The sequence below is a fragment of the Leuresthes tenuis genome, unplaced genomic scaffold (genome assembly GCF_036924035.1).
Source record: "Leuresthes tenuis unplaced genomic scaffold, fLeuTen1.0.hap1 SCAF_17, whole genome shotgun sequence".
Classification (NCBI taxonomy): Eukaryota; Metazoa; Chordata; class Actinopteri; order Atheriniformes; family Atherinopsidae; genus Leuresthes; species Leuresthes tenuis.
The window spans coordinates 18,452,218-18,515,841 of record NW_027325371.1 but is presented as its reverse complement, the minus strand read 5'-3'; the positions used below and the strand labels follow the sequence as shown (position 1 = coordinate 18,515,841).

At 45.3% G+C, this 63,624-nt stretch overlaps 2 protein-coding genes across 2 annotated transcripts; both read right to left on the bottom strand.

Moving 5' to 3' along the window:
* Positions 1-5,834: 5,834 nt before the first annotated feature.
* On the bottom strand, positions 5,835-44,891 carry tnrc18 (trinucleotide repeat containing 18). The gene is made up of 30 exons (XM_072369048.1): positions 44,731-44,891; positions 42,557-42,906; positions 32,888-33,028; positions 29,863-29,967; positions 27,841-29,652; positions 25,368-25,455; positions 24,959-25,188; positions 24,136-24,282; positions 23,536-23,720; positions 22,805-23,219; positions 21,611-22,591; positions 21,378-21,523; positions 21,147-21,280; positions 20,893-21,006; positions 20,608-20,785; positions 20,188-20,503; positions 19,004-19,216; positions 16,607-16,777; positions 15,867-16,315; positions 15,298-15,432; positions 14,903-15,044; positions 14,678-14,795; positions 13,851-13,926; positions 13,633-13,741; positions 13,333-13,449; positions 12,592-12,744; positions 10,189-11,939; positions 9,850-10,086; positions 9,697-9,771; positions 5,835-9,456 (listed from the first exon to the last, which is right to left on the bottom strand). Exons 2-30 carry the CDS (start codon positions 42,762-42,764, stop codon positions 9,250-9,252), a joined length of 9,153 nt encoding a protein of 3,050 aa, XP_072225149.1. The 5' UTR covers positions 42,765-42,906; positions 44,731-44,891; the 3' UTR covers positions 5,835-9,249.
* A 6,450-nt stretch (positions 44,892-51,341) lies between these two features.
* Positions 51,342-55,416, bottom strand: actb2 (actin, beta 2). Its single transcript, XM_072368508.1, has 6 exons — positions 55,309-55,416; positions 53,825-53,954; positions 53,349-53,588; positions 52,533-52,971; positions 52,248-52,429; positions 51,342-52,154 (listed from the first exon to the last, which is right to left on the bottom strand). The coding sequence occupies exons 2-6, from the start codon at positions 53,945-53,947 to the stop codon at positions 52,011-52,013; spliced, it is 1,128 nt and encodes a 375-aa protein (XP_072224609.1). The 5' UTR covers positions 53,948-53,954; positions 55,309-55,416; the 3' UTR covers positions 51,342-52,010.
* Between the last annotated feature and the right edge of the window lie 8,208 nt (positions 55,417-63,624).

Sequence of the window (63,624 nt, the reverse complement as noted above, 5' to 3'; positions counted from 1 at the left end):
CATTCACACTGTTTCTCCTGTCTCATAGTCCTCAACAGCAGCTGTGTGTCTGTGTGTGTGTAAGAGAAAGAGAGAGAGAGAAAGGAGAGAGAGACAAGTAAACATGCCTGAAATACAAAGACTGTAATGTTTCATTCATTATGTTGTCAGCATGAATAATAGATAGCTAATTGACATGCAGCACATCACATGCACGCACACACACACGCTGCACATACTTTCATCAGGGATCGCACTCTGAACTAATATTTGCATGGCTCAGTAGTCATTTCACATTCAAATTTATCACAAGAGGCAGAAGAACAAAAGACACATTGATGAGTGAGAGGGTTAGATCAAACGCCAGCAAAAAAAAAGAGCACACACACACACACGTAGACACCCCCCCCCCACACACACACACACACACACACACACACACGGAGTATGAGCATAAAATGAGAATCAGTAAGTATTTGTGTCTCTGTAACTCAATCTGTGATTCATTTTGATATCAGAACTTACACTTTATCAATCGTCAAGAGTATGGAGTACCCAGCAAAGAAGACGATGGGATTTCTGGAGAAATTGAAGTGGGATTGTGGAAACTACCCATCATTTATCGCAAATAACTGCTAAAAAGTTATCTATCAAAGTGTGTGTACACCGAACAGACATAAGAGAAGCTGTTGATTATCAGACGTCCATCAGCTGTGAGTTCTGAGAGGATGTTGAGGTTGCTATGGCGATGTTAAGAACTACAATCTATCTTAAAATTTGCTCAAATCTTGTAGCAAACTACTGCTTTTTCGGAGAAAAGCTGTCATTCTTATCAATAAAGTTTGACCACCTTGAGGCACAATGAGGCTTTCCGGCACACATCGATGTAACTCTTTTGCCTTTCTCTATAAATCACATTTTCATTTTGAACCTATTTTGATTTAAATTACAACAAAAAAACTGTTACTTTTCTCTGAAATAGTAACATATTCATATCAGTTGCGGTTAGGCAAAGAGCCTGCTGTTTTTGCATTTTGAATAGCATCAGTTTTCACACCAGAGGTGTTCAGGAGAAAGTCTGCACAGTTTGGTCCGCACTTTTCCTTCAGTTGCTGATCACATGAGCACATCCCAGTGGAGGGTTTTCTGCTGGAGATACACTGTGTGAAAGTGGCTTGTGACAAATAGTGGGGACTTGTAGCATGTTTGCAGAAGTGAACAATTAAGTAAAACAAAATTAAATCACAGCTTAGCAAATGGCTACTTAAAGGTGGAGATAGCCACGGTGACATAATCTGTTGATCCGTTCAGTCCCGGTTTGAAGTCAGGCATGCTGGCTGTCACCATCTTGTTGGGTTTTTTTTCAAAGTCTGGGGTTCAAAGTGAGCAATGCAAGCCACAGGCTGCAATAATAGCCAAATCAACAGTAGGTGGAAGTAGAGTAGGTTTGATTTTCAGAAAAGAGAGCAACACACGTAAGAGCCCCACCCCCTAACCAATCAGTTCTCTCAGAAAAGTGAAAAAAGCTAAAAGAAAAAAATCAAAAGAAATAGATGCTTGGACAGTAAAAGACTCTCTTCTCTCTTTCTTTCTGAATCAAAGACCGACTATGACGTCTGACTGTCACTGACAGCAGAGATGTGGCACCAGCGGGGAATGCTCATGTTGCCTCAAACAGACACTGATTACTACAAAGCCTCTTCCTCCTGACTTTTAAAGATTTTGATCAATATCAAGATATTATCTTTTATTTTTTTTTTTTACTAAAGTCACCACTGAACCACAAAACATTCCTGAACCTCTTACACACAGTGTCTGTATGACTGTATGTTCATGTCCGTATCTTCGTCTTTATAAAAGGAGAAATAAAACCATTTTGAGTATTTAAGAGCCTGGATGACAGAAAATGTACTTTTATATTTACAATAAGCTCACTGACTGGTTTGAATCCCTTTCGTATTTGTTCTATAGTTGACGCAAAGAGCATTTAAAAAGCCACGGTTGTATCTAACGTTTCTTTAATTACGTTGCAAGGATATCGATCAACTTGCTAATGGACACAATTGTATCGTCGCCATTCCTTTACTTGTTGTCAGCTTTAGGGTTAAGGTTAGTTATGGTTAATTAAGGTCAGTTAAGCCAGATCACCTAAAGATCCTTGGGTATGTTGAACCTGCTTGGTAGTGCAGGCCCCTGATAAGGACCGGATCATGTTTTCATGTCCTGACATGTAAACAGAATATCAGGACATGAATTTAAGGAGGTTGTTCCTTCTTTTCCATGATTGTCTTACATGTACTTTTGAGGATGAATTTCTATATTTGTAACAATACTATTCAGTTTGTGTTAAGACTCAAATACATTCAGGATTTGGTGTTTTGTAACTTTGAGTAAGTACTGTAGCGAGTACCAAATATTAAGTCCTCAAGTTGTCATTTATATCCAGTCTTCACGGTCTCTAAAACCAGTGACGGGAACTTCAATACTTTTCTTCTTTTTTTTTTTTTTTTACAATTTATACATCTACTATTCAGGTCCAACACTTACTCTTCTTTTATCTTTACTTATTTTCTATATTAAATGTATATTAAGAAATTTTCTGCTGAAAATGGCTGCTCGACGCGGGGAGCTAAAATGAGGAGAAAGTGTTCTTTTTTTTTTTTGTCAAATCGGAATAAAGAGCTGAAAGACAAACACAGCAATGAAGACTGTGAGGCGTCTCCACTCTGAATAACAAGCCTTTCAAACCGTTGTGCTCAATATGCATTTGAACGCTCCCTAACTCAGATACCTGTCTCCAGGGAAACCATGTGCAACGCGCACACGTCGGCCTGGGAGAGCTGCGAGAGCTGGTGGATCCAGAAGTAATGAGTTCAAACTCGCATACATACACAAACCCACACCCACACTTGCATTTCAGCTCCTTCAGCCCCCTGTGTTTAAGATGCAGTGACGTCTCAGCCAATAGAGCGCCTATGTTCATGTGAAGTTGTCCAATCAGAGCGTGGCATGCTGACACACCCACAGGAGGCTATGTGGGGCGATGCTGAAGTATGAAGGAGAGAGTGTTTGTGTATGTATGTGTGTATATTAGGATGTGTGAATACCTTTCTGTGGGTGTGTGTGCGTGTGTGTGTGTGTGTGTGTGTGTGCATCAGAGGTAGCTCCCAGTATTCTCTGATGTTATGCTGATGCTGGCCCTTTGGAGGAAACAGAGAGGTGTCCAAACGCCTGACTGCAGCTCTCACCGTGGAACAGGAACACACACTCAGTTCAAGTCAGCAAAGATTTAATTACACATGGACACACAGGAATTCAAAAGACACACACACACACCCTTACTGACTCTTTGAGGGCAGAGTCACAAACGGTCAGTGGTGGAAAATGTGTCTCCTGCGGTCAGTTCAGCAGCAAAGCAAAGGAAGTTGAACTTTCCTCCATTTTATCACAAACAGCAGCTTCATTACTGGGCTGCCAAAATGGAAGCCTGATAGAGTCCACTATTGATTAAAGGAGCCGCCTACACAAGCCGAAACGAGAAGAGAAAAGAAAAAGAAAAAGAAAAACCACCAGAGCAGCTATTTTAGGTGATCGAGCTGCTTCCTCTGGTGAAAGTGAAAACTGCAGGAAAGGAGGTGACTGCAGAGAACGATCAAAGCAACCTTTAGCATTTTAGCGCTTTAGGAAATGTAGATTGTTGTTAACTCTGGTAAAGAGTTAGAAAAAGGCTCTAAAGTCTGGAGGGTGTGCAGAAATTCGCAGCCTGTTAGCTTAGCCAAAGGTAAAGTCTGGAAACAGGAGAAAAAACAGAGCTTGCTCGATGTTTAGAGGTAACAAAAGAAAAAAACTTCCAAAAGAAGTACTGATAATAATAATTTAATTCTGGATGACTATGAGAACAGGTTTAGATGCTTCAAGAAAAAGAAAAACCTTTCATGTTATAAATTACTGCACCGCCTCCTGTTCAAGTCCAACATTCATCAAACCAGTCGACCCCTTTCCAAAAGATTGGTCAAAAATGGCGGCATGCTCACTGAGCACTTTCAGACCAAACAGTTCCAGGAACTCTCCCACTGGAGATCTCCTTTGAATAGTCCAGATCTACAACAGCTTTTTTTCCTCATCTGCACTCACACCATCACTATAAACACTGAAGGGGTGTGACAGCTGGCCATGGGGCAGAAAGCATGTCATAATCATATTTTACTACCCGTGTTGCATACAGGACTAGCAAAGCCTGTTATTCATTACCAACACTTAATTAGTAACCTTAGACCACTGTTAACACTGAGTTAAAAAGCAAACAGTGTTGAACCATTATCGATCGAGGCTTTTTGAAATGGTGCCATGTTGACTTATTTGACCAATCACTAAACATTCATATCGCTGAGCCTACCCATAGGGCCCTTATCGGCCATGGCGACAATCGGCTGTTTTGCACGTCAAGAACGTTGTTGAGCGTCTGTAACATTTAGTTTGTCGGTATTGTTGGAGTCCAACATTTTTTTTTTTTTCAGTCAGTTCATCATGTTGAATCAGTGGTGATCCACTCTGATGTGACGAGCATTGGCAATGATTACAAAAGAAGGGAGGCGGCAGTGACCATAGAGAGAAAACGGCTAACTTAACACGTCGGCCATGAACTCTGTATTTCCATGACTAAACATAGCAGCTCGTCACCATTTGTCCATGACATCAGTTTTGGTTCATAGAGATGTCAGGCAAGAGATAAAACTGAGTTCTGAGAATTAGGTTATTTTTGGGCTTCATCTCTGGCTGCATTCACACTACAAATAGGAATGCAGATGTAATGTAATGGCCAGTTTTGGTGTTGACTTTGTATGTTAAAGCAGTCACTGTATATCTACATCCTTGGGACCGGCTATGGTAAAAAATTGCCCTTATTTTGAGAAAGCTTCTACGATGAAACAGAAGCTATAAAAAAAACAAGAGTTCTTTGAACTACAATCAGCTGCAGTTTCTGTAGTGTGGACACACACACACACACACACACACACACACACAAACTCCCCAGAACAGTTAGTGAGGTTCCTGCTGTCTGAAATTGCCTCGTAAGCACTCCTGCCAAAGGTTTTAGGAACAACAAAGAAGTTTCTCTGGTTAAAATAATGCTACGTCCCCCCAAAATAAGGACACTATCGTCTTTTCAGGTATGATTACTCTCAGTGTGATGTTTTTGTACACCTACATATTAGTTCAAAGGAACACTCACCAGACTTTCATAACAGGGAGGATCGCAGCCGCCAGCCCTACATAAAGCTCCATGTAAGCTGCTTCTGGCAGCAAATGTTTGGTTTTAAAACGAATTTTTGGGCCTGCCGTCACATTCTACAGGATACAACGTCCCTTTTCTTTTTGGGAAACAAGAAATGGTGGTCATCTAGCCATCCAACCACCCTCAAACGTCCTGGTTGAAGGAGTAGAGTACCCCTACTTCTTGATACCGCCTTTCAAAAGAAGAGGGATCTTATCTCTGCAGAATAGAGGGGCAGGTTCCTTAGAGGGAAATTTGTGGTTGTTAGCAGGTTTTTTTTATTTTTTTTTAAGAAGGGTGCTAAAGTTCGAGGTATGCTGAACTGGTTACTCTCCAGGAAATTATTCAAATGTGCTGCACTGTCATGCAGATAAGGAACAGAAGAGAAACCTGGACAGAGAAAAGGCTTTCCAAGCCAATCGGGAGCAGAGCCTTCTGTGGGAAAACAGGGAGCTGTGGGAGTGGATTTGAAAATCTGTAAAAAAAATAAAATAAAATAAAAATGTGAATGTCCTTTTAAGAAGTCCTCTCTAAAGCACCAGCAGCAGAAATGGAAAAAGCTCACAGAGACCAGAGGAGATACAGTTTCATCTGTTTATTGATTAACTATAAAATATTGACTTACTAAAACAATTTCAAAGAAACACCGATAAAACGTGGTTGCTGTCTGTAAAAAAAAAAAAAAGAAAAAAAAAGATAGAAGTTCCTTACACAGAGTATAGGGTGACAGAATATATCTAATTTCAGATTTCTCTCTAAAATGTATTATTTTTTCCATTTTTTACAAGATTAGACATGTGTACAAAGTATATTCTGATAGCTTTTTTTTCCTCTTCCCCTCAACAGTGAAGGATCATTTACAAAACTTAGATGATTTTTCTATTTATTTTCAAAATAATCTTTTTTTTCTCCCTCTGTAACAGGACGAAAACGATACTGAAGGAACAGCAGACGAAGAACCAGCCTCCAGTCCACCTCTCTCTCTCTCTCTCTCTCATTCTGTCTTTAGCTCTCTCTCCCAATCCTCTCTCTCTCTCTCTAGCAGCTAGCTCCTAGTTGCCCATCAGCATTATTTGCTGGAGTAGCGTGGATGATTGAAAAGAAAAGGGAAGCAAGGGGTAAAAAAGAAAAAAATAATAATAATTACAGCAAAAACAAACATTTTAACGACATACTGAAGTAAAATCCAAACGGCGATAAACAACACATACTTTAGACAGTCAGGCTCTTAAAACATACTTTAAATGAAATAAGAGTCCAAGTGGGGGGAAAGTGTGTGTGTTTGTGTTGGACCCTGTTTGAAGGCCAGAGGCTGGGCTTAGGATGAAGATGAGGGGGGGGGGGGGGCAAATGGAGATTAGAAGGCAATAAAAACACACCTTAAAAGGTTACAAGCTTATGCAGGTGTGTACGTGTGTGTGGTATCAGGAGATAAGAAAGTGATGTCTTATCAGCCTTCCTTACTTCTGTCCACTACCTCGTGCACACGCACGCAAGCATACACTCGGAGAAAAGTGCTTTAGCAGCTCGAGGGGTAAACAAACTTCCATAACGGGCACTTTAACTTGTTCACTCGGCAAACACCGGTGCGACCTGTGATCCACGACGCTCAGATACCGAACGGAGATCCATTTTGGCCGCATGTCGCTCAAAATGTCTGAACTTGGGGGGGGCGGGCCGACACAAGCAGCATGTTAAGGGAAATGTGGGGCTTTAAGCAGTTAAGCTTTTATCATCTCAAAAAAAAAAATAATATTATTATATATATCACATAGAGTCACTTTGTACCTGGTTAAACAACTTTAAATACTAACAGATTAGCAGCACATTATCAACATTTTCTTTACTGGGTGGGTGTCGTTTCTATACGATCCATAAATGCACATGGAAATGCTACTATGCCGGCAGGCGTCTTTGTCAATTAACAAGAAAACGCCGCATTAACGTCTTTGATCATTCTCAGAAACAAAAAAAAAAAAAAAGAAAAGACAAATGTAGACAAACCGAAAAGTCTCAAGAGAGTAGAAAATATTAAACCTATTGAATATCAACAAGACAATCTTCGATCTCTGCAGTAAGGCAGAGCAAAGCAAAGAAAGGGCAACGTGGTTTATAGTCAGATATATACCATGTATACACAGTGTACCATAGGCTGTATACATGCACATTATACCCTGTATATAGATACTGATACATCTGATAGAGCCTTTACACAATAATGGAAGGAAGGGGTGCAAGACGGGACAATATCTGATTATTTCTTTGCATCTAAAAGGGGGGGGGGTAAAGAGGTTTGGCAAATTATCATCATAAGGCCTGTGAGAGTAAGGCTACCCAAAACGCTCACAATCCTGAGCACGACATTCAACAGTCTCCCCCTAAAAAAAAAACTAACTTACAAGCAGCTAAAAGAACCGACCGGGAGAAATATGTTCGAAGGGATGCGGCTGCGCATCTGCCGGTGACACGTGGGGGTGGTCAGTGATGAAAGGGGATTATTAAATACTCTGGGAGTCTTGTATGAAGTCTTCTCAGTCTCCTCATTCCAAAGTGCGCTCAAGTCAACGGTGATCGCTCGGAGGGGCAGCTGCAGATGACCTTCCACAAAGCAGCGGAAGCAAACTGAAACAGAGGACCGAACGCGGGATGTTTTCAAGGCCGTAAATGCTGCAGACAAAGGCGAGCAGGCGAGGCCAAACTGCGGAAGGTGAGTCTTAACATTGAATTATGTTGATGGAATCGGCGCTGACAGCTGAAACGGAGAATATCAGAGCCGTGACCTTGATGCATCCTGGACCGGCTGCAGTGTTTACAACCCTGAAAATAACATTTAAAAAAAGAAAAATCCACCTACAGGGATTCCCATACTCTCCATAAATCTGCTTGCAAATAAAAAAAAAAATGAAAAAAGAAAAGTCCTACATTTCCAACGATGCTTCCTGAAGGCACCACGTCACATGGCTGCGGAGAAAAGTGTCAAATCTGGTCTAAGCCCCGCCGACAGCAGCTGGTTTCATCTCATAGTGTGTTTTTCCTTTAAAATAAGGAACTCAATTATTAAAATTAGCACTTCAACAACACAAGATTCCTTCCTTTCTCTCTCTCTCTCTCTTTTTGCCTGAGCGTTTGAGGGAATCGCGCATTTTAGTAGCACACGGACAGCTCGCCCAAGTTAGGATTGTCATGGGAGTCGAAGGGGTTAAATAACAGGAAGATAAAACTTTTAAGTGTTTTTTTTTTTCAGGTTTTTTTTTCAAGTGCTTTCTGTTGGGGAGTGATGGTAGGAGTCCACCTCTCTTTCTGTGCGTCCGGATGCATCATGCTGTTCTGTACACACATTTATACGACTGTAACATGACTGTAACAAAACCACGGCAACACCATAACCACAACATCACACCAGCGAGTCTGCGTCCATCCCGCCTGGGGAAGGCGGAGGGATGCAGGCGCCTCTCCTGCGTCATCATTCACAGTTCATTAAAGCTTCTGGGCTGTTTACCTCTCCAGGAGAAAAAAAAAAAAAAAAAGTACTCTGATGTAAATCTATAACATGAAAATAAAACACTCATTTTCTTCTAGATACCTGTGTGTGTGTGTGTGTGTGTGTGTGTGTGTTACACTGGGTGAGTATTTACATTGCGTTTGTGCACGTGTGAGCATACATACTGTATGTGTTTGGAGTATATTTACACACAAAACAGGAAGTGGAAGTGCTCGGGCTCGTTCTGGGACTTTCCCGTGAACACAACCAGCAGAACAGTGTGTGTGGATGAAGTCTGTGTGTGCAAATGCTTCAGGAGACCGGTTCCTTTTAATACTGTCTGTAGTGCCTCCCGTCTCTCCTCGGAACAGTCTCTTCGGAGTTCTCTGCGATGTCGGAGTGGTTCGGCTGTCCAAGATCCAACGGGAGTGGAAAAAATATATAATAAAAATAAAAAAATCAGTGATTAGACCGCAGGGTGGGCTCGTCTTGTCGCGAGTCCCTGTGTTTAGTTTCAGCAGATGACCGGAACTCCGTCCGTGTTGAAGATCATGCCGGTCGTGGGTTCGTAGGTTCCGGCCAGGTAGTAGAGGTCCTCGCTGTCGGCGTAGCGGCGAGTGTGGGTCATCTGCTCGTACTCCTCCACGCTCACCACCAGACACTTGTGGCTGATGGTCTGCACGTCGTTCTCGTCGCTGTGGGACGACTGGTACAGGGCGCGCTGCAGCACACACACACACACACACACACACACACACACACACACACACACACACACACAGTGATGCCACTGCTGCTGCTTTCCTAACAGAAGTCGATGCTCTTTAGAGCCTCAAAACTAACAAAAATAACTGTAAAACATCAAATAACAATGCAAATCCACAATTCTAATTTATTTTGCTGCAGCAGGAAACTAACTCTTGACGATCAGAGCTGAAAAAGTCAGTCATTTTCTTCTCACCTCCATGAAGTCTTTCCTCTGGATGGAAGAGTGAAGAGCTGCTGGTAAAGACTGACCGCACATCTGATCCCAGTTCTGAGGAGGAAACAAGCCTAACGTTAACGCAAAAGCTGGAAAGCCTCACCTCACACCTTGCAGAGTGCAAACTCTTACCTTCTTGTCAGCAAGTTTCTTGCCGGGGTTTGTCTCTTCTGGGTGATAGAACCAGTTGACCCTGACCACCATGTTGCTGCCCCAGGACTCCCACATGCTCTGGATGCGGCCGATAAAGGGCAAGTTGGGCCGGCCGGCGCTCAGGAACACGGCACAGTCCCCGATGCGGATCATCTCTCGGCCTCGCACTATGGCCTTATAGAAGAGCTTCTTGGCCTTGCCCTTCATACCGCGTCTCTGGAGAAAGTCAGAAAAGTGAAAGAGGTGGGATCTGGATGAACACCGGGGGTTGATTATCTATTCATTTTTTCCGTTTGTGAGAGATTTCTTTCTTCTCACCTGAGTGGGCTTCCCAAACCATTTCCAGAGCTGTCTGGCTGGAAGGAAAGCAGAAATTTTGGGTCTGTTCTCCACACTGGGAAGCCTCTGACGTTTTGCAAGCTCCTTTGTCGTTGGAAGGTGGACCCCCTCTCTCCGCTTAGGTCTCCCCGCCTTCCCCTCTCCTCCGCTGGGCTTCGGTTTCGGAGGACGACCCCTCTGGCCGGAGCCCTTCCCGGTGGCTGGTTTGGCAGGTTTATCGGGAGAAGGAGCAGCGGGAGCTGGGGAGGTTAATGGTGTGGGAGACTCCGAGCAAGGAGACAATTCTTCTTCCTCCACTTTTACTTCCACCTCCTTCTTCACCAGCTCCTCATCTTCCTCCTCCTCTTTGACATCTTCTTTAGGTTTATCTTCTGCCAGAGGTTTTTGGACGGGGCCTGGTGGAGGCGTAGGGGTTCTCTCTTCATCTGAACTGCAGGAGGAGTCGTCAGTTGACGAAGAGGATGACGAAGAGGATGACGATGATGAGGACGAGGATGAACCAGAGCAGGAAGAAGAGGAGGAGGAGCAGCTTGAGGTGCATTTCTTCTTCTTCTTGATCTTCCCTTTCTCTCTTTCTTCCTCTGAATCTGAGCTGCTGCTACTTTGAGAATCTTCTTTCATCTTTCTCTCCTCTCTCTTCTCCACCTCCTTCCTTTCCTCTTTTTTAGCTTTCTCCTCCCTCGTATCCTTCTCCTGTCCTCTGACACCACTACCACGACTGTCCCCCTTGTCCTTAGCCAGCAGTGGTGCTTTGTAGGTGGACTCCTTTTCAGACAGACTTGTATCTCTGTCTGGAGCTCTCACTTTAGCCTTTAGCGGCTTCTGATTGGCTGTGGTTGTGGTGATGGGGGTGTGGTCTCGCCTCACACTCTGGCCCTCTAGCAGCATCAGAGCTTTGGTCTTCTTAGTCTTTGGGGAGGTGACGCCCTCATGGTCGAGCTTCACGAGGGGCTCTGCAGACAGAGACTTCCGCCTCACGTCACTTTGTCCAGAGCTGGGCTTGGGCCTGGAGATGATCCTGGAGGACAGTTGGTCTGAGGTCATCTTCAGTTTGGGCTTGGGAGCAGAAGTCGCTGACAGTGAAGATGACGGCCTCTGAGTCAGAGAAGAGCTGGGTTTGCCTGTAGACATCCTGGAGATGGGGCTGGGCAGGAGTCCAGAACTGTGGCTGGATCTGGACCCGCTGTGGTGTTCCGACGAGGGTTTGGTTTTCGGTGATAAAGCAGAGGAGGGTCTGGGTGTAGATGTCGCACTGGGCTTGGGTGCAGAAGATGATGATGTGATACTGGGCCTGGACACGGGCCTGCTGGTGGTGGGACTGACAGAGCTGTTACTCTCCCTTTCTCTGAGCTGGCTGTTGTATGAGCTGAGGTTGGGCTCGCTGTACAGATCCACAGTCAGGACCTTCCCATAGGTGGAGGGGTAGAGTGAGGGGGGAAGAGTCCGAGCTGATTTAGAAACAGGAGGCTGCGCCGAACTGCTCTTCCTCGGCAATGGGCTGGGAAGCGTTGGGCTACTCGTGGGGGACGTGGCAGAGCTTTTGCGGCCTGGTTTTATCTGGGTTCCCATTGCTGGCCGGGATGCGGGTCGGTGTTTCTCCTGAGCAGTTTTCTGGACAGATGAGGTCCGGTCCTGGGCAGGCTTCGCAGGAGCTTGGGGTCTCTCAGAGGGCTGGGTGGAGCAAGGCTGAGGATCAGCTTTCTCCCGACCATCTGGATTCACAGAACTCTCTGAGGAGAGGGGAGGGGTAAAAACAAATACAAGTTCATTGACTAACTTACATTTTTGGCCAAAACACAGTGTAACTGGGTTTGTGCTGACATTTTCATTGTGTGGCTTCATGATTTTTGTGGTCTGCAAGTCTCACATGCCGCGCAAGGAAGACAAATCGACAAGGAAACATTTCTGAGACGAAAGCATAACATTGAAGAAGTGCTTAGCCAGTCAAAAAGCGGCCGGCGTCAGCAAATCAGACAAACAACATGCTGTATATCACCTCTTCACAGAACAACGGAACAGCTGTTTCATTGAACTGATAGAGATGACAGACGTGGTGAGATAGAGGTTTTATGGTCAAAGTTGATGTGGCTTTTGTAGGATTTCTTTTCTTATTTCAGCTCTGTTAAGGGCTCTGTGATCAGGTAAGAGAAAATGAATACAGCAAACTGCATGAAAGCCATTTCTTAATATTAATGATGTACACAGTGCATCCCATACCTAATGCTGCTAACTGGAACTGACAAAGAAAGATGGTTTTTGATGATTGATGGGTTAGTAAAGGCAATCAGAAAGCAAAGCGATGATACTGAGCACAAGCCGAACAGACACTGCTTTTAAATGGCCAAAACGTGGCCTTTATTCCTCGTGCCAAACAACCCTCACCTGGTTTGGGTTTGGGTTTGCGACCAGGTTTTCCTTTGATCTTGGGTGTAGTCTCCTCCGGCTTTGTTCCCGCCTCTTTGCCCTCTTTGCTGCATTTGCGGACCCTCCTCCTGGAGGTGCTGGCCACAAGCAGCGCAGGGGACGGCTCAGCACCTGGACAGACCAACAGCCCACATTCTCTGTGTCACACCAGGGATTCAAACTAGATGCTTCTCACACTATGATCATGAGTGCGGAACATTTCTGCTGCTCAAGTAAAAAGCAAAACAACCTCAATTAATGTTAATGTTAAATTAATTGATCTGCACTTTGTTTTCTTTTTTTTAGGACCCCATTGCCTCTGATGTGCAGAAATCAGTAGAGCAGAAGCAGAACAAACTGTTTGGGGCCCAGTTCTCAGTAAAGTTTTTTTTAATTTTGCGTAAAGAAATGTGCTTTATGACATCTATATCTACACTTGGAGCCTGAACAAGACTTTAGTCCAAGAAAAAAGGAACAAAGATATAGAAACACAAGCAAGCAAACGCACACACCCACCAGCAGAAAGACCAGGTGTTATAGTCACACTCCACTGGGAAAGTCAATTCAAATCTATGTCTGAATGTGAAAGTGTAACACGAGAAAAGTGTGACTATGTCTTTATTGTGTGGGCATTCCCTTTTTGAAAATATCTCCACTACTCAACCAGTCACATTCCAGCCGTGTGTGTGTGTGTGTGTGTGTGTGTGCGCATGTCCTCACAGTGGATCTTGTAGTCTGGAGGCAGAAGTCTGATGTGGGACAGTGGGATGCGACCCGTGTCGCCGTCATCAAACTCCACCGTGATGAGGTCGTCATTCTCATCAATATCCGAACTTCCTGTTTCGGTAAAAAAAGAAAAACCACAAGTCAGCTTCAGACAATTCTGATGAGCTTTTAAGGGCAAACAGGCTGATGATGCAGCTTTAAATTTGAACGTCTCAATAGCGAAGGCTGCTGCATTACACAATGAGGCAGGTTTAAGAAAAGATTCCTGTGTGTGTTTTTGTGCCATTGTCGCACCGTTGACAACCGTTCCGGGGTAAAGGCAGCGGTACTGCTGGCTCCAGTAGGCAGCGATGCGGGTGCCCTCTGGGAGATAACGCACAGATGGAGGCTTGACATCTATGATCTGTAAATACACAAAGAGGAGCTCTTACAAGTTGGCATAACATGGAGTCAACCACTGAGACATGATTCAGGTGTGGCCTTAAAATGTAAGTGTGATGCACTTTGCTCACCGCCTCCTGTAGCAGTTGTTCCAAGCAGTAGATGTGCGGTCGGTTCCCCCTCTCCCCCTCCACCACCACGCTATATCTGCAGGGAGGATATATGGGAGAAGAAGACAGGGGTCAAAAGTTTGAGGTCACTGTGCAGGGGCCTGTGGCTTTTAATGATACTGCTGGACAGTTCCCACAATGGATGGTTTATTTGCCAGAGACACAGCAGAGTTCTTATCTTAGTTGTGACTGCTTTGATGTGTAACAGGCAGAGGAATGTGTGGTCTTTTACCAACTGCTGCTGAAAGAGATCTGATGTGAAGCAAATGCCCACAAGAGTGCAACCTCAGTTTGTCTGTTTTCCTTTCATTCAAACATTCCAGATTTCAACATCAGCTACATATTTCAAGTTCCATCTCGCCATCTCGCTTCATGTTTTTATCAGAAACACTTATGTCAAGGCTGTTAAGGTTAAAGTGAGCTTGACTTTGTCATTTAATTTGTCAGGAAAACGAATAAGCCCATTTATCTCAAACCCGATACCGTCTCTTTAAGAGAATCGTTGAACGTACAATACAGCACCAAAGTCTTGATCCAACTCTCATTTCTTTATGTATTGCCAGGAAAGCGGAAAATAAGTTATGTGATTTATTGAAACATAAATAATTTGAAATACAGTATTTGAGGCAAAAAAAAAAAAAAAAAAAAAAGCAGCCACTGTCCAAAGAAATATTTTAAGAGAGCTTCAGAAAGTCTGGAGACCATATTGAGAGATTACACACGTGGCTCCTTGGAAGCAAAATATAAAGAAGTGAGGAATGTTTGTATGTCTGCTCATGTGTACTCACATATCAGGGGAGTGCACGGTGTTCACATGCCCAGCATAAAGGAGCTGGTCATCCATCGGTATCAAAACTCTGAGGCCGTCCACCAGAGAATCCTTATCCAACACACACTGCACTGGAGCTGAACACACCAAACATCCAGGCCATCAATCATTTTGCAATCATTATTTGACATGTAGCAGAGGCCTGTGTGTGTGTGTGTGTGTGTGTGTTTCTTTGGATTCTGACCAGGGGTGGAGGCCCTCTCTGACACGCTGTTGCTTCGTGGTGGAAGGAGTTCGTCTTCACTGAAGCTGCTGTCTTGGTTCGGCTCAAAGTCTTCGTCTGCCGCCATGCTCTCCATCAGCCGGCTCACGGCGCCTCTGGAAGGCTGCGAGAGCACAAAAAATGTGTTTGCGTTGAGAGAACTCAAAGGGTGCTTTGCCAAGAAAGCTCATTGAGTGAAATCTGTCTGACAAGCTACAAACCCAAGCTAACGGTTACTTTCTTGAGGCTTTTGGTTACTGCATGCACATGTGTTTGCTGTTGCAGAGTAGTGTGTGCACTTTTCGGTCTCCAAACCAAGATTATTACTTTTCGTATCTTTAAAGACTTTGCAGCCAATTCATCATCATCCAACTGACCTCCCTGGCTTTGCTCCTGGCCTTTGGTTGGCTCTTGCGTGCTGGGCTCAGACTCAGAGGCGCAGGGCCATCGGCGGCTGTACTGCACAGGGCGGACGGGCTCGCAGGCAGAGGCGAGTCCTTCGGTTTCTTCTTCTGATTTTCAAAAGTCACAGCACACAGAGATAGAAAAAAAAAAAAAAAACATGTAGATGAATAAGTGACAGCACCCTGACTCTGCTGGACAGATTTAAATCTTTCCACACACATACACACACTGAGGCTGCAGTGCTGCCGGGCTGCCTGCAGTTGTCCTTTCTTGTCAACAACACGACACAGACAGCAGGGGAGTGCTGCAGTGACTGAAGTACTGAGAAACCCTGCTGGCACTCTGACACACACACTTAAACACACACACCCACAAATATGTCAAGAGAGGAAAAAGGCATTTAGAGTTTGAAGGAGGAGGAGAGTAAAACAGTCATAGAAAAGATTGGGAGGATGAAGCAGGAAAGGAAAAAAGGCTTAAGGGTCAGTGTTTTTTTTTTTTTTTAGAATCCTCTCATCGAGCAGATGAATAATTAACATACTTTCACCACATCTTTCCCTTCTCGGCCAGGTGGAGTGGGCTTGGGTCTGGAGGTGGTCTTCGGGGTGAGAGGTGGGGCTGATCCGGAGGAGGAGGAGGAGGAAGAGGCAGACACAGACATCTGACTTGCTGACGCGGTGGCGTCGTGGAGGAAAATCCTTTCGCTGCGTCGACGGTTCCAGCCCTCGTCCTCGCTGAAGCCTCCGAAGCCGGAGGCCAGGTCGAAGCTGAACCTCCGCGGTGACCGAGATTTGGGGCGTGGTTTTGCCAGAGGCTTCCGTTTGACCGGCAGCACTTCGTCTCGCTTGGTGGGACTGGTTTGGTCGACGCGACGCGACACCGGCGGCAGGAGTGGGAGCTCAGGGGCGGAGCGCTTCCCGTGCAGCAGAGAGGGGAACTTCCTAAGCCTCAAGTCTGAGCCAGAGTCTGACCACTCACACTCTGACGAACCTGAGGAGATATTTAAATTATCCAAAAAGGCTTTTCATCCAACACACAAACTCCACTGATGAACATGAAGACAGTAAAAGGGACGATACATAACTCAAGGCCGAACCATTACATGCACCCTGATGCACCAAGTAGAAGCTGATCAACCATAAAAAATTTAATTCAAGCAGACTTGTGCAGTTACTTTCTATTGTGTTGCCACTTTAAAGCTCAAGACAATAAGTGTCTAATTTGTTCTGCTGTTTTGCAGAAACACAAGTCAAACAGGTCATAGACTCTGTTGTGTTTTACCCAGAGTGCTTTGCCTGCTGCCGTGTTTTCCATCATGGAGGAGGCTCAATGGGGTCGAGCTAACGGGGAGCGCGCTCGCCGCGAACCTTGCCAGCAGACCCAGGCCGCTCTCCTCACATCCACCGTCGTCCGAGTCAAACTCGTCCTCCTCTTCCTCGTCCTCTGAGGTTTCTGTGCAAGAGAGTAGACCGCAAGCTTAGAGACAACCATGGCCGCAGCGGGCGTCTGCGACAAACGTCACAACGCTTCATGTTGTTTCTAACAACTGCTGTGCACCATCGAGAAGACAAACAGAATAAAATAAATGAGTAAAAAAAAGAATAAGAAATTGTCCCATGATTACAGGAAGTGGGATCCTAAAGCAACGATTTATCTACATGTTCACACACTTTCTTAACGTGTGGGATTTTGAGAAACAACAGTGGAGCAGGAGGAGGTACAGCGTCCAAACCACAGCAAGCTGCCGTCACATTGTAAAGCTGCATAAGAGAGCAGGGAAACGCACACACACACAGTAAGGCATACAGCTGGTTAGCTTCATGTTGCGGGTAGTTAGCAGTTAGCTGCATGGCAAGAGGAGTGTCTCCTCAGGGGTTAGTGTTAACAGGGAGCGTGGATGCACAGTACGTGATTTTCGTGGCAGAACTTCATCATTTTGGTAATTGATGTGAAATGAGATCTGCAATGAAGTTACATTTACCACAAAGCTAAAAGGCTGAAGAGTCTGGCTGCCTCATGTTTAAGGCTCGTTTTAGTTACAAGTTGTCAAGTAAACCTTTTATTTTTGTTCAGGCACCTAACAAGAATAAAACTCTAGGAGCCAAATGCTGTGTATTCTGTACTGTGAATCCACTGTGTTAACGGTAGCAGACAGACGTTACGACAAGCAGGCACTGAGAGAACAGCCCTGTGAGGCCCCTTGGTATATTGCTCGTGTGTGCTTTAAGTAACCATGGTTACAACCTCTGTTCCCTTAGAGCAAAAAACGTCCTCCTTTAAAATCTTTTACAAGTCATCGGGGGACGTGAAGTTGGGTAACCATGGCTACCACGGGAGAGCTTCAAATTGTGAGAAAAACAAAACAACAAAAATAATGAAAAAGTTAATGTTCTGTATATGTGGTTCAATTTGTGCATAGTCCATGTTAGTGTTCAATGAAGAATAGAGGAAGGGGCACTTCCTACTTACAGAGCAGGTGACAGGGGTGTGGCCTCAGGCAGGGCAGGGCGGGGCAGCGCAGTGGCGAGAGCGCAGCCTAGCCTTAGCATAGCCTGGCCTTAGCACAGCCTAGCTCAAGCAAAGCCTTAGCCACAGCAGGTAGTGTAGGCTCAAGGCTGCGCTAGTCCTCGCCAAGCTTCTGTAATGTTGCAGTAGCAGCAGCACAAGCACATGGAACAGGCTGAGAGACACTCAAAGCATCATGGGTAGGAAAGGAGAGGGGGGGGCTTTGGGGGTGGGGGGTCAGAGATGAGGAAAGGAGAGGAGGGTGGTGGGGGAATTGGTGAGAGCACAGAACGAGGTGTCTGAGAGAGCAGGGAAAAGGGTTATTTGAAGGTTTAGTACACACAGGAGGAGCTCTATTGTCCAAATATCCCCCAAATCTAATCACCCTTCATTCATGTACCTCCACCCACAACAAACATGAAGCCACATCATCAATAAACAGTCTGATAGAAATGTGGCTAACTCAAGAAGAAAACAAATAATAGCCAACTAGCATAGCCAACTAGCATAGCATATCTACTTATTTTATGATCTTCTAAACTGACCAAGACAACAACTAATCTGTCCAATCAGCTTCAGCCGTGAGCTTCGAGCTAATCTTCTACTAACGTTCCAAATGCGCTTCCAACCTTTGCCAGGAGAACTACAGGGATATTTGACGAAGAGAGCAGTCTAAAGGATGTGTGAGGTGCAGTGGCAGCTGGACAGACGGACAGAAACAGACAAACGGATGAAGCGGACACAAAGACCACAGCACTTTGCAATCTGTACCAATCACATCAACTCCTTTAATAAATCTTGTAGGCACCAAACTGCGATACAACTTTATGGCAAAAAAAAAAAAAAAAAAAAATTCTCACAATTCACATACTTTTAGTACAAATGCTACAAAACAATTTGCAATCCAAGCAATAAAAAACTTCATAGAAATCGGTAAACTCTTAAAAAAAAAAAAAAGATTTAAAAAGAAAAAACAAACGAAACAAAAAACTGCAACTTTTGAAGTGAAGCCAGCAGCGAGAGAGGTAGGTATCGTCAAGCTAAAGCACAGTCTGAAAACAGCTACTTCAGCACAAAAGCATGTAAAAGACACAAGCTGTGAGGAGGCTCAGAGACACAGTTTTGTCTGACTCAACAGTAAACGGCTTGGAGCTGTAAGATTTGATCAGTAACCTTGGTCGAAGGAGTCGTCAGAGGAGCTGAGGCCCGCCTCCTCCAGCAGCAGGGATAAGTGCTTGTGTTTCTTCTTCTGAGACTTCTGACTGGACAGCAGGGACGTGGGAGACGACGCGGGCCGCCTCCTCCTGGTCAGGTTGCCGTGGGAACGCGTCGCTGAGAGAGGAGGCCAGCCCCCTCGGGCAGAACTGTGCTCCTCGGAGTCGGAGTCTGTTTGTGGAGAAAGTGCAGTAAATGATTCATGAGGCCGAGAAGATGAAAACAGAGTCAGACACAAAGAGGAGCTCTGCTTAACCTCAAATTTACAGCCTTACAGACACCTGCAAGGATTTGTATGACCTTAAAAAACAACTAAATAAAAACTCTACATATCTAGCTGAGCGTGCACAAGTAAAACCCCTTGTGGGAATTGTGAAGTCACCACTTTTGGAGAAAAAAGAGATATGACACAAAACTCTTTAATTTAATATGTTCTGGCATTGAACATTTTGAAAAGAAAAAGTTAATAAAATGGCTAATTTTTGAGGATGATAATGCATCTTGCCACAGACTAAAGGCATCAAACTCAACGACGCGGCCAGTAAACAGTCTGGATCTGAATCTGATCAAAAGCTTATGGCGGGAATAATGAAAAAGAAAAGGCTCCATCCTGCACAGCTGGTCGGTCTGTCAGCAGCTGAACAAGGAAGTTGGAACCTGGCCGATGAAGAATATTGGTTGTCATTAGTGGAGTCCTCAAAGAATTCAAGAATTTAGCAATCAAATCAAAGAGTTGTGCGTCATATCTGTGATTTGCTTACTTTTTTAACAAAAAAAAAAAAACAAAACTGAATGAACATCGTCCAGTAAAGGCTGGATTCCATCGTTTTTCTCGAGGTTGTAGCTGCACATCTTGCGAGGAGATGAAAAAGTGTCCTAATCTACACGTTAGCCATTAGCTACATCTTAAAAGCAGAAAAAAAACATCAGGAAATGATAAAAATATCATTATTTAGATCATCTACTGATTATAAAGAAGAAGGGTTAGGTATCTGAAGCTGTCTGCTTGTGTCTAAACTTGCTTTTCTCTGCAACCTTCAGCTCAAAGCAAATAACTCAGAGAGCATTGATATTGGCTGCAATATTCTTTGGCCTTCTTTAGTTTTTATTTGATCACATTGGATACATTTCAAGGTACTCACTGTTGGAGCAGCTGCTGAGCTCTGATCTCATGGGAGAGAACATTTCAGTCTCCTTCTGACCTTTCACCTTCCGGGAAATCTCTGAAGCCGAGGCTTTGCCGGCCATCTTGACTTTCCCTCCTTTAAGCGAGGAGTGGTCGCCTCGCTCCTTCAGTCCGCTTTCAGACGATTTGCCTTTCAACTTCTCGAATTTTGTGCTGGAGGTAAGCTTGCGAGATGCACCGAGAGAGCCGAGCTGCGAGAGCGACAGCGCTCTGTCAAGGTCTGAGGCCAGCTGCTCTTGTTCACACATGTGGCCACGTTTCGCCTTGAGAGCCTAAGAAAAACAAAAAGAAAACACCAAAAGCGTGTCATTAGTTATTAAGAATGAATGGATAACACTTCTGCCAATGTTCAAACAGGCACGTCCAAGCGACCCACCTCCAGAGGGTGGCTGGTGGATGGCTCGTTCCAGCTATTCTTCTTCTTTTTCTTCTTTTTCACCGTAAGCCCCCCATTTCCTGTCTCTGTCTCTTCTTCATCTCTGGACGCACGGAACCTCTTCTTCTGTCCTTCCCCAGCCTCGGAGTCCTCCGAGTATTGCACTGTTCTACCCACCCTGAGGGATGGAGATATTTACACTAGCTGAATGAGCGTACACAGAAAGAGACACAAAGGCAACAAACGACTGGCTAAACAAGACAACAATCAAAACTGAACACCTACTTTCCAGGCCTGCTGTCCAGTTTGGGAGGTGTGGTCAAGTGTTTTCTCTTCCTGGGTCTTCCTCGGCCTCGTCTGGTCAGACTCCTCCTCTCATCCTCCTGCTGCTGCCGCTCACTGACATAGGACATCAGAGAGTTAACGGAGTGTTTGGCCGAGTTGGAAATGCAACCTTTTTTTGAGGGCGTATCAGTAGCAGCAGTGCGATTCATTTATCTTGTGTGTGGCTTATAAGACGAGTGTTACGCAGCACTAACCGCTTGTCTCTGCGCCTCTGCAGCTTGCTCAGCTCTCTCTGCTTCTCCTTATAGGTCTTCTGGAGCTCAGCCAGGCGAACACGGTATTCAACTTCCACAGCATCCAACATGTCCACAGACATTTTACTGTACAGCTGCTCAGAGACACGAGAACAAGGGACCAAAAATAAAAGTGAGAATTCTTCACAAACTGACATCTTAATTTGTGGGTATCATTTTTCTTTGTCTTACTGGCTCCTCCTTCCTCTGCCTCCAGCTGTACTTCTTGTTAGGGTCCAGTGTTCTTGGCAGATCAATGTGAGACTGTGTCTCTATGGCCTCCAACAGAATTTGTCTGCTTGCTTCAAGAAGACAGTCTAGACCCTCTAATGTCAGATCTGAATGGGGTGCACAGAATATTATAACATTAGAGGGATATCAAAACAAAAAATAACAGCATTTTTGGGTCATTAGTAGCAGCTTGCCTTGCTCCTGACTGATGTGTTCAATTTCCTGTTGGGCCATCTGGCTGAGCATGGCCATCCCTTCCAGTGCCACCATCTCCAGAGGCCCCGCGCCACTGCAGTCTGACCCCACAGGGGGGATTTCTACCTGTGATATGAGTGTCGGAGTGGGTGGGGTGCTGGGCCGGGCCTGGGCCATCTCACTGGCTGTTAGCAGGGCGAGCATCCCCCCCATGGGATCCTCTGAACTGATGACGAGCGGGAGTGGAGAGTTGGAGGCAGGAAGGGGATAGACCGGAGGTTGGCAGATAGTTTCTTTCTGACTGGGAGAGAGTGATTTGATCAGAGTGTCAGGCTGTTCTCGTTCAAACACGGCGTTAGTCGTTTCTTCTACTGACACACGCATCTGAGACACTTCCTGCTTATCTGAATCAGCAGTGATGACGGACGGATATTGTGTTCGGTCAGGCTCTTTGGTGACTTGTGGTTTAGGTTCAGCTTCTGCAAGAGGAGGGGGCGGGGCATATGCTGCCTGACATGAGTAAGATGACACTTCCATTTTGATTGGACCTCCCTCCTTCTCTTCCTCTCGTACTTCTACCAGCCCCTCGCCTTGATGCGTCGGAGGGCTGGGGACATGCAGAGGTAGCGGTTGAGGTTGGGGCTTTGGGACTTGCCTGTCTACATCTATATCTTGACTGCCCCGGAGGGGCTGCCGAAGAGGACTGAGCGGTTCTGGAGTCATATCGAGCTGAGGCTGCTCCTCAATGGGTTCTTGTTTGAGGAAAGATCCCGTCTTTGATGGTTCTAGTTTCTGTGGCTTGATATCTGTATCTAGAAGCCTTGAATGGCGGTGAGCTGAGGGCAAAGCGGCGCCTGAGACAGGAGAGCGAGACCGATGTGCTTCTGTGTTTTCTGCTGGGGGTGCTGGGATGTGGTACGAGGAGAAAGGTGAGCCATAAGGAGCAGTGATGGATTGGTAAGGGTAGCCTGGAGGGAGATCTGTCACAAAAGAAAAGCAGAAATACAGATATTAGACTAATATATCAATATCGTGCACACAGGTCTAATTTGGCCTTTATTCAAAACATTTTAGGGAGCCCCAATGTTCTAATGCCTGATGCAGAAAATGTGTGGAAAACTTGGAGGCTCTGTTGACAAGATGGTGAGTAGCTGATGACTGAATTTTCACTTGTTGGGATCCACAACGCTCACCGGAGTACATTCCTTGAAAGGGTGCAGCGGCTGTTTTCTGCCCTTCTCTCGGCTCCCTCCGTCCCACCTCCACCTCCTCTGCCAACTCCTGTTTCGGCCGCCGTGGCGAGGATGGGGGTGGAGAGGCTGAGCGGGGAGAAGTCGGGTGAGGCAGGGGCTTCGGTGTGTGAGACGGGACTCTCTGGGCTCCCCCCTCTGACTTGAGGGCGGTCACTGGAGAGGCGATGGGAGGCAGCGGGGTTAGGGAGGACGTAGATGGGGTTGGCGACCGAGAGTGAGGGGGAGGTTTGCGGGGATGCAGGACGGGTGAGGGTAATGGGGAAGATATTGAGGAAGGTCGGGTTTTTGAGTCGGAGTTCCGCTTTTCTACTTTGTCTTCCATCTCTGGCCGGTGCTCGCTGGCCTTTAGACGCTCCTGGAACACAGCAGAGGAGATATTTCTCATAGATGTAGGCACTGTTTATGTATGAGGTGACAGACTTAGTCACAGAGTATAAATATTTCTGTTGTGTGCGCTTTATTTAGACTTCCTTAACTGGGTCTTGAAGGTTCAGGGTGTGGGTGTTTGCCTACTGTTTTGCACAACTGTATTTTGTGAAACCGAGAGCTCAAATGCCCCTTTCCCTCCGCATGGAGGACTTTTTTTTTCTTTTCTTTTGGCCGTACTACCCTATCCAAGGTTCCAAGCAAGCTGAGCAAACATAGTCATGCTGTGTTTTATGTCCACTTACGACTAGCTGAGCGTTCCTCTGAAGCTCCAGGACCTGCACCGTGTGCTGCTGGATCATGAGGAGCTCCTGCTGCCGGAGCATCTGCTGCTGAGAGAGGAGCTGGAGCTGGGCTGCATGCTGCAGAGAGCTGCCTGTACCGTACACGCTCGACCACACTGGGGCTCCACGCTCCAGTAGATCCCCTCCTGCAGCATGACAGAGAGGGGCACGAGGAAGAATAAACATATAAAACTGTTTATATAAAAAAAAATAATAAAAAAAAGGCCCTGCTTCCCAAGTTGGAAAATGCCGCGTTGTGATGCTTTTTATTTTAGTTTATTTACTTCTAAAGGACAAAAACATTTTTAACACGTTTTAAATGCATCATAATGCTGTCCTGTTTGTCCTGTAAAGCAGAAGAGAGAAAAAAAACAAAAAACAAACAACCGGCACGTGGTCTGTGATGCCATATGGACACTCGTGTGTTTCCAGTAAACACCAATGTCTGTTTTAAAATGAAAATGAAGCCACTCGTATATTCCATACCGAGAACGCTTACATTCATACTTTAGATTTTATATGTACACAAGCGCGCACGGACAGAGAGGACAGCTTTCATACCGTAATGTGGCAGGTGTTCAGTAGGGATGACGATTAGCTGTCCAGACTGTGGGTCCCTGGCAAACTGGTAGGGAGGGGGCATGGAGCCTGGCAAAGAGGGAGGGTAGCCTGGGGGGAGGGTCTGGTGGAGTGATGAGGGACCCAGGCCTGAAAGGAAGAGGGAGAAGAAAAAAAGAAGAAATGAAAAACAAGGACAGAAGTGTGAAAAATGCACAATGAAAACAACAACGAACAGAAGGGACCGTTTAGTTTTTTCAGCTAAACTGAATCCAACATTTACCCAGCGTCTTCCTTCACTCAGAATCACATCCAGACAGGATAATTGAGCAACATCTGGGAGCATGCACGCTGCGTTTAGATTCTTTGTCTGCCCTCAGTGTCTACACGTAGATGCTCTTAGGGAGCTCTGTATGAGCATGTCTCTCTGTCCCCTGCTTTCAGAAGTATGTGATTATGTGCCTTGGAACTGTTATTTCTGGACAGCGAGCATAAGAGAAGCAGGCCTGGAATGTCCTGCAAAGATCAGGAATGTCTGCAGCACTTGACCCCCGGAGCCTGCTGCTGGACGGACCTCTCCACAGACAGACAGCACCACAACGGTACATGTAGAATTTTGCAAGCGGATTTTCGACTCTGCTTTTGTCCATGTTCTAAAGGATTTCTCATTTCTCATTCTCACTTCTCTCCTGTTATACGTGCCAAAAGTCCTGAAATCCCCAAATGCAGGCCTCACTTTGAAATCCAGCAAAGGTCTCAAGAGGAATGTAAAGTTCAGTTTTGGGAAGATTTAAATATGTGCTCAGTCACTTCTACGTCTGCGTACCGTAAGGAGAGCTGGAGAGCCAGACTGGAGGGGCTCCAGGCCGGGGCATCCAGGGGTGAGAGGTCAGAGTTGAGGGGTCGGGAGGCCACCTCCCCGCCCCTGCCAGAGCAGCACCTCCCGTAACCATGAGGTTGGGGGTCATGAGACTGGGCGTCATCATACTGGGTGTCAAGCCGCTAGACAGAGGGGCAGGGTGCATCTGAGTAAACTCTGGCAGATTCTTGGACTCTCTGGGAAGAGATAAGAAATCCTGCCCTTAAAAGTACATCTCATGAGGAAAGATATACGTCCTTGTCTTTATTTTGCCACTATAATGCTTTGAAACTGGATTATTTATCGTTAGAGTTAATGATGACTATTTTTTTTTTTTTTTTTTTTTTACAGAATTTCATCCACCTCCCTCCCTCACCTGATCACTTTCTCTTGCTCCCGATCCAGCCGGCCAGCCAGCAGTCTGTCATCATGATGGCGAGTGCGGTCTTCCCCTCGCTCCTCGTCTATGACGGTTTCAGGCAGACGCAGAGAGAACAAGATTAGATATGGACGTTTAGTAGCTGCATTGCCAAAGCTCCTGGAGGGTTTAAACGCAATCCTACATATAATATACATTTAAGAAAAGATCATGAGAGAATACTTATTAAACAGAGGAGAGATATGAGAACCATTGTTGTAAGATATGTGGTGAGGATAGAAAGAGAACAGAAAAGAGGACATGTGGAAAGGACAGAGTAGCAGCTATATAATAGTGACATGACTCAGCCTGTCAAAGCAAGAGGAGAGGTTGGAAAAATTATGTTAAGCTTAAGCCTCAACACAAAAAAACAAGCGCTTCCTGTACAAACAGAAATGGAGTGGCAGTTGCAGCTCCTCCTGCCTGCTCTAATCAATTAATAATCTAGAGCCACATGAGATGTGTGAACATGCCACCACTCCCTAACTCCCCAAGCTCATCCTGCTTATTATGAGGGCTGGCCAACGGCTGAAGACAGATATGGAGTGCAGGAGAGAAGAAGAAGAAAAAAAAAAAAGAAAGAAAGACAGCGTTGCTCAACCATGACATCCAGAATAAACATGAGGCTCTCCACTTCTCCTGTGAACCCTTCACTGTCTCATCAGAACAGACTGAAGGTCCCTGAACAGCAAAGGGGTTTAATACATGTGCGCCGAACCCCTCGGGTCTCGTTTGTATGCGGGTGTGTACATACATACACATATATATATATATATATATATATATATATATATATATAAAACTATAAATAAAACTATACATATATATATACATACATATATATATACATACATATATATGGTTAGGGTAAGAGTGTGTGTGTGTGTGTGTGAGAAGCCTGAAAAAGGGACAGGATACTTTAACGAGCCCTGATACACTCTGAGGCAAAGGTTTCTGTTACCAAGGTTACAGCGAGTCTGTCCCACATTCTTTCCTCTGCATCAGAAAGCCAGCAATTAGCACCGCACGCCCCGTCTTCTTCTTCTTCACTCCTCATCAATGGTCATCCCTCCATCTCTCACTTTCTTCTCTCTTCTTTACTTCCCAATGAACCTCTGTCTTCCCATCCATCAACCCATTGATCCATTGTTGGACCATCCCTCTTTTCCTTGTTTCCCTCCATCTATGCATCCATCCATTTGTGTTTCCAGTGTGGAGCTGTTTATCTACTTCTCTTCTTAATGCGAGGACTTGCCGCTATTAGATCACGCATTCTGCTCACGTCAGTAATGCAAAATTGCCCCTAACAGGGATGCATGTGCAATGCAAACCCACAAACATCTACAGTAACTTGTAAACACAATTACTCATATGCATACACACACAGAGTCAATCAAGATTGATCCATTGCTTAGCAACACACCCATAGTCTTATTGTGATTCAAGGCTTGTTTGTAGCTTTTAGCCGCACTCTGTAATGACATGTTTAATGCAGAGGGGTTGGATGTGGGGGTGTGGGGTGGGCGGAGCTGAAGAAAAAGAGTGGGGAAAAAGCAGGGGGCCTGAGGTGGGACAAGGAGTGAGTGCCTCCACAAAGCCCTCCTCAGAAAGGAAGGAAGGGTGGGGAAGCAGAGACATTCAACTGAATGAAAAGAGCAAAAGACGGCAAGGGAGGCTGAATTGTGGGAGGACAGAAAGAGCTCAATGACAGCAGAAACAAGGGGAATGACAGAGAGATTGAGCTGGGGCATTATAACTGAGTGACCTTGATGTCCATGAACAGAGTGCGTTACTGCAGGGGTTGCTATGCAGCACAGAGAGCCAGGAGAGTCGTCTAAAGGAGCCTTTCATCAAAACACACCCCGTGACATAATTAGTCATTTGTGGTAAAAGTTGTCTTTTTTTAAAAACAATTCAAATCACGCTACATGCTTCAGCACCTCAAAGTTTAACAGGAGCAGAGGAAATGGAACTTTGATGCAAAAGAAAACGAATCCTTCATTATTCACGGGAACTAAAATGAGGAATCATTTGCTTTTGGTTCATTTAACTAAGGGGGTGTACATTCCCTGCAGTGCGATTCTGAGAGAAACCGCAGCAGAGAGCTGAAAGCAGAAGCTGGAGAATATATGTGTGTTAAATATACTTGATCTCACTTGCTAGAAGCTGTAAAATACATTTTAGTTATGTCATTGAATTCCAGAGTGAGCACTGTGCTCATACTGTACGTCCAGCGAAAGCAAAAGTGCAAAAACTGACACAAGCCACAGATATTCACAACGCACATTAAAACTTAATGAATGGTTACAGCTCTCTTTGTACGTCTATCACTCTCCTCCCGGCGAAGCAAACAGAATGTGCAACAACAGCACAGGTCTTAAAGGCTGAGGAGTTCAAACACCGCGGCAGACTGAGTAAAGAACGTCATTACCTTTAATTGTTGTTTGTAGCAGTGGTCTCTGTGCGTCTGAGGTTCCGCTGGTTTGTTTACTGGTGCTCCCGCTGTCTCTCTGCCGAGCCACAGCTACAGCAATCCCAACCGGGGGGTGGCGCACCTCGCCCTCCCCCTCCCGGCCAAACGAGCGGGCGCTGTCAGGCCGCTCCTGTTCTCTCTTCAGCTGAGGAGGCATCCTCATCACTCCCGAACTACCTGACCCGATTGCAAGCCTTTCCCTGTCTTTATCCCTCTCTCTTTCCCGCTCCCTTTCTTTTTCCCTCTCCCTCTCCCTCTCAGAGGCCGTCCCAATGTGACCCAGACCGCCAAAAGGCCCTCGCCCATCAGTGACATGCCTGGAGGAAGTGGGACCTTCAGCAGCAAAGTTTCCGCTGTATTTAATCAGACTCTGCATGGCAGAAACCTCTGTGGAGTCTGGACCGACCCCTCCACCTCGTTCCCCACCAGCAGATGCTCCCACCAGTGACTCGCCAGGTCTGTAGAGCCCCGGTGGGGCCAGGTAGCGCCTTTGACTCCCCTCCTCATCTGCACGGCCATGTCCATGTTGAGAGGGTTGCGTTTGGGGGGACTGAGCGTGGGCAGACTGTGAGCTGTTGGGTCGATGGGATGTGTGAGGGGAATTGGACTTTTGTGTGTGTGTTGACTGGCTGTGGGGAGAGGACAGTGTGTGTCCGTGTTGGGCTGCAAGTGCAGCCATGTGATTTGTGGCATAGTTAGCCAATGGGCTTATGGCATTCCACTTAGGCTCCGCCCCTGTTCGCTCTATGCCAATTCGGATCGAATGTTTAGAGACCTCCCTGGTCTCTGGGCTGAACTGTGATTGACTTGAGGAGAGAGAGTCCTGACCTCGTTTCCCGTAAGAGCCATTTGAACAAATGACAGAACCCTCCTCTCTTTGATTGTTTAAATCGCCGGACTGGGAGAGCCGAGGGTGCTCTCTGAGACTTTTCTCATGAAACCTGTAGCTGTCCTTCTCTCGGTCTCTGTCAAACTCTCTGTCTCTTTCACGCTCTCTGTCTCGTTCCCTGTCTCTGTGTTTGTCGGCGTGTTTGTTGTCGCGGGCTTGCGAGGCGATCTGGATGGGCCCAGCCCGCTCGTCGTAAACCTCCACAGAAGGCACATACGTAGGTGCGCTGACTCGCTGCTCTCTCATAGGCTCTCTGGGTGTGGAGAGGTGGGGAAGACCAGCGGTGGACGGCTGGAGAGCAGGGGGTAGGACGTAGGAGATGTGGAGGGTCCCAGCCGACGTGGCCACAGACTCGTTCCTCCTCTGCCGATCTGAGTGAGAGTTCGAGTTATTCGAATGAGTATTGGAGTTGTGATTGTGGTGGGATCGATCCTCATCCCGTCTCTCACGGTCCATTTCTGCTCCGTGAAGCCTGCCTGTAACTCCACCCCCACCAGGAGGGAAGGAGGGCTGTGGTGGTGACAGTCTGGATCTGGGCTCCACTGTAGGGGGCTGGGAGTGTGACTTTTGCTGGTGAGGATGGAAGGACCAACCATCTCTGACTCTGTCTGCATCCCGGTCCTTGTCTTTTTCTCGGTCCCGGTCTCTACCTGTCCTGCGGTCCTCCTCGCTCCTTCCATCCTGCGTCAGGTCAACCACGCTGTGCGGCCGCGGCTCCTCACGCAAGCGCTCCCGCTCCCGCTCTCGCTCCCGATACAGTCTGTCCCTACCCCCATCCCGGGACATCCTCTGTGGGGGTGTGGAGCTGGACGGGTTGCTCGCTGATGCAGATGGCGGATGGAGAGGCGACTGGCTCAAGGAGGAAGACAGGAAGTATCCCTCTGAAACAAACAAACAAACTCCTTATGTAGGCACCAAGTGTTGAAACAGATTTGGCCGACCGACAGCATATCAGCACGCTGCAGACACAGGTGAACTTCACAAATATTTAGGCATTAGCTTCTCTACTTCTATCTCTGAGGACAGGTGAAATAATTCATGGTAAATTCTTCCACTTCTATTCACGATTGTTGTTAGAGACAGCGACTGACCTTTATGTGTGTCGTAGAGGGGGTGCTGCGAGAGCGAGGGAGGCTCCAGGTGCCCAAGGGACAAGTAGGGGCTGGAGTACAGGCTGCTCGGGAGCGGAGGATAGCCTGGAGACAGAAAAATGACTGTTTCAGGAATTTTCTTTCATTAGTTTTTCCTGCAGAAGTGCTGGATAAGATGTAAAGACATCCAACTCGACACCCCCTTTTATAATCTTTGGCTACTTTTGGTTCAAACATAATCAGACATCCAGCTCTTTGATGATGCCGTGTGATAGTAAAGAAATGAGGCTGGATTTCAGATTATGACATCATTCTGCAAAACATAACCTCTATCTAATGAGATCTAATGAAATGAATGCCGTCGGATCAAAAAGAAGCGCGATAAATCCTGCAACAGCTGCACTGATCAGCTTTTGTTCTGCTGCAGAACGGTGTTTTTAATCAGAGGCAGTGTGGTCCTGCTTAGAAGCGATAAACTTTTCATGTCCGTTCAGATGTGGATCTAGTTTTCACACACTAACGCTGGAGATTGTGGAGAGAATTCGGTCTGGATGTGCACAGCTGTCGTTCCCACATGCTTCTCACTAAGTAGCTGGCTGGGTTAAGATCTGCAAGAAGTCAGGAGCGAGTATCGCTCATTTACACTCTGACATGTCGTCCCCGCGGAACATGTGTGGAGAATGTCAATCTGAAAATGCAATGCATATGTGGAAATGGCTTCTGACTGCATTGACTGATGATTCGAGCACATTTCAAGTTTTGTCCATTGAATTGTTTTTCTGTATAAAGTGCCACAGCTGACCTCGTGTCACCTGCAAGTGTTCATGAATCAGCCTGGGGTGTGGAGCCCGAGTCTGCCCCTCAGCCAGCTGCTGCTCTCAGAGACCAGGTCTTAATATAGACCAATAGTTTCCAAACTTTTTCTGGCAAGGTATCCTTCACAAAAGCAAAAAGTCCCTGCCACCACGAGTTTTAAAAAAAACAAAAACAAAAAAAAAAATAACATTAACGATGTCTAAATTTACACGTACAGCACTATCCCAACTACTTGACATCAGACAATATCTAAGAAGTTTTCATGACTTACATATAGGATATTCCACTGCCATTTCCCTTTAAAAGGGAATAGTCCAATTACTGTCTCAGACCACATTACGGCCCCCCCGACACACAGCGATTCAGAGCCTTAATTCATTTCACATCCCTCATAAGATTTACTTTGGTTTCTTCCTCACCACAAAATTTTGAATGCTTTTTTCCCCCAGCAGCAGCAAAAGCTCCAGTAAGACATAATAATGCAAGTAAGATCAGCATATCCACATAGTTTGATTTGAATGCTTTTAGTGTCAGTGCACAAGGAAAACTGCAGAGCTGCAATTCAACCCTTACTCACACCAAATACACCCTTTTTCAGGTTAAGGTGATCAGAAAATGCAGTTTATCTGGCAGTGTGTTATTCAGAAAGGGGTTTTAATTGGATCGTTATGAACAATATTGCTATGCATGTAGATGTGGCCACTAGTTTAATATTAAACAGATGTCAGCGCAGTAGTTTGTTTGTTTATTTATTTTTCCTGCATCGTGTAAGTATGTCTTTTGCCCCCCCCCCCCATCAAAAAACAAACAAACAAAACAAATCTACCCTATGCCACTCCCCCACAGGATGCTGTTCACCCAATGTTGAAGGAAAAAGTAAAAAAGAAGAGGTGTGACATTCTTTATTCCAACACGAGCCACTCCATGAGGCATTAAAGACGCAGCACAAAGCGCCAGGCAGCAGAGTCGAGTATGAACTGGTCTCGCCCACAAATTGGACAGTCAGAAATGGGCTCTTAGCTGCTGCCCGGAAACATCTCCAGCTTTTAGAAACTTTATCTGCTATTGAAGCCAGCCGCCAAGTATTAAGAATCTCTTTCAGGCTGTGAAGGATTCCATTCATATCAGAGCAAGTGAGATCACTGGCTTCTTTATCCAGCAGCGAGGTTTTAGCTCCTTTAGCTTCAGATACCGAAGCGTCAGTTAGAGCTAAACTTAAATCAAGTGTCGAAGTCCGTGCATCCTTTATCCCTTCTCTTTTATCCAAGTATAAAGTCCAACACAAAGTGTGTAATTGAATGCATTTACATCTCTAAAATACAGTTTCGTTATTTATCATCAACTGAAGTGTGGCGGGAGATTTACTGACACTTGACTTCAAAAAGCCTCTCAACTCCTTTAAAAATCGTTGATCCGACCATTATATCTTGTTTATGGCTTTGTCCCCTTGAACAGTCCTTGAATTAAGAAAACTCAAGACAAAAACTAAAAAACAAAACATACTAATCACATACAATCTGATTTGCTGTGTTTGGAAAGCGGTGAACAGAGATTTGTGTCACTGAGGTGATGCAATCGCTTTGAAAAGAAATCTTAAAATGGAATCTGTTTGTCCTTGTCCCTTTACCGTGCCAACACGCTCTGTGGGATGCTTCCCCTATCTGACCTTCCACTCCGGGGAAATTTGATAAGGAGTCACCAAAGGACACGAGGGAATGAGGATAGAACCAAGATTCAATCACTCACCGAACAAGCCTGAGGAAGCAGAGAGAGGTCCAAAGAGAGGACACTTTGTGTGTCTAACTATGTTCGTGAGCTTTGTCGGGAGAAAATGCAGGGGAGAAGTGGAGCAGGACGGCTAGAGAGAGGCAGGGAGAGTAAGCGCACACTGGGACAGGGAAGAAGAAGGAAAAAAAGAAGGTAGAAGCTGGATTACAGCAACAAATAACAAGAGCAACTAAAGGACTGGGTCGAGGACAGAGAATGTGAGACACATTTAGGACAAGGCTGGGGAGCAGAGCTTGTAGCTGTGACACAGAAATGAAATGGGATCCCACTGGTGAAAGCAGTGAGAAGCAGAAGAAGAACGCGCCTTCTGGGAATTGGACAGGAGCAGACCGTGAAAATGCGACGCCACTCGCATCTATGAATTATGTATTGACACAGAAAAGGAACAGAGTAAAAACAAATGTTTGTTGGGGTTATTTACCTTCGTGATGGTGTGATGCCCAGAGCTGAGCCATCTGCAGCCCGCTGGGGTTGGCAGATCTGTACGTGGGGTCAGAGGTCAGGGGGGAGGGTCCTGGATAACCTGACAGGAAGGGACTGGAGCCTGCCGGGAAGGCATCGCCTGGAAGAAAGAACAAAGACCGTCAGTCACCCTTAAAACCGCCAAAACCCAGCTGGGAAACAACACCGATCGATTTTTATACTGTACAAGATCATGCTTTTATGTGTGCGTGTTTGGGTGTAGGGAGCTCAATCAATATGTGCTGATGCTTCTATGCCGAAGCAGTCTGTCGTAATCACATTATTACTGAGCAGCCTTCCACTCCATCTCAACATCACAGACCACAGACAGACTGAACTCAGATCGAGTTAATGTAACAGAGGACAAAAAAATCACAATCATCTCAACAAGAATGGAACCACGTGGGACAAGGGTGGAGGGGACCTGCTCCTCTGGGAGGGAGGGATTTAATGGGGTGTAGTGTTTGATCGAACTTTACACGCCAGACACAGATCATCAGACGTGTCCCCGCATCTGAAATTCAATCAGGCAGCTCCTTTTAGAAAATGTATTCCAACTCATGAAAAGCAGGCCTGTGTTTTGTTTTGTGTAATCAGCAGGCCCACACATGACAAAGGGGAAGCAGATCCTCCAATCTGAGGGCTCAAAACAGAGACCTGACAACGTATTTGTTGTTGCTTCAGTATGGGCAGAAACAACAGCCCGCTTCATAGTCGACGTTAATGTAAATCAAACAACAACCGCAGATGCAAAAAGCTGGACGGTTCCTTATTTTGGTGAATTTAATAAAAAGTACAGACTGCCGTGGTCAGAGATGAATGAAGCTGAGGTGAATAAGCTTCGACAGATAAACGCTCTTCAAAGCATGTGCACTCTGCTCATCTCACCATTAAAACCGGCTCCAGCACTGAAGCATCGACCGAGCGAATCCTCGTAAAACATTTCCGTATCTCAACATGATATGGTTATCGACTGCTTTTATGCGACTCCACCCTCTCCGTGTTTGCAATCTCACCAAACTTTCAACCTTTGAACCACTGCTGCCTCTTCCAATCACAACCTCCAAGGAGTTGGAAAAGGTTTCATGTTTAGCTCAGGTCAACCTCCTGCACCACCACCCTCCTGGCCCATTACTGCACGCACTGCACAGCCATTACCCTGATAAAACTAACCATGTGTGTAGGGGAAAGGGTGCTGTTTGTATATGGACTGGTTAGGGGGGGTGGGGGGGGACTGAGTGTGTGTCTACGTGTGTTTCTGTATTAGTCCTGTGGGAATCTAGAAGACATGCTGCGCTTGCTGAGTTTCCTCTGCATCTAAATCAGTACATTAAAGCTGCAGTCCGACAGCCCCTGTACACACACACACACACACACACACCATTTTAAATCAATAGCAAATGCAGCTTTCCAATTAATCATGGAAGTGTACACACACACACACACACACCAGGAATGCACTGTGCCTTTATTCTCTTCTCTACAAATACTGTGTAGGTGGAACTTTCCACACCCAGCCCTATTAGACAGGGATTTATTAGTCTCTTCATGTTTGCATGCATACGTGTGTGTGTGTGTGTGTGTGTGTGCGTGTGGCACGTGACTGCACCGAGGGCAACTTTGTGTTTGTGGCTGCACTGTGTCACTGTATGAACGCACATGTGCAAACACTTGGGTTTGAAGTGAATGCCCTTTGAGTCAGAGATACTGCAGGAGCAATGCAAACATGAGCATGTGCACGCACACACACACACACACACACACACAGAAAAACCAAAACAATCTGCCTTTAAAAGCTCACATGCACATATTACTCTGCCCCTCCTACATAAACAGCCCTTGAGAGCGATGGGATTTTTACCTCCAAAAAGATCCAACTTACGATCCATTACACCCATTGGGAATGACTCCCGTGAACACTTCATTTAATTAGAACGAAACCACAAATGTGTTTGGTTTGAATCAGCAGCCCTCCCACAGTAGAAAGAAAGCAAACAGTGGGCAGCTGCATTATCAGTCCTTCGCTTCCTGCGAATCCCATTACGTTTAAGGCAGTTTGGATCCAGACAAGGAACAGCCGACTGCCGAAAACGTTTAATACAGTTACAGGCGCAGTGGAGGCGAGCTACAGTAACGGTTGAACAAGGCCATTTAGTCAAACCAACGTCCTTACTCCAGAATGCGTGCGTGGAAAGGAAAACTGATAGAATAAACAGAGCGTGTCTGATGCCGAGATGCTGTGTGAATACACATTCAAGGCATTCTTCTGATTCCAGCTTTCTCTGTGGGTGATCATCGTACATGGAGGCACAGCTGCACTGACAACACGGATGTTGTCTTCACGTCACTCCAACTGTGATGTTGTCAGATGACACTGCGGTAATAAAATCTGGATTTTATTGGAGCAGAGCGACAGTCTGGGAATGCTTTAAGCAACCACAAGCTGAAACGTGGTCTTAATTGAGATTTGCAGTCACAATTTCAGGCATTTGGCCTCAAGAAAAAAGTTTTTTGTGGGGAATTCAGCTTTATTAATAGACAGCTGGTGTTATGCAAACGTCCTTATCAAGAACTACAACAGAGGGGCGATTACAGGTCGTAAATATTTCAAATGCCACCTGAAATAGAATCCTCGTAACATTCAAGCCAGATATAGGAAGGAGCTTTTAATGACAGATGGCCTTCACAGGAAGGTGACATCTTATGTTAAAGTGTAAAAACAACACGCAATTCTTTAGGCAGATGTAAAACATTTCCAAACATTTCCCGAGCCGTACTTTTTAAGAAAGCTTTTCCTTTTAATAATCAGATGGAAAGACGTTTATAAGAGCCAAGGTATAAATCCTTCTCAGGAAGTTCAATATTTTCAGTGTAATAATTTGTTCCAAGTTAATTACAGTATGGAAGCGCCACAAAAAATGTAGCAAAATATAGTTTTACCGCAGCCTTCCAATGCTTCGCTTCTGTGTGCGGCAGGCTACGTGCCAGTGATGTTGCCCTAACAAGTCATTCTCACATATAATTCACTTTCTAATTGTTCCCTGGTGTGTGAGACGAGCATTACGTAGACAAACCCCCTCAACGAAGAGAGAATACATTCACAACCACCACCTGTCAACGATGTTGAAGTGCTGGTAGGATGTCAGCAGTTTCCATTTCTTCAGGCCAAACACCGGAGCCTCTTTAACACACAAACACAAACACAAACCAAGGGGCACAGGTCCCTCACTAGAGTATGGATCAATCTCAGCATCGCAGCCGCCTACAGGCTTTTTATCCCATCGACGTGGAGTGCACAAACACACACTCAGCTTCCTACAGTGTACAGTTACGCTTTGAGCCAGGAAAAAAGACATAAAATAAAACCCCAAATCCCATTTTCCCTTCCTGAACAGTCTGCAGGAGGAAAAAGAGGGAGGGCTGCAAGGAGGCAAAAACATTTGCCCTCCTTGTTCCAGAAACAACATCCAAATGTTAGCTGAGAGGGAAATGTTTCTTTAAATGTTTTGGAATTACTCTTTCATTACCTCCCTCCCTCTCGCTCAGCCCTTTCCTTCCTTCCTCTCCTCACCCCCCTCACCCCCCCCACACACACACACACAAACATTGTGTTTGGCTCAGAGTTCACAAGACAGTTAGCTTGCCATACTGGGATAAGCGAGTTGCCAAGAAACAAGCTCTCCGACTCCCAACACGTTCTAAGCCTCCGTTTCCAGGTCCTCACAAGAAACACATCTCAATATCAGAGAAAAGATGGCCTGCCGGAGGTCAATTGTGATTGAGACAATGCTGTGTATCAGGCACACACTCACACAATACAGGAAAAAAAAAGATATATATAAAAATTCTATATATACACAAATAAAATATATGTATATAATATAGAATTAACTGAGACACAAATTAATCCAAAAACAATACTGGAGCACATACAGAAGCACACAAAATTTGAGAGAAAAATCTTTGCCACAAATACACACACACACAAACACCTACACACACTCTGTGAACCCATCTGTTATCCATCAGTGGTACTCAGAGCAGGGTTAGCTGGGGGGGGATCTCTATTGATCTCTGTTTTTTTATCCCCTGCAAAAAACATTGGAACAGTAAAAGTCTGTTGTGCTATCCATCTCTGCCACAGTTAACTGGCACACTGACACCGGTGACCATTAATCGTGACTGTAAAGTCGACTGAAAGGCCCTCAGAGGAACAAGGAAGGTATGTGCAGGTTCGCAGTCACACAGGACTCAAAAGTGTATTAAAAAAAAAAAAAAAAGGTAGGGACCTTGTTTTTTTATTGTGTTTGGAAGCTCAAGCTGAACTCAAAGCAGCTATCTAATGCTGGCCATTCTTTGCATCACCACTAGACCTCTGCAATGGAGACGCACGTGCAAAAAGCACAAAAAAATAAGCAGAAATAATAACATTCACCGACACAAATATACCAGAAGGCTGGAGTTTGGTTCACTTGACATGCATCTCTCACCGTGCTGTGCTAGAATAAATACTTCGATATAAAATCTGCTGAGCTTTACGAAACTTCTGTTTTGGAATACTTGGTTACAGTTTTATCAACAGCAACGTATGTCAGTGGGAGGAAGTGGGGAGGAGGCCGTTCCAAAAACAAGAGGCAAACAGCTGTTAATGTAAAAAGAAGAAGCCTCCTTTCTGAAGAAAAGTGACTCACACTGAGCCGTTTGTAATTTAAAAGTAAAGGAAAACAGAAGACGATGGCAATCTTAGAAACTGTTTTTTCATAGAAATTTGCAATTATATCAATTATTCACAGCAGACTTGTTGTGAATGAGAAATACGAAAGGCAAGGGTGTCGCTAATAACATTAACGCTGGCTCAGTAAGCCACAAGAGTGTGACAGTAATCCAGCACCCGCTGTACATGAAGCAGTTAAATGGATCTGAGCCTCCTAAATCCAGCCAAACGAAGGCCAATTTGCCCACCTCGACCAGTCAGAGAGTGGATCGCTCTCTGAAACTTCAGCAAAAGTTGCTGCGACAGTTGGATGGAAACACACTTCATGAGTGGCGCTCCAATCTCCTGTGAAGACAGCAGGTGTGATTTTGACACGCTCCTCAAAACCAGCAAATGGCAACACACACACACACTCTCTCTCTCGGCAGGCACACACACAAAAATCACAAAGTGTCACAGACAAAATGGCGAGCGTGGTGGGGTGGCGACACAGAGAACCATGCATATTCAGGCGGATACAGAGACTATAAGTCACAGCTGTGGCACAGAATCGCGGTTTAACATTTATTAGAAAGTAAACACAAAACCACTGACATGCTTATTGACAGGAAACAGTTTAATCATAAAAGCAATAACAACAAAGTGTTGTATGAATGTAGAAATGCAACCCAACTTTCCCACCCTACATGTCAGGCTGCTCGAGTCAACCCTGCAGGGGGATTTTAAACTAAATACAGATGTCAACTGCGCTGGTCAGCTTTGTGGCAGCAAACAGCACACACACCATGTAGTTAAGAGGGAGCTGAACGTCAAACCTGCCCTGTATGTTTATTTCATGTCGCTGCACATTTGGAAATTTCACCTAAATATCCTGAGAGGAATATCATTTGGCTTATGTAATGGAACATGCAGAGACTCAACAAGCAGCCAAACATGCAGTGTGTGACCTCTGTGTGCTGGAGGCTGTTGTTTGCGTTAAAGGGAGGCTTCTGGCAGAGGGAATGACTTAGCTAATGCTTTGGGTATTTCAACATGCCACGGCATGCTTGTTCTCTCACACACACACACACACACTGTGTGACACATTGTCCTATCGCTCTCATGTTTGACAGCTGTGTGTGAGTGTCGTACATGTGTGTGTGTGTGTGTGTGTGTCGTTTGTCTGTGTCTGACAGGTTTATTGTAGCAGGGCAGCAGTGCTTTGTGCATTCTCTTAAGGAGGGCTGTTTTCCCTCCTGAAGGATTCAATTAATCTGAGCGGAGATGTGCCCGAGCTTCATCCATACACAGAGGTCTCTGTCTTGATCTAATATAAACACACACACACATACATACACACACACACACGCCACATTAATTTAAATAGAAACACTAACCAAGCACTTTGGAAGACAAGGTACGGATATCCCTAGCCTGTATGAATTATTACATGTTTGCTGCAAGCGTGTGTGTGTGTGTGTGTGTGTGTGTGTGTGTGTGTGTGTGTGTGTGTGTGTGTGTGTGTGTGTGTGTGTGTATATAATATGGAATGAGGAGAACAACTGAAGGGTTGCCACATTTATTCAACCGTGTATGAATGCGTTGTGGTCAGGATAAATCTCTTCCTTTCATCTCTGCACGGTCCCAGGGGGAAACCCCAGCCCTAACTGCACTAAGCAAAATCACATGCTCCTACATACACAGACCTCAGTCCTCCCGCCGGTACGCTCACATACACAAACAGCGAGTTCAGCTCCTAACCTTAGAAAAGACAAAACACTGCTTTCCACCTTAGAGACTGTGCCCGTTTAGTTTGCCTTCCACATTTGGTCTTGCGCTGTTTTCATCCGCTTCTACTGACCTCCCTTCTCCGGATTCGCCACAACGCACACATGCGTCTGACTCCCATCTCCTGCTCCTCCCTTTGTGAATACGCTCCCAGATAAGGGACGCAGGCGCCAGTGACATTTTTGTCTCATTGAACACGGACTTGTTCCACACCATCGTTTCAAACCTCTCAGCTTCTTCCATGGAGTTTAATAACTATTTACAACTATGGTAAACTGATGTCACACAACAGTGTTTCCAGCCTGTATCTCGGTTTATGCAATAAAGGGGGGGAAAGCTTGCTGGTGTGCTTAACCTTTACTGCCGCGACATGAATAGTGAAAAACTGGTCAAGATCCAACGGAAATCATTTCAGACTGGGGAAACGAGCTCTGGGGAAAACAGCGAAAAAGAGCACTAAGCATTAAAAACTACCCTTTAACTGCAATATCTTCAATATCTAAGCCCAACACCCAACTGCAATTCTTGATCCATGGCGTTCACCGTTAAATATTCTGCTGCCACTGCAACATTTCAGTCTGTGGGAAAAAAAATAAATTATAAATTCTTGGCCTTGTCTCCTCGGTGCATTTACATTTCAGCAGGTCCTACCGCTGCTGCTCTCAGACACAAGAGGGAGGGAAGCGGAGGAAGGGGACAGATGGCCTCAATCTGGTGATGGAAACACCGGCCGACCTCCAGTAGACAGAGGACCATTTACAGCCATTTTCCATCTATAAACAGAAACTATACCTGGCCCTTGTTTAGATATAACCTGTGTGAATAGAGAGGATTAGGCTGGGTAGAAACAAGAGCTTGCGGGTGGAAAACGATGTCTTCGCAGGTGTCCTCTTTGTGGCAGAGTGCACCAGCAGCACAAATGTCAACAAAGCATCAGCAGCTTGACAATGTGTTTAAATCTGATGTTCAAGCTGCCTTGCATGTTCGCCTACCCAAAAAAAAAAAAAGAAAAGAAAAAAAGAGGGAGAAATAAAAATTAAATAAATTAACAAAAACCAAGGGACTCCTGGGAAATAAAGATTAACTGAAAACTATAAACACTCAAGGTCTCAGCCAAAAACGACAAAAAGTCTTGAATTCCACGAAACACACACAAACAAAAACAGCAGCGGGGCTGCTTTGGCTCCTTTGATTGCACAGCAGGTCCTTGAGCACTGGATTCATCCCGTTTATTGCAATTAAACTGGCACATTATGAACATTTGCAATTACTGGGTAATTATTATGTAATACGGTTGCAAGGCGGCATCACAAACACGGGACTGAGATCCCAATCGGTTTTGGTTAATGTAATGTGTAGGGATTTGAAACTGAGGAGCGCCATAAAGCTAAATGGCCTGGATCGTACAGTGGACTGCTTGAATGAGCGCAGGCTGCGAGTGTGTGCAGGGAAGATGAGAAGGTCAGTGTGTGGGCAGAATCAAATGCATCCCGTTTAAACTACCAATCTGGGTTGGTACGGTGGTTGGGTCAATTCAACTTCAGAGCCCCCCTCCGACTACACTTAAAGTTTATTCCATACAAGCACGTCTTCACACACACACACACACACACACACACCACAAGCAGTTTTCAGCTCATTTTGAAGCCACAGGAGGGGCGAAGGGAGGAACATCACGTCATTGGAACTGAAACATGCTGCTGCGGACATTTTCAATGGAAGTGGTATTTGCGTTGCATGTTTAAAGCCACCTGAGAACATTCCACAGTCATCAGGAGCCGCAAGATCTGTTCAACTGCCTGCGAAAAACTGTGCGCTGGTACATCCCTTTGCAACAATACACCCATCAATCATCCCAACACCCCCCCGTGGTGAGCTGATTTCCTCTCTGACACCTTTTCATGTTTCTGTGTGACTTGAGTGTGTGGGCTTTGTTGGTGTGTCGAATTAAGGCTTCATCAGGGCTGTGCCCTGCGAGCGCTGCCTCACCTTACCACAGCCCTTACATCTCACACTCCAAATACTGCTCTGAACCCACGCTCAAAGATGAGAGAGGGGAGGGGGGGGGGACACCCACCAAAAAGATGATATATTATTATCTTTGTGGCTTACCTCCTGAAGAAACCAGAGAAAACACAATTGTATCTGCAGCTACATGACTTCACAGGGATGTAAGTAACTTGATGAGAGCGTTTGTCAGACTTTCCATTTTCCAAAAGAGGCAGCAGACACATCCTTCCTCCTCGCACAACATGTTTGCAAACACACAGCATCTTTTTTCCCTCTCTGAACAGCTGGATTTCAACCTCTCCTACACTAACAGCAAGCACAGACATCACTGCTGGCAGTGAGAACTATAGGAAACTGACCAGCTCAGTGGCGAACAACACATACTGTCGAAGACCTATTGAATGCAGAACACATGCACGCATGTCAGTTTGCACTTTGCACACAGAGTGCGAACACACGCACAGACACGCACGCTCTCTTTCCCACAGAGATTCCCCACGAAAGCAGCAGTGAGGGCTGTCCAACAGAGCTGGTACAAATGCGTGAAAAAGAGGCTTCGACCGAAGTGGCCTTTACTCCAAATACAGAACCATCATCGTTCTTGACTTACACAAACACTCAAGCAATTCCTCTCAGCAGGGTAAACAGCGCTCTGTCATCCCTCTTAAGGTCACAACTTCGCCATTCCCACTCTGACAAATAAACACACAGGCTAAACACAAACTGCATCTGCTCTCACGCCAGTGGCGGCGGAATGAATCCACATAAGATCGAGGATCGCGGCCGCCTGACCCGCACACTGCAGCATCAACACTCACGCACAGCCCCAAACACTCAGACCTATATTTGTGTGTCGTAGCCGGACGGTGTGTGCTGGAAAATGACAAGTAATTTTCCACTAATGCGTTTCCCATTACAAGAGAAGAGTCGCGGCTGGAACTGTTTCGCAGCTTTAAAACAGCCGTTCGTTTGTATGAAATCAACATAAACCAGCACCCAAGAAGCTCAGCGCACACGGTCAGCCACAAACAGGTCGCGTTTATTTGATCCTTTCGAGCGCAGTAATGTTACAAGTTATTTCCCATTCCAAGGGGAGCACTCGCATGACAGAATATCAGCGAAACGTCGTGCACTTACTGTGATGTGGATGTAGGTTAATGGCCGATGGCAAAAATTTCCCGGAGTGGAGAGACGGCGGATGGCTCGCGCCCAAGTGGCCGGGCGAGGAAGGGATCCTCCCGGCTGCCGCTGCTGCTCCGAGTCGGTGAGACTCCATCGCGAGCCCCGCCAACAACGGAGGCGGTACGTGGACCGATCGGGGGTGACCAAAATCTCTGCCATCCATTATCCACAGAGAGGAAAGTTGGAAAAGGAAATCGTCCGCAATTCCGAAAAAGAAAAAAAGAAAAAAAAAAAGCCAATTCTGGCTATAATAATGTCTTTAGTTTCCCAGGCGATTCGGACTCCTTTTCAGCCATACTGCTGACCTACAAAACACAACGGGGAAAAACATCACTTGATATACAATCTCACGGCAGGGCAACAGTGCGGGAGCAAGCAAACAGTTGGAAACTGGTAGTTTTTGGGATTTCTCCTCTTTCCAACGAAAAGGCGGCCCATCCGTGCAATGACGCAGTTTGGAAAAAACACTTAAAAAAACTAAACGCAGAATATCAGCTGTTCTCAAGGCAGACCGTGCGAGTTGCTCCCGTCGCGTCCTAAACACAGACCTTAATGCGGCTTTAACTTGTATTTATATTTTCATGATGTGATGTCTGAGTGGCACTCCACCACCCCCACACACCCTCCACCCCCCTCCAACTGCACACAGAGCAGGCAGCCGCTCTGGAGCTCTGCTTCCCCGAGAAACAACCAGGAGAGGAGCGGCCAGCGGCCGCCATGAAAAACAAAAAACACACCGTCCGATCCGAAACGTCCAATTTCAACGACCTATTCTTTTGCTTCTTTTTTCCTTCTTCTTCTTCTCTTTCCGATTACCCAGCTGTTTCCCACAAACAGTAAACCGACCAGCTCAGGCGGTGGGGCCGAGCAGCCTTGTAAACCAATACACCATAAATACTTGAGGCGCATCAAATATAAATTTCAAACGGGTTAAAAATAAATACGGCCGCAAAAGCCTGCATCATTAATCAGCGGGGTTGGCGGTGTTTTGTTGCCCGCAGATGCGAATTCGGGACGGCTTACTTCGCCACTGGACATGGGTGCTGCCCAGGGAAAGAAATCAGAACCAAAGCAGTAAACACTGGTAGCGATCCGCATTACCGACGGATTTACCTTTTAAAGACAGAAGTCTGAAGCAGTACCAATATACAATAATGCGTTTTATTCCGTCAATTAGGAGACATTTCAGTTTATTCGACGTGAACCCAAAGTATACAGCCGACGTTTTGAATCTTAATTCATTTTAATCGATTTTCACTTACAGCTTAAATCAAATAAAGCCAATCTTCACAAGGCTAGCCTAGTATGTGTATGCGTCACATTAAATAAATATATAGGCCTACATATAGAAAAGTTAGGCTACTTTAAGGACCGTAAGCAACTGCGACTTCAGCCGAGGCAACAAGGACACGAAAAAAATGGCATCTTTAAGAGTTTAGCCATTTTAAAAGACACTTGCCAGAATTAACCTCTTGTGTAAACACAGCGAGTTCTAACTTTCTGCTTAGAAAGGTAGAGAAGGGGACAAAAACAAGAGTAGCTACAGTCAGGTTAACCTTCAAAGGCTGCAAGAAAACACACAAGACCAATGACTCGTGATATCCAAGCGGGCGGGAGCTGAAGAAGGACTCGTTTAGAAAACACAATAAACCCAATTTTTTTGTTTGTTTGTTTGTTTGTTTTTTGTACCCCAACCCCCCCTTAACAAAAACACAATCGGACACAAATGTTGCCCCGCAAGCGCCCCGAAGCCCTCTCGGAAGGTAAGTTACATTGTGTTGGACGAGGTTGGGATCCCCGCGGCACGGCGGCGGCGGGCGGAGAAGCTCGGCATTTCAGCCACGTTTCAAACTTTTTCACGGTTCCACTGAAACGCACACACAAAACTTTCTCGGAGGAAACGTCTCGAAAGCGGTGGGGTTTTTTTTTTTTTACACACCGAGAACAGCCCCCTAAAAATTCCAACGTGTAGGAAGCACAAAAAAACAACCCCTCCGCGCCCTTTGTAATCGCTCTAAGGCTCCAGTTTAGGTTTTAAAAACGCCGACAACGTTGAAAATGTATCTGGGAAAAGAAAAGGCAAACAAGAGAAGAAGAAACAAAAACAACAAGCTACGACGAGCGCTTACTTAAATGGAGAGAAACGTCGGTGAGGTACCTAAATATGCCAACGATTCTCAAAGTCCGTCCAGGTTGCTGGGAAAACTGGAGTAGTCCATTACAGGCTAGTCCGAAGGTAAACTGGGGGATAACTGAAGGGGGAGAGAAAGCCCCTGACTCGTCCTCCTCAGCAATGAAACACAGCATTGTTTTACAAGCCCCGCCCATCTCCTTCACTACCGCCCAGCCCTGGACGTTTCGAACAGGTCCTGTCTGACTGGCTGAACCAAGTGTCAATCAACATCCCCCAGTGTATTAAAAAAACCGCACTCTGGCAGCCCGCCAGCACTATAAAACCAATTATGGAGCAAGGAGGTTGAGCAGTTTCAAGGTCCCCTCTCCCTTCAAGACTGAATGATCAAAACAAGCAGAGGGTTCTCCTTTTTTTTATGTGTGTGTGAGTGTGTGTGTGACAGCGCCCAGATCCATTCCACGTCCAAGCCAACTATAATGAGTGCGAAAGGGAACTCTTAATATGTGTGCAATAACATAGTTCTTCAACGTGGACCTCAGTTTCACTCACCAGGAAGTTGTGAATAATTAACTCAGCCAGTAAATAACTTTTTTCTTAGATTAGTCTCCGTTCCCCACTCTCGTGGGATGGGAACAACGCGCCATCCCGTCGCTTACAAATCAAAACTCGACGTAACGACGTCACCGTTTACCGAGGGGCCCTAAAACTTTTGACGTCGTTTTCACCGACAGATCCGTCTGTCTGTACGTGAAGTGTGTTCATTTACGTATATAAAAAAAGTCATTCAGACTTTTTTGTTTGTTTGTTTTTTCTCAGCTTTCAAAAGCACCCAGTATCTTAATCAAATCAGTCACCAATCAGCCGAGACTTGTCATTGTGGTCACCTTCATGATGGTGGCATTTTTGATACACTAAATCCATCTCTCGGCGAGGAATAGGCTAATGCCACGCTTTGGATATGCAAATGAGCTAACCGCAGACTGTAGGTGAATCAACGCTGGGTGTCTCCTTGTACCCAGTCCAAGTCTGCGGGGACAAACACGCACACATTTGCATAAGAAGAGGAGGTAAGTGCCGTAACCTACTCGTTTAGTACCATTACGTTAAAATCCAGAAGAGGGCGTTGGGGGGGGTCAAGTCTTTGGTGTTGAGTGGGGATTCTTAAACCTTCCCACATGACCTCACTGCTCCTCTTCACGCACAACACAGTTGGAATAGCGGGTTTTTATTACCCCGAAAGTTACCTCTGAAGTACACCGCTCCGTGTTACATAGTTGCAAAAATGTTTGATGAAAAAAAAAAAAACTGAGTCGGTTTCAAGTTGCCCATTGTATCCCCTCCCCTCTCCTCCTCCCGCAGCGTGTCTGTTTCAAGGCGACCCCCTAACAGGGAAAAGTAAGCGTTTCAACGCGGACGGAGAGCGGGTAAAGCAGCGCAGCCGCCACGGACGCCTGCTCGCGGGGAGAAGCGGGGAAGTGCGGCCGCTTTTCGGCTGCCGACAAGAACATTCGTTCGCTCAATTGGACTCCACAACTCCGCCAAGAGAGTTGAGCGCGGAGAAAAGGCCGCTCAGCGACAACTCTCACCCGCCGGCCCGTCTTCTCGCAGCCTCTGCAGCCGTACGAGACCCGGGGAGGGAATTACCAGGCGGAGATCAGAGTGATGTCCCGGACAGTCCGAGGGGACCAAGCGGGCCTTTGTTCTGCAAATCGCTCCGACTGGGAATTCAGACAATGGCTTCAAATTAGGGCCCCATTGTTGCTCTCTTTTCACTCCTCCGCGAGCGAGGCAGGTTTAGTCTCCTTGTTGTTTTCTTCTCCGCGTTGCTGTGGGTTTGGTGACACGGGGTGGAAATGATGGCAGTTTTATATATTTATAAAAATATACATAAAACACGCGGTTTTAACTTAAACATAGTCCCAGGGTTAAAACCGTCATTTGATGTAGAATAAACACATGTTTAATTATAGTCTTTATCTAATTCATCTTCAGAAATCGGCCAGAGAAGCCAAAAATAAACAGGTTTTCTTTCTATTATGGCACTCCAGGCGCATTCCTTTGGTGATTTCTTCGCATTTGAAGCTTAAAGCGTGTCATGACACGCGAAAAAGAAGGTAATAGCAGGATTGAGGTACAAGGCAGGGGGTCATTTCTCAGCAGGAGGTCACACCGTTCACAATGAGCGTATAATAAGAATAATGTTTGCTGTAGATTAGGCTCCTCAGCACAGCAACAAGGAGACCGCTGACTCAATATTTTTAGCAAGTACATTTTATCTCTCCCCCCCCCCCCCCCACTCCAGCGACAACATCCATCTTGTTGGTCCCGCTCTTGTCTGTACCTGAACGGCGCGCTGCACCAGAGAGGCTGCCAAACTGTCAGAGATGGGCTTCGGTTTTTTTTATTGCGTCACATCAGCTGAAGGATCAGATAAATGATTTGATTTGGCAGGCAGACTATCGGATTGTCTCCGGGGCTCTGGATGCATTAACCCACGGGGAAGAGGGCAGGAAGGAGAGCATTCATTAATTCAGTCTTCTCTGGAGAGGGAAAAAGGGAGACATGAAATAGAAGAACGTCCTCTTGCACAAGCACCTTTCAGCTGAAGCACCCCAGTGAGCACATCTCATTTGGGGTAACCTGCGAATAAAACCCCAATATATATGTACATCTATATATAGATATATAGTGTTCCCCTACATCTACAACCTCAATTCAAATAGGGGCTGTGTATGAAATGTAAATAAAGCTAAGATGCAATGATAATAATCTAATAGATCTGTGTTGTATTCACAATAGAGCCCAGAAAAGTACATGCAAAAGTTGAAAGTGAGACATTTCACTGCTTTGTAAAGAATGGAAGCTCGTTTTGAATGCTAACAAGCCCGAATGGCTCCCTTCCCCGTTGCTTTGCCATGATTTACAAAACACAGAGTTTTTTTCCACTTTGCCTCAGTGCGTCTTGTAGTGGGCCCCGTTCCAGAGGAAGATTATGACGTTTCAGGATCACGTTCACCTTGGGATTGTTGGCCCTTTAACATGTTTAACATTGTGGATGGCACTGATCTCTGGGGAGTGTCCCCTTGCTGTTGGTTCCCGTGAAGTTCTGCCCTGGGGCAGCCAGCACTGATGTTCAACCTGTGCTCCTTGTGCAGAGACACGTCTCCAGATTCTCTGAATCTTTGGCTGATATTATGTAGTTAATCTTCTGTTCAGACACATTGTTCTGAAATTGCTCCACAGTTGGAAGATGCAGTTTTTTTTTGCTCTGAGAGACTCCACCTCTCTATGGGGCTCTTTTTACTCCCAGTCATGTTACAGACTTTTTGCAGAGCCCATCCCAACTTTCTCAGGCACGTTTCTGCCATCAAATTCGAAATGAGCTAATGTTTTATGCATAAGATGGTAAAACGCCTCACTGGCAGCATTGGATATGCTTCCTGTTCTATTCAGAGAAAATGATTGGTAATTAAGATTTGCAAATCATTCATTCCAACTATTTTAATTTCAAGTTGTTGTTGTTTTTTCAGTAGGTCCAACACATTTCCACTACAACAAGCTTTATTCTACCGTTTATTTTCAAATAAACCCAAGTGCAGGGTAATGTTCTCAGGTGGACCAAAATAGGAGCAAACACTCACACATGGAACATGCATACAAGTGAGTCTGAAACGCTTGACATCACACCACAACTCCCTCACATGTAGGCACATGGTTCTCACGGGGCACCTGTCAATCATCAGGCAGGCAGGCAGCGCCTCGCGGCATTTTCTGATGGAGCGCTTGTGAGGTTTGAGGGAGTCATGGTTGGGTGGAGAGGAGGTTATCCGCTGGGGGACAAGCAGCTGGCTGTAGATACGCTGCCCTGACAAGCGTGCAAAATTAGGTTTTGATGTTACTGTTTGTGTAAAATCAGCTACGGCTACAATAAATAGCGATCAAATGTGAGGAGAATTTCTACCAGCACAGTATTCTGCAAATTCACTAAAGGAAATCATGAAAACACACTCTTGCGGGGAAGGATTCAGTCAACCGTGCATGGAGGGTGCTCGAGCAAGCTTGCAATGCACGGGTTGTGTATTTTTGGTACCTGCTCCTGACTCATGCGGTGAGAGCTCTGAGAAATCGTGGGCTTTTTTTTTTTTTGTGAGAAAAAAATATTTAAAAAAAACCAGCCTCGCCGCAAGCAAGAAGGATGCACTGATGCAACAGACACATCCTGCTGGGTAACAGTTCAGCTGGGATGTGTCAGAGCTATTTAATCCGCAATTCTTCCTGATGCATATCTCACCGGGTTTATAGAGGAGAAGAGACACGGCTCGTTTTACGGCCAGAAATATCACCTGGGTAACCATGAAGAGGTGGTGCAGCACGTCATCTTCAGCAGAATGAAAGTCACTCTGAAGCCTTCCAAAAAAAGTGCTGCATTTACATATGATCTGATTTCCACTGTCGCCTTCCTCTGTCAGTAGCCCTCTATTTGTCTTTCACTCAGTTCATCTGTCCAGGGGCTTCATCTGGAGCAGCAGCGCCATCTGTTGGACAAAGAGCGGAACTGCAGACTGGGTGGACCTGACCAACAGATCTGCTCCTAAGCTCCACAGCTGTAGTAAATGGCGGAACGCAGCCCCCCCCCCCCCCCCCCCCCCCCCCCTTCTGTGTCCTTTCTCGAGGGAGAAATGTCGAGCTCTAACAGATGTTTTTTAACTGAGTAGCTGCAGTGCTCACACTCGCACAGGCGCGATAACCCAGACAAGCACAGAAATAATGGGGCATAGTTGAGCTTGCACATATTGTGCACTACACTGCACTCACGCACGCACACACGCATGCACTCATATGCCAAGCACTGTTTCCCTGGCGGTGAGTGTTTTGCTGGCGTGGCAGTAAAAGGATATCAGAGGGAAGCAGTCTCAGCAGAATCACAGGGGTGTGGTGGGCTGGAGGTGGGAGCCGCAGTGAGATGGAATAAATTACCGATACCAAAGTACACTTGATCCTCAATGTGTATGTGAATGCACCACCGGCATGTGCGCATATATGAATTGGTATCAGTGCAGGCACTCTGTTTTGCATGTGTGTGTACAGGCCAAACAGACCTCCATCATTCAGCCCAGAGTGCTGCATGAAAGTAGGACATCCTGATTAATGGAGGCAGCATGACTTTGGCAAGCCGTGGAGTTGTGCTGTCATACACAGAAACAAGATATGATGCACAGAGAATGAGGATGGGGCGGCTCCCTGCTCCATCTCACACGTCTATCTGGTTCACCATTCCACCCCTGTAATATATAGAAATGGGGAGATCCCTTTTTGGAAGAGCGGTTCTGTATCAGCAAAGTATCTTTTCCCGTCATTCTAAGGCAGCTGGCATGAAAACTCACATTTCAGTTTCTTGCGCTGCCGGCCCCAATCAGATCAAATGCCAGTCTGCCACTGAAGACAGGAGTTTACACATAGCGCACATCTGAGTAGAAACAACGCTGGTTCAGATCTGGCTTTTTTGGGGGGAACCAGCCTTGGATAAGTCTGTGTCCATGCGGAGAAATAAATAACACTCAGGCAAAAAAAGTCATCCTTGTTTTTTCCGACGAGCTTTTACCGCCACCTGTCGTCCAAACTGTGCAACTGCAGCAGAAAAACAATCAGGACATTTTAGAACAAGTCAGAGAGCATTCAGACAAAGCAGATTATCCAGTGCTGCACTTCTGTAGAGAAAGAAAACATTTGAGAGAGGATTTTCAGATATTTAGTGACTGGATTAGTTAGAGCCTTCTCTGACCTTTGATAGCATACTTTTACACTCAGCTGAAACACCAACTGCAGCGTAAACCCCGAAGCACAAGGCAGGGAAACATGCACATGAGACTCAACGATAGTTCTGTTGGTGATGCAGAGTGAATCGTGTATTCGCCACATTTATTTCACAGTTTGAATTTACATACTTGTATTGGGCTGTTGTGCATTTTTGGACAACTGCCAGGGCAGTTTAATGCCCTCCAACTTATTGTGCCATAGCACCACCACACCAGTGGTCTGAATGGAAAATGACATGTTCTTCCATATTATAGATGGAATTTCTCTGTAACAACCATCTTACAGCTCCATTTGCAAAAATTCTTTGTAGCAGCAAGACAGGGAGCAACTGAGGTGTTCAGTCCACCATCGCAAGTAGTGGCCCCATGTATTAGAGTTTGTTAGAATTTTACAGTAGACTACTTAGCTATCAGTTTGGAAGAGAAGCAATTTACAAGCAAGACATGATGCCCTGCAGCTCTTGGACTATGAACATTATCGCCTGGTGTATAAGCTCAGTTTCAATTTAAGACATGATTATCTTACTGAATTGAAGCAGCACAATACGGGAATAAAGTATAGAATTAGTTTAATGAAAATTTCTAAAGAAGCTATGGCATAGTTTGGTAAAACTGTAAATAGTCTCAATTTGATGCCTTTTTTCTAGTCAAAGGCAAAAAAATAAGAAATTTTCTGGTAACTGAGATGTCATTAATACTAAACCCATTTAACACTATTGACAGCTGTCTTTACAGAGTCTTACCAGTTTAGTCAAAACTAGTTGAACAGAAGAGAATGAGACAGTCAAACATGTCGGAACACATGTGCACTTTATTGGGATTTAGTCAGTGTACAGGTTGGCCCCACTGGTCTGGCACCCCATGTTACCCCAGCATTTCAGGACCCCTTGCCCCACCACCCAGGGATGAAACCTCCAACAGGGGGAAGAAGGTCACAGTTGGGTTTTTGCATAACAAAACAAAAAAAAATTAAACAGGACCAAGATATTTTTTTTTCTTTTTAAGGCTGAAAGTACAAAAAACCCAGACATAATTTACATATAAGCGATACTACAACCATGTTTAAGTATGCGCCAACCACTGGGCAGCCTTCACAGAGGCAAATATGTGTCTGAACAATGCAGTTAACATTTGGAATCATGTGTCGAACAATGCAGTTAACAAACATTTGGAATGACTCAAAGAAAAACAAAATGTACATTTTAAGTCCCCAGATGCAACTGCAGAACCCTGGGGTGTTTTAAACCTAGCCAAAAACATTACCGTCTCCTTCTTCGTTCCAGTTTTTTTTTGTTTTTTTTTTTAAATCCTGAGTCAAGCGCCAAAAATAACTGAAGCCATGCCAATGAGTTGGTCATCTAGGCTCTGCGCCCAAGTGTGTATGAGAAATGTGTGGTGTGGTTGTTTTGCACAGAGCTGAAGTTGTTGGGCGTTTGGTTGGGGAGGAGGAACAGTCTGTTTAGAAGCATTTGCGGTGGACGATGGAGGGGCCAGACTCATCGTACTCCTGCTTGCTGATCCACATCTGCTGGAAGGTGGACAGGGAGGCCAGGATGGAGCCTCCGATCCAGACAGAGTATTTACGCTCTGGTGGAGCAATGATCTGTAGAAACAAATTAAGAGTCATATGGCTACCAAAGCAGTTCAAGTGCATGTTGAAGAGGTAAATAAAACTGCTCGTAGCAAGTCAACTCACCTTGATCTTCATGGTGGATGGGGCCAGGGCTGTGATCTCCTTCTGCATCCTGTCGGCGATGCCGGGGTACATGGTGGTACCTCCAGACAGCACGGTGTTGGCGTACAGGTCCTTACGGATGTCGACGTCGCACTTCATGATGCTGTTGTAGGTGGTCTCGTGGATTCCGCAGGACTCCATACCTAAGAGGAGATAGACACTTTGTTAGCAAGTGGAGTATGGCAAGTAATGCCTGAACTTTCATTTAGCATGAAAGCCATGTTGGGTTCTAGCAGGAGTACATACCAAGGAAGGAAGGCTGGAAGAGGGCCTCGGGGCAACGGAACCTCTCATTGCCGATGGTGATGACCTGTCCGTCAGGCAGCTCGTAGCTCTTCTCCAGGGAGGAAGAGGAGGCAGCAGTTCCCATCTCCTGCTCGAAGTCCAGGGCAACGTAGCACAGCTTCTCCTTGATGTCACGCACGATTTCCCTCTCGGCTGTGGTGGTGAAGGAATAGCCACGCTCTGTCAGGATCTTCATGAGGTAGTCTGTGAGGTCGCGGCCGGCCAAGTCCAGACGCAGGATGGCGTGGGGCAGGGCGTAGCCCTCATAGATGGGCACTGTGTGGGTCACACCATCACCGGAGTCCATGACGATACCAGTGGTACGACCAGAGGCATACAGGGACAGCACAGCCTGGATGGCAACGTACATGGCGGGGGTGTTGAAGGTCTCAAACATGATCTGCAAGGAGGAGAAAACATGTTAGTGTGTTCAAAACAAAGCACTCTGGATTTTGTGGTCACTGCACTCACTACATGCATTAGAGTGAGGCTCAGACTGAAGTTAGTAGAAAACTGTGCAGAATATCAACATTCCTTCACACTAGTGCATGTCAAAAAAAGTCATGTCATCAAGTGCTTATCCACTAGCGCTGCTAAACTTTAGACACAAGTGCAGATAGGCACACAGTCAAGAGACCTGTTGATGATAGATCATCTGATAGGAGAGAGGTCCTGGAGGAAGAGGGGAGGAATGAGGAAGTGAGAATGGAGAAGGAAACCAAGGAGGTGATGAGGCAACAGTCTCAACTGATTTGCACAACAAATAAGGGTTTATACCTGGGTCATCTTCTCCCTGTTGGCTTTGGGGTTCAGGGGGGCCTCTGTGAGCAGGACAGGGTGCTCCTCAGGGGCAACTCTCAGCTCATTGTAGAAGGTATGATGCCAGATCTTCTCCATGTCATCCCAGTTGGTCACAATACCGTGCTCGATGGGGTACTTCAGGGTCAGGATACCCCTCTTGCTCTGGGCTTCATCACCTACGTAGCTGTCCTTCTGGCCCATGCCCACCATCACTCCCTGAAGAAGACAATGAATTCATTAAACACTTAAACAACTGTGCACTTAAACACTGGGATTTAACATTTCAAATTTCAAAGTTGAAAGTTCAAGTTTCAATAAGACTATATTACTAGGCAACATGCCACACTGAAGCCATTTTCAAAGGTGATTTGAGTCAAATTAATAATAAGTATTAATTTGAAATGGTTACGTTTTGAAACCTTTCATTAAAGAGTTCAGTGCTCATCACCAACCTGATGTCTGGGGCGACCGACGATGGAGGGGAAGACAGCACGAGGGGCGTCATCTCCAGCGAATCCGGCTTTGCACATACCAGATCCGTTGTCAACAACCAGTGCGGCGATTTCATCTTCCATGGCTGAACTATTAGAGAGAAAAAAAGGAACATTAACAGTGAAGTCACACTTCCTCCCATCAGCAGCTGTTCTACACTCAACTCACTTCCTGTCACTTAGCAGCAGTGCGCAAAATGAGCCACTGGGTGGAGCTCGAGCCCCACATTCCGAGCAAGCCAGACAAAAGGAAGTGGTGCTGCATTCTGTTGTTACCATATAAGGACATGGTTCGGTTTTGAGCAGCTTTGCGGCTACCGGGGCTGTGGCGCGCGGCCAGACTACAGCAAGAAAGAGGAACGTTCGACATTATCAGACCCGGCGCCGCGAGACCACTCCCTCCAGTTCAATACAGTTAAACTTCCCCCTGCCCCCTCCCATTGTTACCCAATACCCAGCAAAAGTCTTTACTTCGATATCACTGCGTCACAATGTGGACGGACTCATTTTCTGCACAGGCTGACGCGACTATTTGCATCTTTGGACATTTTTGCAAAAACTCTTGGTCTCTATGTTGGACATTTGAAAAGGTTGCATAATAAACTTCACCCCCCACCCCCACCCAACTCATGAATGGTCTCGAGTCCATGATTGATTAACCATTTCCTGAAAGCCACGCCTTTTCAGGCGCTGAGTGATTTGCCAAGCGCAGTTTCCTTCTTTCGTGCTCAACTGGAAAGATTGGGTTTTTGGATAATTACCTAATGAATTACCGTCTTTTCTGGCCTAATATTTATGGCCGCCATTTGAAATACGACTTGAATTGCGAACTGAGACAGTGATTAAGACAAACTTAACACGTTTAAGTGGTTTTCATCATACATTAAAATGACAAGCAACCGTAATTAAAACGGTAACCGTTACAAGTCTGAAGGGCGTGTTAGCATGATTTGGCTAGGCTAATATGCTAAAGTAGGTCACACCCCACTGCATCGTGCGCACAAAGGGAGCTGGGATTCAGACAAACCCCACTTGAGGCTCCAAACTACTCCAAGGATAAGAAGCAAGCCACCATGAAAATACTGCCGAAGTTATACACCTATGCATTGCCGACTATAAGAACCATTTATTTTTATGGTAACATTAACTGTAAACCGGCTGCACCCTAAAACACCTGCGAAGCAGTCAATTTACTTGTCACTTGTACGAACATAGCGATAAACCAAACCAGAATACAGGCCCTTGTCTGGAGATTTTAGGTTTTAATCATAAGTAGATATTGTATTTGGCAGGACAAAGCACCTCGCGGTCCTTGCCAAGGTTTACATTTAAAGAAAAAAATAATAACTACATTAAAAAAAAATACAAACAAAACTACACCCAATGTTTACTTGGTAGTCGTTCTAAAATTAGAAGCATGTAAATTACGGTTTCTATCGACTTACCTTTGGGTGGGGGGCTTTTCGCTTAAAGGGAACCGGTTTCAGGCAAATGATATCCCGCACAAGCTGCGTGTGACGGCGCTCAGAGTGAATCTGTTGGCCGTGGGCACTTCAATTTTATACTGCGTCAGTTGCCCGGCTCTCTCCATAAAAGGTAAACTTTCGGAATTACGCCGTCTGATTGGTCCAGCGTCATGCACTGGGGCACGTCGCGTGCACGCTGTGGTGCACTGAACGTTCGCGGTTTGAGAGCGAGGGAGAGAGAGGGAGGCGATAGTAGCAAAGAATTGGAGAAAATAAAAGGGAAGGGATTGATGTGGTGAGGCCTAGTAAGTCTAATCTCATGATATCCTGTTCATGTAAAGACTTGAAAAATATGTATAGAGGTTGATAAGAATGAAATACGTCTTGTCTGCACCTGTTTTAAGCAGTTAGGCAACAACTTGTGTCATTTGAAAGGGCTCAGCACACAGGACTCCTCCCTGTGAAGGCTGCAAAGGCCCAAGACTTATCCAAAGCCTTTTCTCTCTCCTGGTTCCTCTATCAAGAATAACCTGACATTATCTGACATTTCACACAGCACTTTGCACCGATGTGATGCTGATGTTGCTGTCCACTTGGAAAAAAAACACCTTAAGATTCCATCACCAGGTCAAACAAATTACTTGGATCAAACGCACATGGGATAGTAAAGCTGCTCTGTCACAGGATGAGAAATGATCATTTACTTTACATAGGTCACCTCAATCAGACACTACTAACACCGACAGACCTCCAGCTGAAGTAAAATCCCTTTGGTTTTCCTTTTTTTCCCCCCACTTCCTGGTCCTCTGTATTACAGCTAGACCTGGTATATACAAGTAGTGAAGCTTTTCAAGCTTAGCCTGAACAATGACACTATCTCAGTCTCAGCTCCAAATTCTAACCTTGAGCCTGCAGGCTGGAAACATTCGCATTTCTGATTCATTGCCATATTTCATCTCATTCTCCAATAGATCACAGTGTGATGTTCTTTGAAACCCTGCTTTAGTTCTTTATTTTCAGCCTAGTTGTCCTCTGCTCTCCCCATCCTCCTCTCTCTTTTCCTGAGTAGGTAATAATGGTCAGCAAGCACACTTTCTCATTATGTGCATCTAAAACATGAGCGTGTACATTGCTAAAATGGCTTGGTGGCCATTTAAAGCTGTAACTGCGTCCGCTGACACATATAGCAACTTCTTCTCTTCCTCTGGTACCACTTCCCTTTCCTCTCAGTTGCATCAACTCTTTGTTTTTTTCTTCTTTTTTCATGCCCCTTTCTTCTCTTTCCTGACTTCATTCGTTGTGCTGAGTTGACTTTCAGTTAATGTTTTTGTCACCCCCATATTTATCTGAAATTAAATATAGTTTTCTCCATGCTAACTTCCCAGTAAACCTGCAGATCTCTGCAGTGTTTAGCAGCATATTGAGTGCTTCAAGGTTGCTTTAAGTCTTTCTCAGCTTCCAGACACCTAAATAACCATTTGGTGGTGAAAAAAGGTTATTTTTACATTTAACTGTCAGGGCTGTACCTGCCTATTCCTTCATGCTGACTCAGAGCTTTGACTCTCATATACAAAAGCTGTTAGAGGTTTTACGCATGTAAAGAAGGGCATTTGTGGCGACCAAAGGTCTGTTGCCTCCACTTACTGATTTACAGGCCTAAAATCAAATCTTATACATTTCTGGACTGTGGCCACTTAAAACACGTGTTAATTTATATTGGTTGTACCTGTGGTAATATTGGATATCTGGGATGAGGGAATGAGAAAGGAAAAAGTGGTGGGTTCAGGTGACACAGTGAACAGATCTGAGCAAAAACAAGCTGAGAGGATTGTCTCCGTGCTGATGCTGTGATGACATAAACGGGGATTGGCTGGGAAATATTTAATCCTGCCTCAGGGTGTGGCACTGGATTTTCAAATTCATAATGTCTTTACACATGCAATGTGTCGTGGCTCCGCCCCAGCCTGCTATGAACTGGGAAATGAACATTAAACTTGTTTACCTGGCTTGTTTTCTGTTCGGCTGTGTTGAGTCAGTTAGCCTGGATAATATGTGCATGTGTGCGCTGCTCTCTGGTAGTAACTGAGAAGTCTCTGGTTAAGTAGTGTGTTGTCAACACTCTTCAGTGGGAATCTCTGCTTGCCAAGTGCTTGGAATACTGTCCTGGAAAGACTACTCCTCATATAACACAACAGTGTGGGTGTGTGTGTTTGTGCTCACACCCTGAGTGTCAGATAAATGCAAGCTCTCAAACCTGCCAATGTCCTAACTGCTTTAAAGCCACCTAATGGATTTTTCTCAGGATTTTTTTTGACCAGACAGGCATTTACACACAGTCACTTAAGGTGTTGTGTATGATAACCATTACTATGATTAGCGGTTGTCTAAGCAGACCCATCACTACTCATCATTGCTTGTAGTTATTACTCTTCTTTTTGCTTTTCTTTAGTTCCACCGGATATAATTGCAATTTATATGTATAAATGGTTGAGGTTACTGACATGGACTGAACATAGTTACAGTTTATAAAGCTCCTGCAGGAAAAATCCTCTGAATGTAGCTTAAGGTGTGATATCCTTGTCTTTGAGACCTGCCTCTTAAAAGGCTAATGCTGCTCAAACATCCAATGTTGGTAAGATACTGTTTGCAGGTGACTTATTCAACAGCATGACCGCAAGTTTTCCCATGATGTTTTATTAGCTTGTTGAACATAGGATAATATTATAAGATAGCAAACCAATAGCACCAAACATCCCCTATATAGCTTTAAAGCTATTGGATAATAATATCTTCATAGTTTAATATGCACATTTATATGCAACGGTCTATCATTTTAAGATGGAAATAACTGCCAGGTGGTCCACGGAGACAAATAAATGCCAAATGGTTGGATCTTTTTGGTGCCATCCATTTGAGCTCTGAAGTTCGAAATTTTGAGCTCCCAGTTGACAAAATTTACTGGAACATCCCCGAAGTTGTATATCCAACTATAAAACTGGGAGAACCTCACCAGCCCCACCCTGGAAATCCAACATGGCTGCCTCACCTATAAAAGGTGATGACAGCTGTAGTAACAAATGTTTTATCAGCACTTCTGTCAGTTTGTGTCAATAAATCACTTGCATACACAATATTGTGTAACCATTGAACATATTGCTATGGTCTTATGTGCAAAATATAGTGTAATGTGCTGTTATCAAGTTGCAAGCCTGGTCAATGAGCTAATCTAACTTCAACTGGAGAGTGTGACATCATTCTCATCTCCAGCTTCCAATTTCCAAGGTAAATGGAACGCAGCTTTAACAGCAAGCTTTAGTTGATGGTAAACAGATTTTACGTGCTTTTAGATGAAGCCAAACTAGCTGTTTTTCTCTGTTGCCGTTCTTTATGCTAGGCTAAGCTAACTACCCATTTCTGTACTAGCTGTATCTTCATATCATCTAATCTAACATCCATCATAAATACAAATAAGCGTATATTCCAAAATGACACCCGATACCTTAAAATAATTGCTTGTGAGCACAACTGGCAATTGTCCCAGAAGTCAGCTGTCCATCTGTGGGATTACAGTACAATTAGCCATTATATAAACAGTATCTGTTCAGCAACTGCAACAGCCTTGATTCATATTGTGTAAGTGAAACAACAGGTGATCACTGTTTTGCTTTTGGCCTGCTGAAGTCAGGCACCACCAAGGCCATGTGATAAGACAGTAAACCCAATGATTGCTGTAGCACGTGTATTTATGTACATGTGTGTAATTCACGGTCAAAGAACTTTAAATGTCAACAACTAATCAAACCAAAAAGCAATGATAACAGGGCATTTATGTGGCTTAAACACACACAGCCTTACAAAGCACTCATATGTATATGTATTAGAGCACATTCGAATGGTTGTGTAGTATCAGCTTTTCCTACAAACCAAAGTTTCTGTGACAGCCATATGTGATGTCACCCACCTGGGTTTTTTCACTTGAAATAAGTCAACCAACCAGTTAGCCAGGAGCAACAACAAAAAAGAAACTGTCTGTGCTGCAGCATTGCCACTCCCGAAGTTTCTGATGGCTTCCTGTTCCTCAAATGAGCAAAGATGCCACAATCTGCTAATTCACTTTCTAACCCCCTTCTTCTGCCCTCCATCTACATTTATGATGTCTCCGCTTCTTCCTCTTTCTGTCAGACTGATAATTAGAGATTGAATAATTTGAATTGAGGGATTTTGGTAAGTGGGTGAAGGATTGTGGGGGAAGGTCGGGGAACCATGAAAGGCCTGTTGCTAATCGGTGAAACTGGCCATAGGGGGTAGACATGAATAGGCTACTATTTCCATTACCACACACACACACACATACACACATTCACAAGCAAGCACGCACATTTAAACAAATGCTGCTTAAAGTCTTACTGGTACCAGTATGCAGCTCAATACAAAACACATTAGTTGCTATTAGGCCTGAGAGAAGCTGATGTGAACACCAGAGGAGGGGAGGGAAAACAATAAGACTTAGATGAGAGACAGAGACAAAGAGAAATGCTTAATGTCTTCTTGTTTGTCACCCACATGAGTTTTGTTCAGTGCTTTTCCGCAAGGCTGGGCATGTGTGTGGTGTAATGTTGGCACTAGTAGGTGGACAAGCTATGTGGACATGTGGGAATGGGGTCTTTTTTTTTTTTTTTCTCCCAGCCTGCAGTCTGGTGAAAAGTAACTGGCTGACCAGTTGTTTACCATCTGTGACTGGCTATAGTTTCAGAGAGGGAAGCCCCATTCACTATTCACCCTCTTCCTGCCTCGCTCCCTCCTCCCTCTCCACCCACCCACCTACCTCTCTTGCGATACAAGAGATTGGTCGTCTGCAGCGTCATTGATCCATGGGTCACCGTGGTGACAGACTGACTCCAAGGCGCAGGCCAGTTACCAGCTGTGTGTGTGTGTGTTGTGCCTGCCAGCTGGCCAGTTTATGCTTGGATGGGATTAGCTTCCCATTTACAACCCAAATGGATTCCTTACTCCAACCCCCCTCTTCTTAAAGAGGAACATTTCCACATACAAGCAACTTATTGACCACGCCCCATTATGGCAACCTTACTCACATCTAAACCGTATATTGAACTATAACTATGATGAATGTGTGGAAATCCTTCGTTCTCTTCTGTTTGTCCGAGTGTTTTGTCCAATGAGCAGTTCCTCCACGGTGGTGTGACAGGGTGGTTCAGATTACCAAGTGCATGTTGTTGTGAGGAACTGAGCATTTTGCTGGCTCGGTACTTCCCCTTTAAAATTTTCGTCTCAATCAATGTTGATCTGTCTTCAGCGACTTACATAGAAGTGGAAAACAGAAGTGATTTTGTTAGCGCTGCACGGCTGCAGACCGACACAGAGCTTCAACAGAGCTTCACCCTGCTCTTTGAAAATCATATGATTATTATGGCTAAATCTGATTAGAAGCTTGAAGTGTGTAACCCAGTTTTCAGCAATATGTAATAACCACATGCAGCGCTTGAGGCTGTGTGGCGTCTCTGAATGTTGTTTTCTTCTCCGTTGTTTTTTGAACACCAACACACTAGGCCCTCTGTCCTCTCTGCATCCTCTCTTCCTCTTCCTGCGCACCCACCTCACTTCCTCGTGTCACTCCTGCCTCTTATTGGCCCAAAGTAGAGGCTGAGGTGCCTTTTAAGGGTGTGAGGTTTTATTCAGGTGTCGAGCGAATCGGGGACAAAGCAGCCTCCATCACCTTAACCATTAAAGGAGAAATATCTTAAGCGGCCTCGTATCAGCGCATACAGATACCTTAATGTGTTGACTGTGCAATATGTGTGATCTACTTTTAAAGAAAAGTTCAGGCAAAGACAGAGATGCAATGATATCCCACTTTTAGATATAAGTAAAGGGAACTTTTAACTCTTTGTGTTTTACTATTAGAGTTCTTCTAAGTTCAAGTAATGTACACGAAAAAAGAAAAAAAAACTGACATAAAACATAGTTTCTCCTGCTCAAGCTAAGACAGACTTATTCATCTCTGGATCTAATTCTACTCCACCGCCACCACGCACACACACTCCTTATTTACCCCCTGGAAGGTGGAGGATCTAGGGAGGCTTAACTATCCTTTACCATCTGTCTCAGTCCAGTGGGAAGGCTTCTCTTCTCTATGGCTCATCTGACAAACCTGCAGCCTTCTCATTGGCTCATTTGGGGATTCAGAGCTTCTGACTGGCTGTTATCATTCCCTAACTTCCTGATCTTCCTTATTGTGTTGCTGCCCCATCAGCGAGAGCACAGTAAAGAGAGTTCAGTCATATACATGCCTATGCTCTTTGCTCTGTTGTCCTTGGCAGTCATATCTGTTTGGACATTCCTTACGTAATGTTACAGTCTATCATGCCACTTTTATTGCTCTGCTTCTTCATTTTTTTCATATCTCCTTTTCTTTTACTTCCTTTGTGTCTTTAGTTTTTCAGTGCAAACCTGTCAGGAAGCGTATGGAGAGGAATTTTACCAGAGTGCCAAGTCATTCCTCTGTTCATATCCTCCTTTCAGCTGTAAAAATATATCTCCTCTGCATGGTAACCAAACCCTCCCTCTCATTTGCCACCAAACAACAACTCCGGTGCAGTGCTGCAGCGTGCACCCAGTGCCTCCTGAACTGCTGAGTAAAGTTTGCAAGCGTTGCCATGCTTTGTCGTATTGTAACAGCTCTCTCTTTTGTTTGAAGTATGCAGCTAGGCTTGTGTGTATTTGTGTTGTGTTATGCCGCTTGACTGTATTGTTTTGTATGAAGCAATGCTGTACATTTCTGTTTGCAGTTCCCACCCTCCTCTCACCATGTCCGTTTGAATGAGCTGTCTGCCCTGCGCTGATTGGCTGCTGGCAGCTTCCATATAAGGGCATAGGCAAGCAGCTGAGGCAGGAAGCAGGGTAAGGAGGAAGTGGAAAGCCGGCTCTCCGAGCAACCAGCAGCAGAACGTGCGGCCTGTTGTCGATTCGTAAGGAACTGCCACACCTTGTATTTCATCCTACTCCATCTTTTCTTTTGAGTTTACAAGACATCACCTCATTATTTATGACACAGTTATCTCCTCACCCCATCCTTCAGTCTTTATGATTCTCTTTAAATATGCTCCCTTTTCATCTACTTCTCCCCCTCCCGACTTAGCATCCTGATAAACTTGTGTCAGAGGAATAGCCAGTCATTGCTAGGGCCTGCTGTACCTCTTAATCACCCACTTAATCACCCACGGCAGGGATCTTTCAGCTTAGTGCAGCACACAAGGGCTGGGCAAAGTCCACTTGGAGTTATGCAGCAGCAGCAGCACATGGGTTGTACGGTTGTGCAGCAAATTGCTATGAATGCAGCATGATGTCATTTGTAAGAAATGAAGGGAGAGCTCTCCATTAATATGTCCAGTTCTAAATATCCAACAGAAACAAACATACATACATACTGAGAAGGGGAGGTGAAGACAGAGCTTGTGAGGAAGAGTGTGCAACATGAGCTGCAGGCCACAGTTTTCAGAAATGTTTCAAGCCCAGGCCTGTCGTCGTCATGTCTCCGTGGACTACAACACCCATTTTTGGATTTTTTAAAATATTTGTATGTGTTTGGGAAGTCGTGCTAAGTTAAATCTTCTTGTTTTCAACTTCAAGAGATTATGGAGCCGTGCGCGTGCCTCGCCTTGGATATGAACCAATAAACCAATAAACTGCCCCTACAGCTCTCCGCGTTGGCAGTATCTTATCGTCGGTAAACTAAATTTGTGTCCTTGCAGTGGACAGATGATATCAATATATTTGTCGCACATAAACAGGAAACAAGTAATTTATTTGCTCTCAACATACAGCATTCATTACAACAAGTACCAGGACCTCAAGGACATAGTTTGTGTGCCTGAAAGAAAGTTCAACTGTTTTTCAGCCCAGCAACTACAGTGTGATCCAGTGTGATCCAAGTGTTGCGTAATGTAGCAGTTGGTTTGCCACTTGGAGTCTTATAATTCTGGCAAATTGGCTGTGACTTAAAGAGGATGACAGAGCTGCAGGTCTGATCTCACAACTCCTTAACCCCTGTTTGTCTACCTCAGAAGGGTTGTTTGAGTATAAATTGGCAGGAATGTGCAATCTTTAGTAGTGTGCAGTGATGATAATTCATTTGTGTGTTTGAGTGAGAGCGCTTGTTGACCTGGGTGGGTATTAGCGAGGCCACACCCTCTTGTTAACACTGACGTCCATAAAAGGAGATCTTTAAGTTTGTCACATGGCAACAATCTAAGGAATGCAACACTGGTCACATGGGGT

Coding starts and splice junctions, on each gene's coding strand:
- actb2 (XM_072368508.1), bottom strand. CDS start 53,947: ATGGAAGATGAAATCGCCGCACTGGTTGTTGACAACGGATCTGGTATG. Junction 53,589..53,824: donor TCGGTCGCCCCAGACATCAG/GTTGGTGATGAG, acceptor TGTCTTCTTCAG/GGAGTGATGGTGGGCATGGG. Junction 52,972..53,348: donor ACAGGGAGAAGATGACCCAG/GTATAAACCCTT, acceptor TCCTCCTTGCAG/ATCATGTTTGAGACCTTCAA.
- tnrc18 (XM_072369048.1), bottom strand. CDS start 42,764: ATGGATGGCAGAGATTTTGGTCACCCCCGATCGGTCCACGTACCGCCT. Junction 20,786..20,892: donor CTGGACAGCAGGCCTGGAAA/GTAGGTGTTCAG, acceptor TCCATCCCTCAG/GGTGGGTAGAACAGTGCAAT. Junction 16,316..16,606: donor CAGCAGGCAAAGCACTCTGG/GTAAAACACAAC, acceptor ATATCTCCTCAG/GTTCGTCAGAGTGTGAGTGG.